Source organism: Pholcus phalangioides, unplaced genomic scaffold (genome assembly GCF_987345545.1).
Source record: "Pholcus phalangioides strain wild (caught in Gottingen) unplaced genomic scaffold, Ppha-v1.0 ptg000014l_1, whole genome shotgun sequence".
Lineage (NCBI taxonomy): Eukaryota > Metazoa > Arthropoda > Arachnida > Araneae > Pholcidae > Pholcus > Pholcus phalangioides.
Window position 1 is genome coordinate 27,477,796 of NW_028301607.1, and position 57,783 is coordinate 27,535,578.

Sequence of the window (57,783 nt, forward strand, 5' to 3'; positions counted from 1 at the left end):
TATAAGCAAGATTACCTGGTGTTCTTATACGTCTATAAGATTACACAGAACCAGATTTGCAATATATGAACTCTTTATTTCATGAGTCATATTCTTCAACCGGAATATCTGTATTTCGGTTTCAAGAAATGCAAGTCTGATTCAACATTGAATGCCAGCAACCTGCCATGTCAAAATTCAGAAATCAATACTGCTTAGGGTTGACAGCCTTTTTTTTGGCTGAAGTTTTGATGTGTCACTGCGAGTTGGCATCCACTTTCGTAAAGGTTTTTTACAGTCTCACAATGAGCAGAACTTCAAATATGCATTCAGACACAAATACAATGTCACAACAGGCAAAATGCCGAATGAGGTGGCTGAATACAGGGATAACAACACACAACTTGCGCAACAAGGTGGCAAAAATGCCAATATAAAACTTTGAAAGCAATTTATATGTTTGAAAAGACAGTATGGTGTGTGATCACATAGTAAATTATTTTCATCACTTGAAATAATGAATGTAAATCGTTTTGTTAATCGGGAAGTCTGCTGTTGGAACCAGTACCTGAAAAACAATGACCAGTAATTAAGTTTAATATAGAATTTTTACCTAGTCACAGGCTGCAAATAAATCACTAGCTGTTGGCCACCCCTGCCACATAGCGATAATGTACATTGAATTGGACTCCAAGTATAATGATAAATCCCTTACATCAATGATTTTTCTTCTGTTGCCTGAATATGTAGTCAGGGACGCAGGAAGTGTTTCGAGACTGTGAATGCTTGTCTGTAGTTTTAGGAAATTTCAATTTCTGAATCAGTTCTAGGAGTTGCTCAGACCCACGCAAGTACCCACAACAACCTCAGCTCTAATGCTACTACATGGAGTCTCACTATATTTTATTTTTACAATGCCAGTCTTGAAATTTTCCATTTGTTATATCTTAGTGATACATGGGCGTGAAAAAGTCCTCTTTTATATGGTTACTACTTTTTCCCCCTCCAAGGATGCATTTTAATCTAAAAAATTCATAGTCTTGATGGGAATAACAAATATGTCAATATTATAATTTAAATTCAAACGTAAAACATTTCTTCAAGAAAACATTCTCACCATAACAATCACTGAACCAATACTTCAAACTTTACCTCTGAGCTGTTGGTATATCAGTGAAAAATTTTAAAATAACAAATGTTACACTGCAAAGAAAACTTTTTTTTTGAATGATATAAAACCCACTTCTATCCGTTTATTTCGCAAGAGTGAACTTCCAAGTCTTCAAAGAAATTGAACAACAATAACAACAAAAAAAGCCTATCTTCACATACTGAAGTGGTTCAGTTAGCACAATTATGACCTCAGACATGAGACGACCAAACGTGTCTTTCAAACAAAAACAAAAAAAATGAAGATGAAAAATATACAACGTCTTCAAAAAGTTCTGATTAAAAATAAAAGTCTAGTTTTTCTACTCAGCGCTTATACGGATGGTAACCCTGAATCGCAGATCGTTCAACAGCATGACGAGGAACACCTCCATCTGGGCTGCGGTAAGGATCAGGACCAAAGCCTGCACTCGGTCCTATGCCTGGACCAGCCCAGCTGCCTGCAGCCCCATATCCTGAAAAAACAAAAGTCACAAACGCATCAGTTAAATTAGAGAACACTGTTTGAAAAAGAATAAAATAACAAACCGATTCCTGATTGATTTTCTGAAATACTTCACATGGGAAAATTAAGGGCATGAAATGAGGCTGCTTAGATATACAGAATAAGGGTACATGCCTGGTGTGTATTATTAGTGCCGTCCAAGATTGCAACTGGGGGAGGGGGGAAAGCAGAGGTGGGTCTGAAGTTAATTCACTCTTTAACCTCTCCTTCAACATGACAAGGGGGCACCAAAATATGAGCTTGCCTAGGCTAACCAAGCACCTAGTTGCAGCCCTAGTGTCCTCTAACCTATTGAGTATGATTATAAATGGAAGGTTGTTTATGAATCATGCAATTAGTGTAATGTAGATGACATTGAGCATTGAAGGATCAGATGCACCCCGCTTCCCATCTTAGAGAGATATTGAAGCATTCCGGAAGGGTGGGTGTACCCAGAAATTTATTAATTTATGTGAAAATAGCAAATACAGTAGACTCTCAGAAACTCGACACCCCAAAAATATCAACAAACATGTCGACTTAAGTGGATGTCGAGTTAGCGGGGTTTCACTCTAAATTTTTGTCCGATCATTTCTCTCTCTCTCTCTCTCTGTGCGTGCGTGATGCTATTTCTTCGAAACATGAAGCACTTGCTTTGGATGCTTTCTTCACACTTAATCTGGGAATCTTCAGGAGAAATAATCTTTTTATTTTAATTAATTAATTTTCTTTGGAGAAATAATCATTCTCTAAAGACTCAGAACAAACACCAACATGACGGAAGCAGTTCCAAATCATGGCACTCGTGCCTGAGTTATATGCAGAATCAATCATTTCAACTGCATCTAAGAAAGAAATTTTGCGTCCATCCTAACATCTACAAATTCACAATTTTTTTGTCTAATTTTCTGTAAATGTTTTCATACTTAGGATAATTCCAAATTTCCTTGATTGAGATTTTTTGTGAAATCTTTTGCTTTCCTTGAGTTATTGGTCCTGATAGTGAGATTGAGGGGTTTGAACCACAAAAGAGTTGCTTCCTCTACATCACTGAATTCTGATTTCTTATGTGTTTTCTGCTTGGTTCATAAGAAGATTCAAATGCTGAAAAAAATTTCCTTCATTTTTCAGGTTCCCTGCAACTCCATATTCTTTGGCGAGTTCACTTTGAGTTTTCCTGATTCTAGTTTTTTGAAAATTTCAACTTTTGATTTTAAAGTTAAAGTAGTAAAGGGACAAAAGTTGTAGTAGACTTAAGCGGAGTTAAGCCAAATATGTGTCGAGTTAGAGTTTTTCCCCCTTCATTGAAATTAGTATTGGGCCACCCAAGGGAATAATAGATGTCTAGTTATCCGGATAGTCGAGTTATCCATGTGTCGAGTTACAGAGATTCTACTGTATATACATAATTCATATATACGCCGCTGCGGTGGTCGAGTGGTCATAGTGAAGGATTCGCATCGCGGGGACCCGAGTTCGAGCCCCACCGTCGCCACAGTGGTGGTCGGCTGAAGTTGGTTTTCTGTGGTTCCCAACTTCGAGGCGCAAATGCGAGCCGATCTCCCCATTAAAAAGTCTCGCCACATGAATGAACGCCAGGGTCTCTGCCACCGAACCTATCCCGTTGCCGAGATCTCTTCCAGCCCAGCTTCGTGGCAGAGTCTGGAACAAAGTGAGTGTGTGTATACCTAACAGTCTGAGTGTGTATGTAGTTCTGTGTAGGATATTTCAGTGCTGCCATCTATACTTTAAATTGTGAGTGAAGTGTAATGATTGAATATCTGTAACGTTGTAGGCCTGTTGCTCTCTGTGGCGAGACTTTTTATTGGGGAGATCGGCTCGCATTCGCGCCTTGAAGTCGGGAACCACAGAAAACCAACTTCAGCCGACCACCACTGTGGGGTTCGAACCCGGATCCTCGCATCGCGAATCCGTCACTATAACCACTTGACCACCACAGCGGCAAAGTCTCGCCATAGAGAGCAATAGTCCTACAAACAGCACAAATATTCAGTCACTACACATCACTCACTTCCCTTCTGAGATATAGATGGCAGCACTGAAAAATCATACAGAACACTAGATATGCACTCAGACTATTAGCATAGCTGCCAACTTTTGAAAATGAAAATTCGGGGGATTTTCGCACAAACCTGTATTTTATGCTTAAACCACTCCCTAATAAATACAATAGGGATTTTCCAAACATAAAAGTTAAAGCGTAGGGAATAAAATCCCTACTCAAAAACTGAAGTGAAATTAAAATAAGGATTGTACAAACATGGAAGTTAAACCCTTGGGAATAAAATTCCTACGCGAAAAACAAGTGAAATTGGAGGCCAAAACTTCAGTGATGTAAAAATAAATATTGTGTTCAATCAGAAACGCTGTGAACAAACATTCTGCGCGAATGACCACAAAATCATCGGAAGATGAAGGAAAAAAGCGTCAATTTTTGAAGAACACTGACTAAGACACTTGCTTGATTTTTTTTCTTTTTTTTTCATTTCACGAGTAATGATTACAGTCTTTCCATGACCGATGATCATGTCCGTAACACAACTTGTACAAAAAGGAAAAGTCGGCCCTCTTCTGGAACGTTTTATGAGAGGAAATTAATCGGAATAAGTGTCTTTAAAATTGATTAAATATGTTTTTGCTTATCAGTATTCATGTTTTGTTATATCGCACGTATGTAACTTCAACAAAAGAAATTTTGACCATATGCGCGTCACTATAATCTTCAATTATTATCCAGGACTATTGTCTGCTAAGCCATTTCCCTGCGCGATAAGACAAACAACTTTCTTGTTACCATCAGAGGGTTTTGTAAAACTTCCTTAAAAAGGGAATTTCCCCATTTATGACTTGTGGCGTCATTTCAAAAGGGGAAAAAAAGAGTCTTCATGCCCCGAAAGAAATTCCTTAGGGATTGTTTTCATAAGCGGCGATTTTTTTTAATGAAGTAGGGAATGTTTAGGGACAATTAGGGATTTTTTGTGATTTTCTTAAAAATTCGGGAGATTTAAGAACTTTTCGGGAGACTTGGCAGCTATGTATTAGGTACACACACTTACACTTCCGGCACAACTCACTAGATAGTAAATTGCCTATGGCGATAGACCTGAGTTGTGCTAGGTTTCAAAAAAAAAAAAAATTAATATATACATAAGGAATATCTACAATACAGAATCTCGAATAAAAAATGTATATGACAGAATCAAACAGGAATAAAAAATTAGGGATATGTGGAGATCAATTTTTGTAAGACAATGCTGCTAGTTTTACAGAAAGTAAAAGGGTTGTTCGGAAAGTAATGATACATAATGTAAAGAACAGAAAAGTAACATTTTATTGTGCACATTGGCAATGCTGACTTCGACCATAATCTTTAGCCTTCCTACTGTGGTATTTTATCATTGCTACATTGAGTCTGTCTTAAGTAGCAAGTGTTTCCAATTTCCGCTGATTGTGAAGTGCGCGCTGTCATATATGTCTTCGAATATGAGTAACCAGTGTATATGCATAAAGAAATAGTCTCCATTTTGAGAACTGAATTGACAAAATGCAATGATGTTGTGCTGTGAATTCTCTGGAGGCAAGACCATTGCTCATGAATGCAAGCAATAATCATCTAATAAGTCACACACAATTCATCAAAAGCCAAGAAATTCAAAACATCAATTTCAGAGAAAAAAATCACTTCCTCCCCCTGATTTCTGCTTCCAGGGACAGAACCTCCCAGCATCACAATTAATGCAGCTGTATATTGCCAAGCTTGCAACACTTTTGATGGGCTACTTAAAAGAAAAGAAGGGGCAATGTTGACAAGTGATGTCCACCTATTCAAATTTGCCTCAATGCACCTCTCAAAAGATTCGAGTGGTCGATTTTAGACCATTCATCATACATCCTCGACCTTGCACCCAATAACTTCCATTTGCTCTGAAGAACCTTTTAGGGAACAGACAGCAGATCCATGATGACGGCACAATGAAAAATAAAGTCACTATGTGGCTATAGTTGGCGGTGGCAGATTTTTACAACACTGAGGCATAGAAACTAGCCCACAGATTAAATAAATGTTAGGATAATGATGGCACTTAAGTACAAAAATAAGGCATGAACTATGAACAATTTGTAATACATATTTTGTCACACAAAAATATTTGAAATAAATAAATACCATTTGTTGTCTTAATTTTCTGAACAACTCTTGTAAAATACCAAACAACAGTTATGTATTTATGAAGCAGTATGGGTGGAGGTGCTGGAGGTACTTGATGTTACAAAAGTCATGTTAGTTGATAACAAAATGTGATAATACATATAAACACGTTGTGAACATTCCTCTCAAGAACTTCCAAAGAATTGGTGTATGCTGAAATGAGCTGCGTATGTACACCTAACATAAAGATAATTTTTGAGGAATGTGGGTTATGTGCTTAAGAAGTGATACCATCCAACTTCACATTCCAAAGCTTAAGCAAACCGACAGGTTATTGCCTATATATGTATCAATGCATGATAGCAAAACTGGATGGCAGACTCTCCACCAGGACAATTCCTGACGTGATGCTTTCTTCTTGGTATAGCACATACTGGTTCTTCAGTGACCTGCATATTCATATAGTGCCAATTGTGAATGTCCAAACAATATTGACAGTGGAAAATTAAATGGGAGAGTAGCTGTTGCAAATGATATAAACTAATTTTTAGCAAACCCTAGTCAGTAATCAACTAGTAACACATTTCATAGCCTCTTTGCCTTCAAAAGCCAAATAAATAAATTAAATTAATTTAAGGAAATAAAGTAAACTACTTTAATAAGTTATGGTCATCAACTCACCATGAATGTCCCTTGGCATGCCTGGTCGTGGGACTGCATTTGGCTTCCTTCCAACTTGTGACATTGCTGCTGCAGCATCAGGTTCAGCGTAACCATCAGTAGAAGGGTGAGAAGAACTGCCTGGGGTGGGTGGAGCGGTATAACCTCCGCCATAAGAAAGTCCTAATGAGAAATACCTAGCAGTTAAATATTTGAAAATATAAAAATTTAAAAAAATATGACTTTTCTAAGACAGTAGATGCAGATTATGGGAATCACAGATAGTGTTATCATTCTGGTATTGTTATAGCTTTTGCACATTACGGAAAATAGATCTATATCATAACATCACAAAGATTTTGTTTGTGTGGTTATCAGGATTTCATTTAATATAAACCAAATCCAGATATGATCAATTTCTTTTACAAGGTTTTTTTTTTTCCTGAACATTTTGAAGCTAAAGTTAAACCAGAAATTATCATTTAATTTCATATTTTTTTAAAATTTCCTTATAGATTATCGTTATCAATCACCAAGACTATGTAGAAGGTCAGAAGGTATATGACCTCCTTTGTTGACAATCATTTCTGTACTCTACTCAAAATATCTTAATCGGGCCCTAGTAGCTGCTATAATCCATACACCTGTGGTGCTTTTATAATGCCTTCCTAAAAAAACACTCTTTTTTCCATTCTCAGTCTGTTTCTTTCAGTTTACCAGATTCCCAGTTTTCGGCCAAAACACTTTCATAAACAGAATGTATGGATAGTACCATACATTAAAAGAGCATCGTAATCCATTTATTGAACAAATCTAACAAATCTACAGTATTTACTCATTTTATAAGCAGAATTTTTTGTTAAAAAATGTGTGTCTCTATTGGAGGAGAGTGGTGTAAGCTTATACACAAGTAGGCCTATATATAGTATTTTGACTTCTCGCAATGGCTGAATCAATGGTGGGATGTCAGCTTAATGGAAATAATATACATTTTAGTTTTACAGCAGGATGACAAAAGATAGAGTGGAATGTAGCAGCATGATTGAAAATTTTTCAACCAATTCTGTGTAACAAAAAATTTTTCACATGAAACCCCATGCAGTCATCGTATTTGCTTCTGGGTTTCTGATGGATATAGTTATCAATTGGTCATTTTTATCACCAATCGTATTGAGCGGCAATCATTGTAAAACCATTCCTTAGTTTTACAAGATTAGTTTTGAATATTCCACTGTTTTGATACAACCGTGTCAAATTAAAGAGAAATAAATTCCACTGGTACATTAGGGAAAAAAACCGAGGTTAAAACACTAGCTATCCAAAGCAGGATAGTTTTACGATATTTCATAGTAGAGCTGTATATATGTGAGAACACAGATTTTTGACAATCAGAATCATAGTGAAAAACAAAATAGAAGGAAACACCCATACCGTTTCCTTCATATCCTTGTCCACCATATGCACCATATCCTGGACCTCCCCAGCCAGGCCCATATCCTGGAAAATTAAAATTCAATAACCTAACCAAGAAAAGAGACATTAAAAATAACAGAAGAAAATCATTCACAAAAATATTTTCAACAACTAGCTACAGTTACCCTAAAAACATTTCTCTAGGACACCAGAGCCAACCTTTACTGCAGAGGGAGGGAAAAGCCATTTTTGCTCTTGCCGTTTCAGTTATTGCCTATCACCTATCTGTGTTGTCTTCAGATGTACTTCACGTATCAGGAATTTTTATATTTTAAGGATTCGGTCAAAAAACATGTCAATATCTGTCATTCAAATATAAAGTTTTTCTGAATTTTTGCCCCCTCCCCCCTACTGAATTTAAATTTCTATATGCAGTACTGTCTTAAGGCATGGGGCCCACCGGGGCACACTCAAGAGAAGAGGGACCTCAAAAAAAAATGAGTAGTTGAATTTTTCAAGAATCTGCCAGGTATGGCCTCGGAGAAATCACTACGCACTGGGGGCCGATGATGCTCTTAAGACAGCCCTGCCTATATATGCCCATTTCAGAATTTTTTTGTTTGCTCCCTCTCCCTTCCATCACCATTTCTTGAACTTCTGTACCATGCTCTTTTCTGAATTTTCACCCCCTGCCTTTTTCAGCTTCTGGCATCTCAGAGTTTCTCAAAAGCACATACCATCCTCCCTCATGCCAGAAGTATGAATGTGCGATGTCCTTGGAAAAAATGAATGTGAGAAATGGCATTTTAATGTTTGAATAGTTTACCCTACTCATGTTAATCAATGGAAGTTATTTTATTAAAAATGTTTTGTAACGTGTTTCAATATTGATACACATTTGCCTTTCAGGCACAACTTAGATGGCAAAATAAAATATCCAGCCATCTGATAAAGAAGGGGGAAATTACACATCTGTGCTTCTGGCATGCAAGGGGACAATATTTAAAAAAAATGCAGTCAATTCTCTATAAGTTGAAAATAACTGTTTAAGTCTAAGGTTTTTTTTTGCTGCATATCCTTCAATATTATTTTAGTGTTTAAATTTTTTCCTTTACCAAAAATTTTCTTCCTTTCAGTCAAAGTTTTTGAGTACAAGATGAACTTGAAAAAATTGCATTTATCCTCACAGTGAGGAACACAAAAGGTGTGCATATATAATTTTAAGGAACTTTCTATGCCCTCCCACTTCTACTCCATGTCAAACCAAACGCTATCCAGGCCACATTTCCATATGGCAATATCGGCTCATTGTCCCCACAGATTGGATACCTCTCGCAATTTATTTATAAAAAAAACATGCATTACAAAATCATAACAAGTATAAAATCAGTTGTAAGATCACAATCTACATATACAATCAGAAATCAAACATATCATTCTGCATCGCATATTAAATCTTAATTCGAATATAAAATCCTAAATTGCATATTGAAATCAATAATAAATCAGATATAAAATTCATAATTGATATAATCTTCCATTTAAATTGTTTGATTTCTACAGCACTATACTTTTCTTGTGCCATCAGTCTGTCTTCTTTATAGTTGATCACTTTCTTTTTTCTTTGTGAATGGAGAAATGGTGCAGTTTGTATTTGTGCTATTGATTGAAATGGTGTCTATGGAATCACTTTGTCTTCATTGTCTTCTATCCATCTAGTTATTTTCTTCACTTTTTTCAATCTACATTTTTGTTTTTAAAAATCGCTCTGATCCAAAGTGTGACATTTTTAGCAGTAGGCACAGCCATGTATGTGCTTTAGATGTGCAGTTAATTTGCAGGTTGTTAAGTAATGGATGGGAGTGCTGATTTCGCCACAAAGGCAATGATCTGTTCCTCGTTTTTTGAAGCGATAAAGGTAACTTGGAAAAAGTCCATGATTGGTTGTAAAAAATACACAAAGTTTTTGGTTTCCATTTTTTTCCCCTTCTACTCCAGTTTTTTTTTTTTTTTTTTGATAAACATGAATGACAATGAACTTGGTCATCTGAGCTCAGAAATCATGCGATGATTATTGAATCATAATGATCTTACCCCAATCATTTGTCGCATGTCAAATACACCATTCTGCTTTTGCCCAGTTGCAAGTGAATTCTATGTTCAAGTCAAACCCAAATTTGATCATGCATAGATTTTTTTCTTTAATTTAGAAGCAAAAGTTGAAAGATTTTGATTTTGTTTTGAAAGAAAAAAAAGAACAAATTGCCAATGAAAATTATCAATGGAAAGATATCCAATTCTTCAGAAAAAGTTTGTTGCTGAAAAAAGAACAGAGATCTCTCCAAATACTGTATCAGCAATTTAAAAGAAAAACAAGGATATCATTTGTGCAAGACTCTCTTCAAACATGGATGAAATGAGACAATAAAAAATTACTGCATTTTCTGCACAGAATAATCTTGCTTTCTCTTTATTTGTGAGTTTAATTTATAAAATGCTGTTTTTGTCTATACTCATAATATAAACGGCAATGTGTCTATGTGTTTTTTTTTTTTTTTCAATTTTTTTCTTCTCATTCAATAATCAGGCATTAGAATGATTTATCCTTGCCAATTTCATGTCCAGTAGTTTGATGTTTTTTACTGATACATATTCGTAAATGGCACTGTTATTTCAAAAAACCCTTTTCTTACTTCTCATGAAATAGAAATTTCAAATGAATCAAATTAACGATAACTCAAAGTTATTTGTCAGCTATTACATATTCGACATATCAAGATTTGACTGTATTTTTATACAACTAAAAAGTAGCCATGTATCACTAACATTGAATATTAAAACACTAAAGGCAAATCAAATTAGTTAAATAATGAAAGCATCTTTTGTGCATGAGAATGCACCAAATATCTTCAAATTCAAATATAGTTGGATTTGTTTAAAATGAACTCAAGGAAAGCGGCAAAGATATTCATTGTACACAAATTTTATTACACTCATACTGGCTTAAACAAAGATGTGCTGTCAAATTAAATACATTCTAGTATAAATAAATGATACTAAAGTTTTGCTAATTTAAACATTCATTAAATAGATAAGAATGAAGCAAAAATACATAAAAATATGTAACCATCCATAATTTGCACCAATAATTTTTCCCCCAATTAGTATGCAAAATATGGAATCCTTTTTATAACTACTACTTTACCAACTCCAGTCATATACTACCACACGGCAATTTCCAACCAGTAGAGTTGGGTGGGAAAATGAAAGCATCATCTATTGATGGTCACCCCAGGCTCGCTATGTAAAGAACTTGTTTTGGATGTTCTTGCATGGATTGAAACCTGTGGAATTTGACGGTACCCTTCATAGTGGAAGATAAGCATCTTACCACTGCACCACTCTGGCACTTCTTGTTATAACTGTGTTCGTTATGAGTGGATAGAACTGTTATGGATATAACTACAGGAATTTAAACTTGGCTTAACCAAGAAAATAATTTTCAGCTTACCCCATTTTCCATCGCCACAAGGAACCAAAGGTCTGAACCCGCAACGTGGACAAACTAAGGCAGATAATGGGATGGCGGGAGTGTTTGAAGATCCTGAAGATGCATTTGAGTTCCAGTTCTCCATATGCTTAACTTCCACCTATAGAGATGTGTTATATGTATTATTTTAAGTTATTTAATCAAATATAATGTTCATGTCATCAACTGAAATTGATCAAAAGGTTCAACCCTTTAAATAACTGATATACAGTATATAGAATTGCTAACGTATATCATGGAATATTTTCACAACTCCAAGGGGATTTTAAACACGAATGGAGTATCTGTATAAGTATTTGGTAAGATAATGACTTCTGTTTCCAAAATAGGGTGCATGCTGTTTCAGCAATGAATCACAAACCACTAATCAAGCTTTATTCATTTTGGACAAGGTAACTTTCTTGACCATCTATATCAGAGCTTAACAAACCAAAAAATAATTTGGGCAGCAGTAAAATATATTAGGAGCAAACATTTTTTTTTTTTTGAGGAAAAGGGTAATAAAAACAAATTTTTCCCACTTTTGTGGAACTGGGTGAATCCTTTCCGTTTCAATAGACAACAAGCTGACATAATTAAAAAAATTAAGTGTTTTCCCCCAAACTCTAATTTAAATATCACACACATAAAATTTTAGGCAGCAATGCCATTTTCTAGTTGGGATGGTGACCTGATGTCTGGTATTTGAAGGGCTTGTTGCAAGAAGCGATTAGCTCCATTTTAATCCCCATTGGGCCAAGGAGTCAGTCCCGTTCTAGCCCCAAGGCTACAACTGTGTTAGCTCTATCTATTGAGAGACACGGAAACTAACTGTGGAGTTACCTTCATCCAGCACCAAATGAAACAAATGTTATTTTTTAAAACAGAAAGTGGTCTTAACTCAAAAGTGTCAAAAATAGAGCTAACCTCTTCTTGCTGCAAGCCCTCCATTTGTTAAAACTTGATCTATATGAATTGAATATTGAGGTTTATATTTACATGCATTTTTTACATGAGTAAAGTATAGTTTCTTTGATGCCAAGTTACTTGGGAGTTTATCATGATAATAAGAACAACAAAGAAAAACCTTTAAAAAATAAGATAACATACGAAGATAACATAAGATACATACGAAACAGTATTTACCTGCTTTCCATTAATTTTCACAAAGCGCTCAGCACAAACTGCTCTTACACTATCTTCTGTTTCAAAAGATAGGAAACCAAAACCTATCATGAAATAAACCACTGCTTTAGAACAATAATACACAAATTCTGAGTGACATCTTTGAACACTTACCACATGAGAATATATATGCCCCTCTTGTCATAGAATTCAAATTCCATGCAACCAGGTGTCTCTTATCTTTGTTTTGTTTTATGCCACAAATAAACATTTATTAGAAAATATTTCTTAATGACAAATCCTAAGCACTCAAACTTCATCCAATGAACTGTCATTTAAAAAGTGATGAATATTTTCAGGTTTTTCTTTCAGTTAATTTAAAAAAAAATCTTTTTTTCCTCAATAAAAATTGATACATGCATCACATACTTTGTAAACTGCTGTTTTTGAAACACAAATACAATACTTCCTCCACAAGAACCCTGCCAATATAAAAATATTCATCTCATCTTTAATATAGACCTTCAAACGTGAAGGATATTTTTTAAGTATGCATGTATCAGTATGCTGGAGGTAAAGGCCACTACCCATTTGCTTCGATACTGGGATATAATAATTGATTTACAGTGCTTTCATTAGCCATTGTGGTGGTTGAGTGGTCATAGCGACAGACTCACACCACGAGGACCCAGATTCGAATCCTACCATCGCCAAAGTGGTGATCAGCTGAAGTTGGTTTTCTGTGGTTCCCAACTTTGAGGTGCAAGTGTGAGAGCCGATCACTCTGTTAATAAGTCTCGCTACAGAGACCAACAGGCCTACAATGGTACAGATCTTCAACCATTACACTTCACTTAAAAATAGATGGCAGCACTGCAACAAGAATTACACAGAAATAAATTTCACATCAGGTTCACCACACATACATGCACATTCCATCATGTACCAATTTGTTAGAAGTTCCACAGAGGAATATGTATGAGATGCATGTGTGATTTAGTAGTAGTACTTTTGTTACACTCTATATATAAGTATAGGGCACTAAGTCATATTTCAATAAATAATGGAGATATCCAATTTATAGGACAAGCAAGCTCCATAGAAAGACATACTAAAAAAATCTTCACCGTAGATTTTCTTTCTTCCATGCAAAAAATTAGAAAAAGTAGGAAAAAGCAGGACTAAAAAATAGGATGGGGAAGGATACCCCCTCCCAGACAACATAATCATAGCAATAAAAAATACCTAAAATAATATATATTAATTTTATTTTTTTTTTAATTTTGAATTTTTTTCCATACCATTATCTAGTATCCTATAAGATTGATTCAAGCTAAAATAAAATGGCAGAATCGGCTTGGTAACAAAAACAATTTTGGGCCCATAACAGCCTGCTAGCAACCACAGCTAATTTTTTTTGGTCTCCCAGTCGGTCAACAATGCACAGCAAATTATAGACATATGTTTTTTAAGAATAACGCTCCTTCGAGACCACTTTCAAAAGTACAGTGCAAAATGGGTAAATTACAAGATTCAATGTAAATAAATCAAGGTGAACAGGATGGTTTTACTGTGTTGTCTATCCCTTTTTTAAAGGGATTTGTTTACATTTTACTGTTCAATACCAGTGTAATCTTTTTTTTCGACAAATGAAGCACTTCCATTTCTAGCTCTTTGCTGAGCATTGTAAATATTGTTTATCACAATCGAATGCAATTGAGTAGCATCAGAATCACCAGACCTAGAATAGGCCCAAACTATTGTTTCACCTATACACAAAATGTGGACTATAATTTTGAATGATGAATGTGTTGATTACTGTCCAAGATGTAGTAGTAAATACAAAATTATTTTTTTCATCCAGAAAGAAGTTTTTAATGACTACTCTACTAGTTTAATGGCCTAAGCAATGAAAAATTAATAAACCAACTGTTCCACACACACTCCTCCTCCAAATTACCTTATAAACAATATAATTTCTGCTTCGGCAAAATCATTAATTGCAATCTACAACATTTGTAATATTTGGCAATATATCTATGATTCCCTACTCAATTAAAATCAATTGCATTAATTTTGTTGACAGGATTTGATAAAAAAAAAAAAAAGGAAAAGTAGGACAAAAACTAGAAAGTAAGACAAAACCGAGAAAGTAGGGTAAAAGTTGGACATTTTACCAAAAAGTAGATGAGTGGGAGCCCTGAATCGCTAAAAGACTTTCCTGTAAAATTTCTCTTTTGGGATGGGACATGGTGTCCTTTACCTCTGGCATACAGATATATAACCCCCCCCCCCCCCCAAAAAAAAATATTTAGGAATTTAAATTTGGAATAATTCTATATTATATTTAGTTATTTGATTCAAATCTTTCTTTTATTTAAATAATATTCATCCAGTATTCATTGATGGAAAATCCCAAATGTACAGTATAAAGTTTATGAAGCTTAATGTACAAACATTATATTTTAAGTAAAAACAATTGTTTGTAGGTTCATACCCTTTGGCTTCTTTTTCTGGTGATCGTACTTCAGATCAACTTTAATTACCTAGAAGAAATATAACAGGAATTAAATTTGCTAAGTAATGACAAACTAGCATAAAAACGGAGCTTGCTATCCGTATAAATTACATAGGACAGATGAAGTGGTTGTAACCAAGATATATAGGCTGTTAGTTTGGCTCAACTTTCCAACTTGTTTGGACAGCAGCTATCTCTATAACCGTTCAGTTTAGAAACATACTTTCAATTAAAAAAGAAGTTTTCAAATGTGCCGTGTAGTTACTAAATATAAAAAGTTATTTGAGGGGTATAGTATACAGAAAAAATAAAGAAATTAACATTTTTATACAGTCCCTGTGTGCTGAACGTTCCAATTATTGCAATTTAGATCTCGCTCTGAAAAGTCATTTGCAAAAAATTTCTTTCATATTAAATACAATATTTATCAAGAGATATCAAATATATAAAATCATTACATTTTGGCAATTTATTGCTGTGCTGGCAAGTTTTAATTGGCTCAAATTTGCCATTTTTAGGGACTGCCAAATAGAATAATTGTGATCTTTTTCTTTTATTCACAATAAATAGCAATTACATTTTTTGATAATTACAGAATTTTTTCAACTTTGAATTTAATTTATACTTCACAATTTGTGAGAATCACACCCTCAATCATTAGTCAAATATTTCCATTAATATTGCATTCGAAAATATGATTTTTTTTGTAAATGACTTTTCAGTGCCATATTCACATTTCACTAATTAGAAGTTTTAGCACACAGGGCCTATATGAAAAGTTAATTTCTATATTTTTTAATGTATACAACCTCTTACAAAATTTTGAGACTTAAAGTAATTATACATCATTTGAAAACTTTTTGTAGGTGAAAGTATGTTTCCAAAGTCAACTGTTACAGAGATATCTACTGTGCAAACAATTTAGGACAGCCTGTATATATCGTGCAACAAACTATCTAAGCACATAATTCATAACATTTTCCACAATATCCAGGGGGAAATTAATTTATTCACCATCATGAAAATACTGGTCAGAATTTAACAATTTTAATTTCAATACAATTTTTTGTTATTTTCAAGTTTTGAAGCCTCAAGTACTTTGTAATTTAAACTAAAAAGACAAGCAGTTACAGACAGTTACACTATCAAAATGAATATAAGTTGCAACTCACCTATTGTACTGTACTGTATTTATCACTAAATATTTACAAAATCCATTGCTATTTGGTAAATTTTTGAATTCTCATCCTTTACAATAACATGCGCACAAATTTTTGTACCAATTCAATAATTCGTTGCAGTGGGGAAATGTTATGAACATGCTTACTTATTTTATGCTTGTCCTGAATATTATTTCTTACATGCATTTCTGTACTTTATTCTTGAACTCGGAACTCTGCAAATAACTATATTTCACAGTGATCTGCCAATTAACAGGTTATGTCTAAAAAATGGTCCTTTTGTTAAAAATATTTCATACTCTATTTATTATTACACTTGGTTATTAATGATTGCTGTGTTACCTTGGCTAACAAAGCCTAGGCTTCTGGATATGGATTTTCATTTATGTGGATACATGCACTATCATAAAACAGCCACATTTTAAGCTGAATTTTAGCGCACCAGTCATCATAATTACTGTCACTCGAACCCAATTAACTCATTTTCACCTCGGAATATTTTTCCAGATGTACCTTCATTTCTTTTTCTGAAGGTTTTTGAATTGTTTTATATAAATGGTTCAGCTGAAAAAAATGGAGCCTATGTTTTCAGAGCAAGCATTCTTTCAGTACAAGACAGCATCAAACTGAACAGTCTGGACATTCCAGGAAATCATCTTTTCCATCTTCATGTATCAGACACAGAAATGTACACACATTGTCAGACACCAAATCACAAATGAATGGGAACACTGACAAACTCAAATGGGGTGTGTCAACACCAGTTTTAGTAGACTAAAGTTGACATTTTGGTTGTGTGATAGAGTAAAATAAAATGATCTTCAGTACCTCATCTTCTCAATTATCTAATTTTGAAGCTGTTTATTTTAGCCTTTACTTAGCTGTTTATTTTAGTCTTTTTCTTTTTTCATAACGCTCTTTTGTGTTTTAAAAGACCTATCTTAAAATTTTGGGCAGTACCCGGAACAAATTAAATGATTTTCCATGGAAACCTATGGGAAATCATGGTTTTGCTAATGAACATGATTCTGGAACAAATCATCTTCATTAGCCGAAATAACACTGTGTATGAAAAACATGAATGGCCAATGAAAAAAATATATATAATAATAGAAAGTTCAAGAAAATGCATCATTATAAGAAAGCTTTTAAAAATTAAAATGTACATTCAAAATGTCAAAAAACCAGCACAATCGTAACCACTGACCTCTTTCATGAATACATAAAATTGTAATGTAAAAACTAAAAAATAAAATTCAATGTTATATGTACACATTCATTGAATGAGAATCAGTAAATGAAAAATGAATTAATGAATTTACAAACCATAAAACAACACTTACATTTCCATATCTCGAGAAAAAACTTCTAATATCAGTTTCAGTACAATTCGGTGGCAATCCACCAAGAAACACTTTGGGATAAGTCACACTCTTGTTGATCTGGAAATAATACATAAATGAATTGATAAATGTAACACTAACAGAGGCAAATGTTGCATTTATGCTATTGTGCTCTACTCATTCAAAATAAAAACTCTTTAAAGTAGTTTTTAAAATTTATCAATACAAAAATAGATAAAATATATACAAATACAAATACAAATACAAATACAACGCCACAACAGGCAAAATGCCCAACGAGGTGGCTGATGAAAAGATGCCCATAAAAATATGGTTGTCATATGTTTCAAAAATACAGCAACCCAATTAAAAATGCAATTAACACAAATTACAAACAATATATACACATGATAAAATATTATACAATGCCCATAAAGAATACTTATGGTTGTCTTATTCTATGAATGGATAGCTTCTCGATTTACCCCAACATGTTTATCGTATTTCTTTTTAAACGTGTCAATTGTGTTACAATTTACTACCTCCGGGGGTAAGCTATTCCATTTATTAACAACCCTATTGGAGAAAAATTCCCTGCGACACCATAACCTTGCATTGTCCCTCACCAATCGATACTGGTGTCCCCTTGTAAAAGCAGTCGATTGGCGGTGTACTAAAAGTTCATGGTCCATCTTATCCATCCCATTGAAAATTTTGAACACTTCGATCATATCTCCTCGACACCTGCGTTCATCCAATGTAAACATATTCAAAAAATGAAGTCTTTCTTCATAACTCAAGCCCTGTGTGCCAATAAGGACACGCGTAGCTCTTCTCTGCACCCCTTCAACCAAGTCTATGTCCCTCTGTAGGTATGGTCTCCAAAACCTTACAGCATACTCCAGTCCAGGACGAACTAAGCCTCGAAAAAGCGGAAGAATGACTTTAGGAGAACGCGAAGAGACCTTTTTGAAAATGAGACCAAGCATTCTATTCGATTTTTTGACAACCGCTGAACAATGTTCAGAAAACTTAAGTCGCTCGTCAATGAGAATTCCCAAATCGGTGACTCTAGTTGCATCCGGGATAGTGACACCATTCAACTCGTAAGAGAACCGTGGGTTGTTCGAACCAAAATGAGCGACCATGCACTTATCTACGCTAAACGTCATGCTCCATTCATTTGCCCATGCTGCAATCTTGTTTAAGTTGGTCTGGAGCAACTCCCTATCGCTTTCATTCCCGATTACCCCCATTAGCTTCACATCATCTGCGAATTTGCTAGTAATTCCATCGATACCCTGATCGAGTTTATCGATAAAAAGTGAAAAAAGTATGGGGCCAAGGACACTTCCCTGAGGAACTCCACTTGTGACGTCTGTCCAACCAGAGAATTCCCCGTATCTATAATTTCCCCCATAACTCGTTGCGACCTGTCTCTTAACCACGATTCTATCCAATTCAGCAAGTTGCCCCCTATTCCAATATCGTGTAAACGCTTCAAGAGTTTGCCATGTTGGACCCGATCGAATGCCTTCTGGAAATCAAGGTAAACAACGTCGACATTTTTGCTCTTACCCAAAGCCTTAGTCACGTAATCATAGAAGCAAAGGAGGTTAGTTACACATGACTTCCCCTTCCTGAACCCATGCTGATTATCCGACAATACATTATTCTCGTCTATCCACTTCACAAACTGCCTTTTGATGATAATTTCCAAAATTTTCGAGAGGGAGCTCGTCAAACTCACTGGACGATAATTAGACACCACTTCTCTACTACCCTTCTTAAATATCGGAACAACGTTAGCCAGTTTCCAATCTCTCGGGACGATACCCTCAGCAACACTACTCCTGTATATCTGTGCGACTGGCCCCAACAATTCATTAGCACCTTCCCTGAGAACCCTGGGATAGATATCATCTGGTCCTGGTGCTTTGCTTGCACATACATTTCTTAGAAGATTTAGGACCTCCACGTCTTCCACTTGAATATCGTTGAGCGTTTTATTACCCCATGCAACACCCGTATATCGAATATCATTATCTCCATTAAAAACCGACGCGAAAAAGTCATTGAAAGCACTACACATGCCTACATTGCTCTCTACTTTTGAGCCTCCTATCGAGAGGGGGCCAACTGTCCCCTTACATCCATTATTGACGTATCGAAAAAATGATTTTGGGTCAGAGCCAATGTTATCTGCCAACCTAGATTCAACTTGCTTTTTACTATCCCTTATCGCTTTCTTCAACAGTCTTCTTTTATCAGTAAACAATGATAGGTCACCTCGTCCACTTTTATACTCTCTGAATGCTCTTTTCTTTTCAAGATAAAGGTTCCGCACGCTATCCGTGAACCATAGAGGGTGTGATGTACAAACACGCTTTTTTCGAACAAAGGGTATGACGTCGTGCAAAACAGAGGACAGCTTCGTACTAAATTCTTCCCATTGACTTACCACCCCTACTGATTCCAACCGGTCTTTGAAAACTTCCGCTAACCTTCTTCGCAAAACATCAAAGTTAGTTCTCCGAAAACAAGGAACCAGTCTTTTGTTATCAACCTTACCCGAGGAAAAGTTACAGAGAAATCTGACGATACGATGATCACTGGAAGAAAACTCTTCCCCCACCGAAACATGTTCAACTAGATCCTCAGAACTAGTAAGAACTAAATCCAAAATAGCAGTACCCCTAGTGGCTTCTGATACATGCTGATACAAAAAATTTTCGAGCACCAACTTAAGAAAGTCTCTTTCATACTGATTTCCAGATGAAAGGTTCTCCCAATCAATACCCGGGTAATTGAAATCCCCTAGTATGAGAACCCTCTTTCGCTTACACATGTAGGAAATTTCATCATGCATTTTGGCGATATAGTTTTGATCCCTATTCGGTGGATTGTAACAAACCCCAACAATAAGCTTATGACGTCTTTTGTTCTCAAGTTCAACCCATATGGTTTCAATATCACTTCTCTGCACGTTACACTCTCTAGCCTTCAAACATGATTTCACGTATATCAACACTCCACCCCCTTTCCTATCAGATCTATTTCTCAAAAAAGTATCGTATCCGGAGATGTGTAAGAAAGATTCATCCCCATCGCTTGCCCATCGCAATTTATAATGTTAATTAATTAAAACACTGAGAGAAGGTATTTCAGACAGTGAAATTAGGTAAGCAGCAGAATATGTGTAAAAAGACGGTATGGGGCAAAATAATGAGATAATTTTTAAAAAATGGTTAATTAAGGAGATTGGAATTCTCAATATGTTCCTTGTAGACCCATGACTGCACAATATCAACAGCATGTCATTTATGTGTGACTTGTTACTATTTGGTTATATTAATTATTCAATATAACGTTCACAGCCAAAAATGTAAAATGTGTGTTTCAAGATACATACCATAAATTGAAATACAAAAATAAATTAAAAGAAAATTGAAACATGAACATACCTTTTGGGGACTGAATATTTTAGGGTCAACCTATCAAAAAAAAAGAATGTGTTACATATGTATAACATTTACTATATTTTATTTATTACCAGGGTTGGGTTTTTGACATGACAAGCGTCAAAAACTGGTTTAAACTGTCAGAAACTGTCGAAAACTGTCAAAATCCTAAATGAATGCCTTTTGATAATGTTTTGAACATAATAGGTATACAACATGATGAAAAACTTACTTTTTGGCATATTACAATGTTTTATTTTTAAACATTAATTTATTACAATAATTAAAACAAAATAATTGACCCCAGAAACTAACTCGGTATTAAAACTATCAAAATCTTACTGTCAATGATGTCAAATAGTTTTTGTTAACTTGATAGATATGTTAAATAACAAAATACTTACTTTTATTTAGATTAAAGGGTTTTATATTCAGAATTATAATTACTGAGGAAAAATATATATTTTGATATTTTAAATTTTCTGATCTGCCCAAAATTTTATTCCATATAAAATTTCTAATGCAGCATCTGTTAATGCACTAACTAAACTCATTTATTTTCTCCTAAAAATTTCTTAGATCAGGGTGTATAAATTCACACAGCTTTAAAGAGTATTTTCAACCAAAGCAGAGCTGACAAGACTTGATACCCAAAGCATTTGTTTTGCATGTTTGAATATAGCTTCAATTGGAAAACCATTGCATTATAAATACTAGTAAATGTACCATATCATAGTGCAAAAGTAAGAATAAACCAAGTTTGACATATACAAGCTAGCATTGCCAAATTAAATGACATTTTAGTCCTACAATTTAGTATTTTGATCGCTAGATATATTTCAATGTTATGTGCAATAAGAGTATTGTTTTAAGTATCAGTGGTTATCTAGATAATTTAATAATAACAGAAATCAACATTACATACATGATGTAATAAACTTTTTTAAACACTTATCTGTTGTAAAAAGAGTACAGCAGATAGTTTATATCAATGCATATATATAAGCAGTTGAAGAAATTTTGGAAGGTCAAGAATCATCTTGAATCAAAGAATGTCAAATCGTTCCACAGTTTTCCCTTCAATGTTCATGTTATGCTTTATTCAAATTTTATAAGAAAAAAAAAACATATATTGTCCAAAATAATTCTGTCGGGAGTAGAAAATTATTTTAGAATCTTATTAAATATTTATTCTTTGTATAACATAGTCACTTTAAACATTACATGCAATTAACATGTGCATTTTCATTGGGAATTTTTATATCGAAAAGCAATATTTGAGGTTTTTGACAGTTTTTGACAGTTTTTGACAAAGGTTTTTGACGGAGGGTTTTTGACGTGACAGTTTAAACTGCGGTTTTAAAAACGTCAAAAACTGCCATGTGTCAAAAACCTGCCAACCCTGTTTATTACAGTATAAATTATTATACCTGCAGTTAAAATTTGTTAATATGAGAAGAGAAAAAGTCTGGCATTTGCTTGTATCAGCCCAGGGGTGGCCAACCTGTGCAACTAGTAGCACTAAGTATAGCACACAAAGATAAAGAAAAATCTTTCAAATTTTGAAAAATATCTCTGGAAGAAATTTTGTGCAGTGCTGTATAACCTGTAAGAAAACAATTTTGGTTGCAAATGAAGACTTTTATTCTGATGTCACAATGTATGCTGCTATGCACCAGCAGGAGTCTATTCAGCTGAAATTTCCATTTTTCAGACCTTCTGAATTTGAAAAGAGAACCCTCCATAGAATACAAATACACAAACCAGAATTTTGGCATTTCATTTCTTTTGTGATAAATTAGCTTGATTGTTTTGCTTTCCACAAAATTACTTTTCACAAAATTAATGACCATTTTCATAAAAATAAGGAAAATTTTCACAAAAACAGAAGCCTAGAAAAAGTCTAGACAGACCTCTTACTATATCAACAAGTTTCAGGCTACATAGAGTCAATCATGTCTAGAAAAAAATGTCAATTTCCAAAAAAAATACTGTATCCTCCTACGTATAACATACACGTAACTACAAACACATATGCAAATATGACCACTTAGAGGAAAAATGTCATAGCAGTGTTTTATATACATATGCTAATTTCATTCGTTAATAATGAAATCTTAAAGAATAAAAGGGGATTGTTATTCACGATATCATAGAAAAATTTCTATTTTTTTCTGCTGCCATCTACATTGTGTCCATCTCATACATCATCTCATTTGCAAGAGTAAGATACAAGTAAGATAAGGTAAACCAATGCATACCTCACAAAATTGTGCAAGAAGGACCAAAATATGGACAAGGTGTTTTAATGGCATTTGACACCACAGACATTATTCGATAGATTAACCTGTCTCTTTTCAGCTTTGATTAACACCAATTTTTTGGACAGAAAGAAGTCAAGCTATTTCCCATTTGCCACTTTCATAGGAAAAGGACAGAAAAGAGAAGTCAATCACACAAAGTTCAAAAAATTTGCTTGCATTAGCCAAACTTATTACTACATGACCGAGAAGTGTGAGATTTCTAATGAAATTAAACAGTAAACCAACAATGATTTTCTAAATGCTCTATTTAGATTAACTAAATGTGCTAATTCTGCATGAACTCAGTTATATTTAGTTATGTAAATTACAGTCAATTCACGATAAATCGAACTCAGATAACTTGAATATCTGTTTAAGTCGAAGTTTTCACCTAGCCCCAGAATTTTTTCTGTATTTTAGTGTTAAAATGTTCCCTTAACTCCTTCCTTTAAATCGAGTCGATGTTTTCTGGAATGAAAGAAATTTAAAAAAATAGAATTAATAATAAATTTTAGCATTTAGCAATAGAATTCTGCATTTAGTTATAGAATTTAGTATTCAGCAACATAATTTAGCATTTGACAACAGAATTTAGTATTCATTTAGCGGATTAATTTGTCTGCTGGTAAAAAAGGGAATGACTTTCTCACGAAAGAAAGCCAAAAGAGAGAAAGTCAAAAATCACAACATTTTTTGACAGAAAATAATCTTTTATACACTTTATTTTTAATTTGTTTCATTTATACAAGTACCATGTATGCGCCCATTTCCATAATAGAGTGTGTATCTCTAGTTTATTTCTAAATATTCTCATTCATTAATTAAATATGATTAAATTAGAATCTGCAAATACTTTACATATTTTGAAAATACAATATTCGTAAAAATAGCTCATTTATTTTAATAAATATTACTTTTTCCCCCTCTGAAATCAAAATTTCTAATAAATCAAGGTTTTTTGTTGGCCGTTGCAGATTTGCCTTATCAAGATTTGACTGTATGTAATAAAAATTGTACAAAACCATATTATGGGAACTACTCATATGAATGGCAACAACAAGGAAACAAATTAAAAATCATCAAAAATCTATTAGGGATTCAGAAGTGGATCAAATCTGGAAAATAATAAAAACAGATATTACAGCAACCAGAATAAAAATATAAAATATAAAACTACTCATAGATGGGAAAAACTTACTATACGTCCATCTACTTCATGAGGTCCACTAGAAAGTACTTTTCCTATACAATCGATATCCTTGAAAGTGACAAATCCAAAGCCACGAGATTTTCCAGTATCTGGTTTCACCATCACCTCGCAGTTTGTTACTTCACCGTACTTTGAGAAATACTCTTGGAGTCTCTCTAAGTATAACATATTGAAAAGAAAAACAAATTGTTAGTTATTCAACACTTTTTAGACAGAAACACTTATAAATAGCATGTGCTAGAAATATTTTAAGATCGAACAGATCCATTTTTCCAAACGGGAATTTCAGAAATTTCAGAATGTCCTCTGGTGCAATGGGGTAGATATCATGTAGACTGGGTAGATATGCCTTACTAACCCAAATTACCAGAGCCAAGAAAATTTTTTTCGCAAGAAATCAGGGTTTAAGCTATGGTCACATTTTTTGCAAAATGTGAAAGTAGTATTAGCCACTTTTGCAAAAGTGCATACAGGAGGTACGAAACGAGAAGACATCCAACCTTAAATTATTAGCATTAGAGTATTTTGCTAAAGTTTTTCCCCCAATTTTCGCTTTTTTGCTAAAGGAATTTTTTATCTAGCTTAAACCCTGCAAGAAATCTTTATATTTGGCTCAAGTTTTAAATATAGTGATCTCCAATTTATACATTTTTCTCAGCTATAAGATGATTTTCTGCCCTTCTTGCCAAAGATGTAGGAGAGTGTGTAATGATACGTCTTTCCCTCTCCCAAAAAAAAAAAAAAGATTTTACATAGTCTAAAAAGATTTCAATGAAAAAGCTATTATGGCTCTATATCTCTAAGACAACATCACTGCTGGCTATCAATTTGAACCATACTGCCGATAAGTTGAACTGATATGAAAAGAGAGAATTTCCCCAAGAGGGATAAGAAGTTGCAACAGGTAACAAGTGTTTTAGAAAAGTGAGACATTTTCGTTCAAGAGAATACTACTTAACCGTACATGCACCTTGTACACATTCCTCTGTAGAATTTCTAACAAATTAGTACATGCCAAAACATGTTGTGTATGTATATTGCCCTTATGTATTTATGTGGTCAGAGTCGTTTGTTTTGTATTATTGCTGACGCTGCCATCTATATTTTCAAGTGGCCATATTTGCAAGCGACTGCATTTTGAGTTTGTCTCCTCATTCCTAGCCTAATAGCTATGCTGCATTTCAAAATACGTGGGCCTAAATGAGAGAAAGTAGTTATTAGTTTTATTCAAAATGAGCAAAGCAAACGAGAACTGGGTCATTAGAACTCCAGAATATTATGATGGAAATGCACGATGACAATGATGAAGGAGGTCCCGTACAACTTTCTTCTAATAGTACAAACTTGAAACAGTTGTTTTCTGTGGTAGACACCAACAAAAAGCAGTCTCCAATATTAAGTTTAAAAAAATTAAAAGATGTAAAATGTTGATATTATAATCACAGGGCATATAGCATGTTCATATGTGGTTCAATGAAGAAATATCATTTTTCATAGACAAAGAGTAAAGCTAATCATGGATGTACAAAATAATATACCTTTTGTTGTTTCCCAGCTGAGGCCACCGATGAATAATCTCCTATGGATGAGAGAGAATATACTTATCAATACTCGCAGGAATGTAATAATACTGAATAATAAATAATCAATTCAAATGTATAATGGAAAGTCTTAAATTATAATTTAGTCAACAAAGATAAAAAATATTGTTTTTTACAGCATTCAGTATTTGTACTGGGTCAAATCCTTAGGTGATTTGCCGAAATATTGTATGATTGTATTTTTAAATAATGATTTCATAACAAAAAGTGTTTGATCAATCATTTTTTTAAAGGAGAGAAACAGTCTAAGCTATCCCTGGGCACAGGCTCGTCATTTGAAAAAGGGGGTCAGGCTTTGAAAAATACAATAGAAATGGACAAACAAGGCAGGGCCGTAACTAGGGGGGACAACTACCCCGGGTGGCAATTTTAGGTGGGAACAAAGAACACCATTATAAAATTATTGAATTTTAAAGTTGTGGGAGCAGCAAAATAATGTTTGCAGAGGGTAACTCAATCAAGTTTGCCCCACGAAGGCAAAAATCTTAGTTACGGACCTAAACAAGGTGAACTATATATGTACATATATTTTGTATATGTTCTTCACCCCTCCCCCTGAAAAAATCTGGTTGATCAAAGCTCTGTTAAAAACAATGTCAATGGATTTTTAAATTGGTATTCCCACCTACATTACAAACTAAATGTATTCGTGAAAATCATGTCGAAAATTCCAAGTAATTATAAACAAGCTTAAACACACAGCCATTGGTACCAAAAAAGTTTTTATAAACTGCTAATAATTCCTCAATTTTTCTGTTGATAATTCAGCCTCTAAAACAAAAATTCTCAAGTCCACCGAACTCACCACAGAATAACAGCTATGCATATACAGAGTGTCCCATAATTTCGAAAAATCATGAAAAATAACCTGGGAACTTATATGAAAGCAATAAAAGAACGAGCTAAAAAAGAATTACTAAAACTAAGAAAACAAAAAAAGTCGTCACAAAAGACTGATTACAGTTCAAGAAAATTACATCTAAATTGGTAATTGCATCACAAATTAGATTCCCCACCAATTCAATTGCATATAATTCTAGAAAGAAGCAAACTAAAGGATAAGACACAAGGCTTTTGTGACAGTCATTCATGGAACAATACATTGCTTACAAGTTATTAGGCCACGATGATTCAAGGTGTGACGTTTTGTATACACAATTGGTGAACATGTTCCAGAAATGTGCACAAGGATTACGTTCGAATACAGAAAATCTGCGAATAACCCAAACTATAAACTGTTTTTCAGGCATCTCATTTATACATTATCTGCTTTGTGTGGAAGAAGTAGAAGCTGTGAGGGGTCCAGAAATTCAAGGTGATGCTTCCTGGAAAGAACAACACACTGTCTGTTAATCGTTTCTTCTAAATTCCAGTTCACTTGTTACCCCTCGGGGTAAATGGCTTACATCCCACTAGGGACAGAGCCTGGCCTCGACTGGCCTTAAAGTTCACTTGTTAGAGTATAGTAAGAATGCTTCATTTATACAAGTGAAAAACGTACCACAGATGGGTCTCTTTCATGGAAACAATCCATTGCCGATCTAAACTTATGGAACCCTTTACTATGTTGCTCATAACGAGCTTACCTTCTGATTCTAAATCATAATCATCTTCATAGAGTATTGTTTAAGGTTTCAGAAGCAGTCAGCTCGATTAATCCTTTCTATAATGATTTCTGAATTGCTGTTAATTAGATAGTTTTCGAATTTCTTCTATGTCTTCATCAGTCAACCGTTCTCCATTAACAATCCAGAAAGTGTTTTTGTTTTTGTAGTATGAAATATCTGACTGATGATTTTTTGATACCATAATAACGGGAAATCACAGCAATGAAGCTAACCTTTGTCAATATTTCGAATTTTTCTTGCAAGTTTTCCAATGTTAGAAACAACAGTCTTGAAGAAAAACTTTCGCAGAAGCACCAAAAAAAACTTTAGGAAGGATTTTTTAAATGTTTATTTATAACTCAACTTAGCCTATATTTTGTTCCGATGCGAGAATTATCACTGCAACAGTGTTTTTATAGAAAACTGAGAAAGAGATAGTGTATACGAAAACTGCAAATATCAAAGGCAGACTACATAACAATAATTGTTGGGAGCGGAGCTTTTATGGTTTTGCTACCTATCTGGCTAGATAAAAATTTTGCCACCCTGCCATTACAGTATGGTTTTATTGGCCCACCCATTGTCTGAATTTCCCTCCCGTTTCAATCCCTTCACTGAATATATACAGCATAGTATAATATGATAGGCCTATCACTGTACAAAACTTAGGTGTTGCTGAAGAGAATTTTATGGTCCTGCTTGTGAACAAAGCATAATTTTTTCACCTAAAAATAAAATTTAGACATTGATACATTGACATCCATTCCTTTTTTTGTCCCACCATTATCATAATCTGCACTCAAAAGCGAATTAGTCTGATGCCTACAGTTTATAGCCTGTTCCAAGTGGCTTCTTTACATGCCTCTAACCAATAGATTGATGCGTTTGACAAGGGGACTTTCTGGAAGAAGCAAAGTGCTCTCGTGAACCTGCCATTTGGATGATTTGGCAATCCTATTGGCTAGGTGTGTAGTCTGGCAGCCATGCAGAAGAAAAAAAAAGGTGATCAACTTTACTGGAAGCTTGCCCGATATCCCTGTCCAATGAAAGTATCTCTAATTAGGATAGCGAAATGCTGTGCAGTTGTTAGGATACTGTTTACGATTGCACATCTGCATTGAGAAATAACCAGGTGTGGATTAAATGAGTACTGAACCTATGACACCTTAGAACACCCTTTTGTCGGCAAGTGTCTTGTCAACGTAGGTTACTGCACCCAGCCCATCTTGATGCAATCATACCTCCGTTTAAGGGACACCTCTATCTAAAGCAGTGTTTCCCAAAGTGGGCGAAGGAATGGTTCGGGGGGGGGGGGGCGATAGAAGTTACGGATTTAACATAGGATCCTAGGGGTTCAGTTGAGTTGGGGGGCAATGAGAGAAAAAAATTTCTGAAGAAGGGGGCGATGGAACGGAAAGTTTGGGGAAACTATGATCTAAAGGAACGGTGTTGTGATCTCGGTGTTCATTTGAACAATAAAAAATAATTCATTTACTTCTGAAGGAAGGATACCTCTATTTAAGGGATAAAAGTCTTATCTGAGAGGCTATGGTGCACTTACTACTTTACCACGCACATACACCTCGTTATATCGTCCTCTGCAGAATTTCTAACAAATTGGTTACACATGTTGCCTTAACATATTCTTAACATGTTACTGGAGTTAAGCTTGTTTCACGTTCTGCTTGAGCTGTCATTTCGCTTCCGTATTTTGAAGCGAAGATGGTAAAAAATATGAGATAAAACCATTTTTTGAAGTTTTTCCCATCCTGTTTCTTGAACGTACTCCAGTATCGGAACACATGCTAATATGTTAAATATCCAAATAACTCTACTGAAGAGGAGAAAACGCTGACATTAATATATGAACCTAATTGAACTTAAAAGCTAAATTAAAATATAGTTTTTTTCATGAAATATACTGAAATAATTCAATTGAATAATACAGTTACAAATTTCAGTACAGTGTGGTTTGGAGCTCGAACAGTGGTCTTGGAACTCGAAATAATGTTACTTTCCAGGGAATGTTACAAAAAATCTTCTAGAGCAATAACAGATCTATTTTCCATGGTAAACCAAGCAATGCTTTAGAGGACACTAGAGTTATGAGGAGCCCTGGTTCTGAAACGCCATGCTAGTGTGAACGGCTGTACTCATTGTGGATGGGTTCAATCCCCCATATGTGGACTGAATAAAAAGCGTGAGCGCAACCCCGTGTATACAGTGCGGATTATATTTGAATACTGATTAGCGGGGTAACTCTATAATTTATTAACAGGTTCGCGTACGAAAGAATATGTGTGGAAACCAGACTGACCCGTCCTCCTCGACGTGCATTGGCTGCTCTTGTGAATCTGCCATCTCTTGAGTCGGGATTTTATGAGACTCGTTCACGATCAGAGAGACGAGAGAGAGTGCTCGATGGTGGCGTTCACTCCACGAAGCGGATTAAATGCAAACACCGGTGGCTTTCCCGCCTATGTAGGGTGGACAGCGACAACAACAACATTGGAAAGCACGGACGCAACCACCGGAATGGACTTTGCAACGCCTGGCATCGGAGTTCTATTTCTATGGATTTCTGCATTCTGATCCAAAGCGAAAATGATGCGAAATGAAGCCACCTGGCGGGTGAAGCGTAATCATTCAAGCTCTTGACTTGACTGCTCACTGCGGAGCTGATTTGAACATATTTGATTTATCGGTAGTCTGGTCCAGTCAGTACCGTCTTAAGGCATGGGCCCACCCCGAGCACGGCCCGGGGGCCTCACGAAAATGAGATCTGGTTGAAATTTACGAGAATTTGCCTGGTAGGGCCTCTGAAGGATCACTTGGCCCGGGGGCCCATGATGCTCTCAAGACGGCCCTGGGTCCAGTAGTTCTTTACCTGCGACCCATGGCCCCCACAAGGGGTGGGCTGACAAGGCTCCGGCCCTGGGGCCCGGGAGGATTTTAATCATTTTTTTGTTTTTTCACGCTATAAATTCATCATGAAGGAGGCCCCCGTGAAAGTCTGGTCGGGGGGCCCGTAAAAGATCCCAGCCTAGGGGCCCTGCTTCAGGATGTGGGGGGCCATGCTGCGACCAGATGACCCCATCCCCACTTCGGTCCTTGCGTATTCTAATGGGTGAAAATAGTGATGATGAAATCAGATGAACTAATGTAAATCTGAAGAGACGAAATCAGGTGAAAGAGCACCCATGACAAGTCCGCAACTAAGGGTGAGCTGGCGGGTCTTTCTTTCTTTCAAACCGAGCACAACTCAGGTCTATCACCATCTATGGGCGATTTACTAACTAGTGACTTACACCGGAAGTGTAACTGTGTGTGAATCTAACAGTCTGAGAGCTTATGTAGTGTCGTGTTTGATTTTTCAGTGTCGCCATCTATATTTCAGAAGTGAAGTGACTAATGTGTTTTGATTGAATTATATTTGTATTGTTTTTAGGTCTGTTGCTTTCTGTGGCGAGACTTTTTATAGGGGAGATCGGCTCGTATTCGCGCCTTGAAGTTGGGAACCACAGAAGAACCAGACACACCTCCACGTTAATATTCAAAAAACCTCTAACGAGTTGGGAACCACAGAAAACCAACTTTAGCCGACCACCATTGTGACTACAGTGGGGTTAGCTCGCAGGTCTGGTTAACACCACATAGAAAAAGGTCTCCGCCTGAAGCTTGCGACGTCAGTGAAGAAGTCCTTTTTTCCTATTGCCATTGGATATATAGCAAAAAAGGGTAAAGATATCGCATGCGTTGGCCTGCTATGTCCAATACCTACTGACCCCTCATCGTGGCTCGAACCATATAGAACAGACATGAGTTTTTGTCATACTTTTAAATCACTTCATCACCTCTTTATCAAATGTATGTTGCAATTCGATAACTTTGATAATTTTTCGAATTTTTTATTGCTGTTTTCGTTTAATTAATGTAAATTAATAGAAGTAAGGGAATCAAGTACTGCAGTTCCATGATCCCCACAAGGGAGGAACTGACAGGCATGGAGGTAATTGCATCATGGGCCCCGAGCCAAGGGATTTTTTGGAGGCCCTACCTCAAAAATTCAACTACGTCTCGTTTTTCTGAAGCACCTCTTCTCTTGAGGCCGTTCGGCACAGCTAATACCTTCTAAAGCAGAAGGTGTTGGCCATGGCCCCCCACAAGGGGGAGGATGATAGGGCCCGGGACGATTCTCATCATTTTTTTCATTTTTTCATGCTATAAATTCACTATAAAGGGGCCCATGAAAAGTCTGGTCTGGGGAGCCCGCCAAAGTTCCCATCCTAGGGACCCCGCTCCAGGATATGGGGGCCATGGTGTTGGCACTTCCCGGGGTGGGGGAGGCATGCGTTATGAGGGCACTGACTGAAGTTCGAACAAGGCGTCCTACTTTTTCAGTTTTGAATCTGGTAACCCTATCTGAAGATCACATAATCCGTATTTTCACTTATTTGTTCGATCATCCATATTGTCCGAATTCTTTTGTACGAATTTTGTTACCAAAATTTTCATCTCATAAAAAAAATTTATGCTAAAAAATAACAAATAACTCTTTCTCTTTCTTTTTTCATCATCGCATGAGTTGCCTGAAATTTCGAAATTAGATGGCAGCACAAACTGTATATAAATCAAGCCTCCATCCAGCTTATATTACTTAAGCAGGGTTTTCCTAGGAGCAGGTTTCCTGTACCGCGCACAACGTGATTCGCCCAGCGCGACACGCCGTCCACTCACCAGTAAGAAAACCAGCATGACTGTTTTCAGAACAAAGCGCAATACGCCTGACGACAGCGCTTTACGTCGGGCGTGATTGGCAGACTGCTTCTGGAGGAGTCAAATGCGTCGTGCACCGCGGTTTTGCCGATATTCTCTTTACTCTTCTGTGTTTTATTTTCCTTCCCTTCAAACCGACGACAGAGTAGCTGATGCCAAAGCCATATAATGTACTTTATATAGCCGCCCTGATGCACCTCGCTAGGAAAACACAAACGCTAGCGTGATTATGTAACGTGTTTCTGTCGGCGCGAAATAGTCTAATTCGGTTCACGCTGCGCAACAAACCTATTCCTAGGAAAACCCGGCTTAAGGGTGACAATACGTCCCGTATTTCCCGGGATAGTCTTTCGCAGAAGATAGTCCCGACTTTTTTGCAGAAATGTCCGGTTTTCCATGTATTTCCAACGAAGCCAACTTGACTTTTTATTCTTCATTTCATTCATCAAATCAACGAATAAAATTATCTTCCCAACTCCAGAAAATATATTATGACAATTACGATAACAAATTACAATGTTCAACTCGCGTATTTGTAAGGTTTTTATTTTAATTCACTGCAATGTCAAATTGAGATTCATTTCCCGCGATTAGCAACTTTTCTGTGATTTTCGCATGAAATGGCAACTTTACTCACTTTTGGCCGTATTTTCCCGTATTTTGAAGACGAATTTCCCGTATTTTCCGCGAACAAATATGGTTAGCTTATATAACCTCGATGCAAGCCTCAGAATCTCTGTCGTCTGCTTCTCTCCAGCTTACTTGTTCTGGATGTCTCCTTGTGTCCTACAAAAATAGTTGAACTGGCAGTTTAAACTTCCAGTTCTGTTTGTGAGCTTAGCTTGTAGGGAACCGACTTCTTGTCTGTCGTCTGCTTATTAAGAGGTTCTTTGTTTTGGATGTCTCCTTATGCTCAAATAAAATAACCGAACTTTCTTTTCAAATTTCCAGTTCAGTTTATGAGCTTTGTTTATAAGGAACTGGGAGGAATAAAGAATATAGGTTTTTTAATTAAACTTCATCATCACCACATTAATTGTTTTTAAATATGACATTAGATGGCAGCACATTACTATAAAGTGGAATGTGGAAAAATTCACTTTTTATGATCTTACCTGTCTTCTGCTTGCATGGAGGTCCTTTGTTTTTGATATCTTTCTTGGGCATCGAGCTTATATTACTGGAGGGGGCATCCAGCCGCCGCCACGTCGTCTACATCTAATGCAAGGATACCACGTGACTCGGCGCAAACAAACACTATCCCCATAGAGATCAATGTTAAAATTGCCGATTTTAGCATAGAAAAGCGGAAATTTAGTAAGGTTTTCCGCCGCATCAAATAATTTTAAAAATTGAATTGAATTTTTGACTTTCGAAATATTGAGTTCTCTTAAAGATACGAAGCCTAGAAAATTAAATATAAAATAATGAGCCAGACCTACTTTTGAGGTGGATATTCATGCAATAACATTAATTTCTGCTTTTTATTTATATCTTCTCAAGCACGAAAATGAAAATTAATGTCTCCGTATTGTCTTATATTATCCAAGTGTATCAGTCCTTTTTGAAATTAATTCTGGAATTATTTCTTTATTAATTATTATTTCTATCATTACTTCTGGAATAATTGCTTTAATCAATTCTGGATTTGTTTCTTTCATTAATGCTGAAATTACTTCTTTCATTAATGGTGATATTATTTCTTTCATTAATGGTGATATTATTTCTTTCATTAATGGTGATATTATTTCTTTCATTGATGGTGATATTATTTCTTTTACTAATGCTGGAATTATTTCTTTTACTAATGCTGGAATTATTTCTTTCATTGATTCTGAAATTATGTCTCATTAATTCTAGAATTATCACTTTCATTAACTATGGAATTTTTTGGAATTATCACTTTCATTGATTCTGAAATTATGTCTCATTAATTCTGGAATTATTACTTTCATTAATTATGGAATTTTTTGAGATTATCACTTTCATTAATTCTGGAATGACCACTTTCATTAATTCTGGAATGACCACTTTCATTAATTCTGGAATTATCACTTTCATTAATTCTGGAATTATCACTTTCATTAATTCTGGAATTATCACTTTCATTAATTCTGGAATTATCACTTTCATTAATTTTTTTGAATTATCTTTCATTAACTGGAATTATTACTTTCATTAACTGGAATTATTACTTTCATTAACTGGAATTATTACTTTCATTAAGTCCGGTTTATCACTTTCATTAATTCTGGTTTATCACTTCCATTAATTCCGGTTTATCACTTCCATTAATTCCGGTTTACCACTTCCATTAATTCCGGTTTATCACTTCCATTAATTTTTGAATTATTTTTCATTATCTGGAATTATCACTTCCATTAATTTTATCAATGTCGTCAATGCTGAAAGTATCTCTTTCATTAATTCTGGTTTATCACTTCCATTAATTCCGGTTTATCACTTCCATTAATTCCGGTTTACCACTTCCATTAATTCCGGTTTATCACTTCCATTAATTTTTGAATTATTTTTCATTATCTGGAATTATCACTTCCATTAATTTTATCAATGTCGTCAATGCTGAAAGTATCTCTTTCATTAATTCTGGAATTATCTTTAATTACTCTCGTGAAAGGAATGCCGCATGCGACTCATGAAAGGAACAAATCTAAATGAAAGAAACGGAAATGAATCGATCTGCCTGTTTTTGCTTCAAATAATGCTTGATTAAAGCTGCGGAATTTAATTTATATGGGCCCATAATTAATTTCAAAACACCCTAAACTATATGGATTGATGCAATTGGATAATATAAGACAATACGGAGACATTAATTTTCATTTTCGTGCTTGAGAAGATATAAATAAAAAGCTGAAATTAATGTTATTGCATGGATATCCACCTCAAAAGTAGGTCTGGCTCATTATTTTATATTTAATTTTCTAGGCTTCGTATCTTTAAGAGAACTCAATATTTCAAAAATCGAGAATCCATTACAATTTTTAAAATTATATAGATGTGGTGGAAAACTCGACTAAATTTCCGCATTTATATGATGAAATCGGCAATTTTAACATTGATCTCTATGGGGGATCGTGTTTATTTGCACCGAATCACGTGGTCTTCCGACGAAAGATGTTGGGGGCACCGTTCTCAGCCAGCACCTCCTAGAGATAGAAGGCCTCTGCACTGTCTGCCATAAACGTCATTCAGACTACCTAGCAAGTTTGCCACATTTTGAAACACGGCATCCTATTTCGTTTCTTCTTATTTTGGCGTAGAATCTTCCTAATTGGCTCACAAATACCGCATAGTGATTGGATGTGGGGCATAGAAATCGCCAATTCTGTATACGGTCATTTCTTTTCCTCACAACGATGATACTGGCACGAGCAGGGAATTTTTTCCCCTGAATATTCTGAGGGAAAATGGACTACTTACTGACGTCTCAAGCATACTGCGGAAGCGTTCTATCTCTAGGAGGTGCTCCCTCCATGGTGACGTCATGCTTCCTCTAGTTATATAAGCTCGATGTTGTTGGGTCTTGAAAAAATTACTGAACTGGAAGTTTGATCTTCCAGGTCAGTTTATAAGCTTTGTTTATAAGGAGCAAAGCTGACTGAAGAATTAATTTTTTTATACCTGAGCTTCGTCATCACCACACAAGGCACTTCTGATTCAGACACTGAGCTATAAGTAAACAAACAATATTTTTAAAAATGAATGTCTTAAAGTATTCTAGAGTATTAAATTAATTTTAATTCCATGAAATTGTTAGTGCCATTGTGAATTCGCTGAAATTGTACAAGGCAAAAAAAAAAAAATGCTATTGGCAGATGGCGTAAAACGTTTCGAGTCATCCGGTATATACGGGACTCATTACTTTCTATATAGATACAACATCTAAAGGACTTACTGGCCTAGTCGGGAAGATTGGATGCATTTATCGCACCCACGTCCTGCAGCAAGGGTCGCTAGGCTGGAACCTTTAGTGGGGGCCTTGGAGGTCAGAGTTTTCACTGGTCCCTCGATAAAGAATTTATAGTATGATAAAACAAAAATTATAAGAAACTAGGCTGAAGCCTTTCAGCCCCCACAGAGGCCGTACGACCTGCGCAGCCTCATCGGGCAGCTCTCTAGGAAAGGGTGCCAAATCCGAGTTGAAAGGTAAAAAAACTTTTTTTGAGCTGAGAAACGTCACCAGGGCACCAAAAATAGATCCCGCACGGGCAGAGATTCATTTCCCTTTTCTGCTCCCACCTATTTGTACATCAAGGCCACCTTAAGACCATCATAATCCAGGGGACACAACTAGAGGTTTGGTCAGCTGAGTCAAGCAAGCATTTTGGCACCCTCTTGTAATGTTGAAGCAGAGTTGGAAACAATTCAAAAAAATAAACCCTAATCGGTGTTCTTAACTAGGAACGGTTCTTTGGCCGTGCGACCTGCGAGGCTGAATGGGCACCGCCAGGTGCGGATTCAGATCGATGTGTCGGGAGAAGCGAATTGTATAAGTAAGATTTATATTGCGTCGGCCGCAATCCAGTTCATGCGGCCTGGGGCAATTAACATAATTTTTTTTCATGCTGTAAATTCACTATACAAAGACCCGTGAAAAGTCTGTCATGGAGCTGACCAATGAGCCCACCTTAAATTCCACTACTCAATGATGACATCAGAGAAGCTGGTGGGGGGGGGGGGGGGGGGCTCTCGCAGAAAGCCGTGAACAAGCAAAGCAGTAAGGTTCGAATTTGAAAAAAATGTGACAACTTTGAGAATCGAGTTTAGCCAACATCAACTATACCTACTCTAGCTATAGATGGCGTTGGTTTAGCTGACACTCAAGGCCATCCACTAGATTCTTGATCAGTCGGGAAAGAACACATTTTACCCCCTCCCCCGCCCGCCCGTCATTATGTTGAAGGAAAGGGTGAAAGACGGTGGCATTATCACCCCCCCCCCTGCTCCGGCAGCCAGGGCACCAGAATTTCCCCCCCCCCCCCACCCAGTCTCGTTCCGCAAAGGCTCAAAAATTTTCAAGGCCCCAATATTGGCTACCTTTTGTATTTTAGGCCCAGTCCACATGCTCCCTTCCCCTGCGTACGCCTCTTCCTCAGAGAAAAATACTGATGGGGTGGGGAGGGGGCCTCGAAATTCATATTTTCCGAGGGATCGTACTGATTGGGAACATACCTTGCATGTTCAATTCTCATATCACATGATGAGATCTAATACTATGATTTTCGAATGTGGATATGAAAGCTCTTACTACCAGCTCAATATGGGTCCCCAGAACACCGCTTTGCTTTGAGATGATGATGATGAAACGGCCATGCATAAAAAGCTCCCACCGAAAAGGAAGATCACAGGGTATGCGCGCACCCATTGAGATATGTCGGGAGGGTTGATTTTCATTGTGTAGGTTCGTTGGAGAGATCGTCCTGTATTTTAGACCTGTAAACATCTTTTTCCCCCACATAATTCAGCTCTTGGGAGGGGATTATAATCCCTCCTTCTGGGACCGTGCCTGGCCCAGGTGTCCAAAAATCGATCGTATTTAAAATTTGTGTTTGTTATAAATTTAGTTTTGATTGCTGTTCAAAGAGGGCCATGTGCTGAAAAGGGTTGAGACACACACTAGCCTATGGTATAGTCCAGTGTTTTCTAAAGTGGGCAATATCGTCCGCTCGTGAGCGATGGAATGGTCCGGGGGGGGGGGGGGCGATAGAACCTACGGATTTAACATAGGATCCTATGGATTTACTTGAGTTGGAGGTCGATGAAAAAAAAATTTCCAAAGAAGAAGGCGATGGAACAAAAAGTTTGGGACACTATGGTCTAGTCGTTCGAGATCGGCAAACTACTCGGAGTCGTAGGTTTCGGTTTGAATAGCCCTTGTTAGCAATAAAACAACACTTATCTAGAAATGGACATTTTTTTTAAACGTGAGGTAGAGACACCAGAGCCAGAATCATAGCCCCCCCCCCCCTAGAGCCAGAACTACCCCTACTAGCAGTAGTAGTAGTTCCCCCCATATCCTGCTGCAGGGGCCCTTATAGACCGTTGTCTTTTGCGGGAACTCTAACCAGATTTTTCATGTGCTTCTCCCTCCGTAATGAATTAACTGTGTGTGAAAATAAAAAATGACAAGAATCGTCCAAGGCCCCCTCAGCACCACAAATCTTGGAGATAGGGAGGCATGGTCAGCAGGGAAAGAGCACAATTTTTTCTCTTGCAATTCCGAATGAGGATTTTCGAATAGACGTCATAATCATCATCAGCATCACTCTGAGGGACAAACACAGGATGATCCAAATAAGAGTTTATGTTAAATGTTAAAATTGCCGATTTTAGCGTGGAATGTGGAGATTTAGTGGGGTTTTCCGCCGCATCAATAATTTTAAAAATTGAATTGAATTTTTGGTTTTCCAAATATTGAGTTCGCTTAGAGATGCGAAGACCAGAAAATTAAATATAAAATAATGAGCCAGACCCACTTTTGAGGTGGATATCCATGCAATAACATTGATTTCAACTTCTTATTTATATTTTCTCAAGAGCGGAAATGAGAATTAATGTCTCCGTATTGTCTTTTATTATCCAATGGCATCAATCCATATAGTTCAGGATGTTTTGAAATTAGTTATGGGGCCCATATAAATTACATCGAAGAAATTTCGCAACTTTAATCAAGCATTTTTTGAAGAAAAAAACATTAGATCGATAACTTGAAGTTAAAAAAAAATTCGAAATATCTAGCTCGCATTAAAAATAAAAAGAAACCGATTCATTTCTATGTTTCTTCAATTTAGATTTGTTTCTTTCATGAGTCGCACAGGAAATCGCCGTATTGGTTACCTTGTATGTCCCTCAAGAAAAAGGGAAATATCACGTGATCCAAAAAGCCTTAGAAAGAAAGGATATTTGTTGCTCGTGTGGTTTCGTTCGTCTTTCAACTAACCAAGCCGCTTTGTGCGGTAGTGTTGGGATCGTAGTGTCTCTGATTTGAGTGCTCTAAAATCGTGTCACATGTCACTCAAGGGATCTCTAAATGTTCCACGGATCGTTTAAGTGTTCTGGAACTGTGTCGCGGGTTACTTAAGTGATATGTGAATGCAGTGGCGTCGGAGCCGGGAGTGCTGTGGGTGCTTGAGCACCCCCGGAAGTTTGTAAAACAGGTCCGAGCACCCACAGAATTGATTCAGAAATCGAAATTTCCTACAGGGAACTCAAGACGAGCACCCACAGGTTCGAAACACTTCCGACGCCCCTGTGTGAATGTGCCACGGGCCTACTTCTTAATGCTCTGGAATTGTGCTACGGATCATTTAAGCTATGTGTAAAAATGTGCCGCTTGGTTCATTTTTACAAAATTGGGTTTAAGGAGGGCAAGCAACATCAAATAACCTTCAGGACCATATTTGGTCCGCGCGTCAAGGTTAATGATTAGTATTAATGAATGAGACCTAAGAATATATTAACCTATTCCTAAGAATAACAATGCGCAACACTGATTTTTGTGCCGGGCTTTTATTAACTGGCATTATTGTGTATTTCATGTGCTGAAAACGAATATGACAATTTTCGCCCATCAGCTCTTGTTTGTGACATGAAAATAGCGTTATTTACGTAAAAATATTAAATTAGGCTTAGGGTATAGGCGTTTAATTGAAGGAAAAATTTTCTTAATTAATTTTTATTATTTCAATTCATTGAAAAAGACACAGCGATTCCTACTCCGAAAGCTTCTTTTGTTTGGAATTCTTAAGTGAAAACTTTGCTTACACAGTTTCTTTATATATAGATTCCAAAGTAATCTACCATCATATGAGTATCCCATCTACCCTGGTATAGGTCTTCCATTGCTTTTATGTGCGGGTGAAATTGTTCACCTTATTCCTCACTTGTATCACATAGATTTTCGGGGAAACCGTCTAAGAGGCAGCGCAAGTAATGAACCTTTGTGCTTATATTACAACCAAGGTCTCTAAAGTTGTTGAGCATGCTGCTAACTAGTTCAACATAGTTTTCTGCCTTGTAGTTGCTAGTTGCCAAGAAATTTCTTGACAACAACGAAAAATGAAATCCACACTGTCTCATCCATGGAATCTACGAAATGAGGATCATATATGAGCTGTCTGATTTGAGAACCATCAAAAATTCCAGCTTTAATTTTTTCTTTACTTATTCCATGCATTTTTTGTCCTATGTATGCAAAGCAAGGGCTATTCTGTGAACAAGAGCTTTCATGAACTGTTTCATTAACTTTAGCTTTATATATACAGCGAAGGCAAGATGATTCTGTCTCGTCTGGCTAAGGGTTCACGAACGGCATTTCTTTCTCAACAACCACGTTCTCTTTCGTAGGCCACTCTTTTCTAATACAGTAATATTGTTTGACTCTGCTATCCCATAGGTACAAGAAGCAAGGATATTTCAATCGGCCCGGGGGGCTCACGAGGAGAGGAGGCCTCAGAAAAATGAGAAGTAGTTAAATTTTTCGAGAATTTCTAAGGTGGGGCCTCAGATAAATCACTTGGCCCGGGGGCCCATGATGCTCTTAAGACGGCCCTGTACTCACCACGTCTGTAGCAAAATACATCAGGATGTTTATTACAACTTCTTCGACTGGATGTTCGTTCGATCTTTCATTTCATCAGTCCTCAAAACAAAGAGCTTTATAATTTATGTAGTTGTTCGTGATCTGATGAATAAAAATCCTGGAACAGATTAAAAAAAACACTTAAAACTTTATTTAGATCCGAATTATTCCACGACCATGCGTTACGAAAGCCGGACAACAAATATTCAACTTGGACACTCGGAGCAGGAAGAAAAAAGCATAGGGAAAACGAATCCACACATAAAAAAAACTTAATTACTTCTCAATGTTATAGAGTTTATAAGTAAAATATTGCATAATTGAGCTACGATGAATGTCAAAAACTGGAGCTGGTAGAGAAAAACTGTTTTGATATTTGAAACTAGCTCAGGAAACATAGTCAAAATCAGTTAAAAAATTCCAGGCACAAATTTTTTTTTGTGTAATGCTGTGTAATTGATCGTCACAAAACTCCGTGGGACTCATTATAATTATCAATTATCCTTAACTAATTAATGATTAATTAACTATTTCATTTTATTACGTCATAACTAACTAATGATTAGTATTAACAACAATTTTCCGTCACTATGAAACTCTGTTGGGGAGAGATTCAGTATAATATATTATCATTAATTCATTAACGATTTCACTTTTATTGTGTTATAATTAATCAACAATTAGCAATAACGATAATTAATCGTTACAAAAACTCTGATGGATTTGCTATTCCACTATAAAACGAATATTTAGAGGAAAGTATGCGTTTTAAAGTGCAAGTTGTGAGCAGGTTAGGGGGGTCATTCAGGTATTACATCAGCATCGATGGGGGGTTTCCAATTTGCTGACTTTTGATGACAAGGGAGAGAGGAGGTTTGGATGATGCTTTTGTGTCATAAACCAACCTTTATGAAAATATGACATATTCTTAATGGCATCTTACTCGGTGCGCCAAAAACGAGAACAATCTTTCGCTATAGCGTTTGTGGGCACTAGAACTAACATTCTCCCTCATGATAAATCCCTTACAGAGCCACTTCAGCGATGTCTAAATGTTTCACCGATCCTTCAAGTGCTCAGGAAATGTGTCCAAGCTGCTTAAGTGCTATGGAAATGTTTCCGAGCCACTTATAAGTGCTCTGGACCAGTGCAACGCATCACTCAAGTGATCCATAATTATGCCAAAGATCACCTAAGTAATCTGGGAATGTTCCACGGGTAACTTAAGCGATGTAGAACCACACTGGTTTAAGGGGGCAAGCCACATCAGATAACCTTCAGGGCCACATTTGGTCCGCGAGTCAAGGGTTTACCATATATAGCTTAAAGAGTGGGTCGCAATGAATTTCTTAAAGATAAATTTTGAGTTCTTACCCTTCAAATAGCATTGAAATCAACAGAAATCGATTATAATAATATATAAATGTATTTTCTATCGATATTTTAATTTTTTTAAATGTTTTTTTACATTAAAAAATATTTTTTTCGTCTGGGGGAAGCGCACGAACCACTTATCCCCCCCCCTCCCGCGAACGTTCCTGATCCCACCAATATGCGTTAGGAAGTAAGGGGGCAGTGCTGACGAAATTTTGCTGACAAGGGAGTGGGGGTTCAAAAATGGCTAAAAATTTGGTGATGTAATAATTGAACGGCCCCTTAAACGAGAAAAGAAATACAATTGAATCCCGTTTCAACGAATACCGTCATACCGATAATTTCGTTTTATAACAAACACTTTTCTAATCCTCCAGATAAGTTTACATAGGAAAAATGCAAACACCTGGAATTCCTTTATAACGAAATTTCGTTATAACGAAGTGATTTCTCCGGAATCTCGGAATTCCTTATAACGGGATTCGACTGTAATAATTCATTCCGATTAAAGCAGGTGTAAGCAGTTTGAGCGGGTGAAAGCAGGTAGGCGGGCGCTCTATGGCACGACCACCTAGATAAGGTTATATAGGAGGTCGTGTCTATGGCCGCCCAAAGATGAAGAATTCGTTTAGCTTTATTTGAAAAGAAAGAAAAAAACTATGGGCTTTTTTAAAGATTTATGGCCCAACGGCCATTTTCATGATTTTATGTATGCAAATGAGCAGGATCTGTTCGTTACATGTTATCACTCCCCGCAGCCGAGACATTTATTTATGCGTTTTATCATCGCGGTATTCGTCTCGCGAGCGTGGCACTGTGAGCATTTGATGTTTCGAAATCACTGGACCCTAGTTTCCGACAACGTTCCCGGGGGAATGTCTCTTTTTTTTATTAACTCTTATGATAAATTCTTCAGTAGATTCCGGAAGTAGTAAAAATTCATTCATGTGCACAACCACGATTATATTCCAACATATAAATCAATTTGGTTTGGTCTGTAAACCGCATCAAAGGCGCAAAAACTAGACTTTTTATTTACTAGTATTACCAAAACGCGTACCGCTGCCCATCCGATACAAACTAGACTGCCGATCTCAGAAGTTTCTGTATCCAACACTTCGAATATAGCCAAAGAAAAGAAAAATAATAAAAAAAATTCCAATATCGATTCCCCTAAATTTCATTGCAAAATATGATTTTTTAAGGGTAATATTAAGTGTGCTTGTGTGCTTGAATTCGGGTACGCTTTAAAACGAATATACACTTTCCACTTTGAGAACACCAAATCTAAAGAAGTGTTTCTAACACGACAGCGTATTGCGTTGGTTGCAGTGGGTTCCAGCAACATGCACCACGACATTTTGGCTTCCCTGAATGTATGAGTGACCAAGTGAATGGATGAATGAACGTATGATCAAGTGAGCAAATCAATCACAACGCAAATCAAGTGAGTGACCAAAGGACTGACTGTATGAGGGATCTACGAGTGACCAAAGGACTGACCGTATGAGGGATCTACGAGTGACTAAAGGATTGACCGTATGAGGGATCTACGAGTGATCAAAGGACTCACCGTATGATATGAGTGAGTGGGTGACTGGCCATATGAGTGAGTGGGTGACTGGCCATATGAGTGAGTGGGTGACTGGCCATATGAGTGAGTGGGTGACTGGCCATATGAGTGAGTGGGTGACTGGCCATATGAGTGAGTGGGTGACTGGCTATATGAGTGAGTAGGTGATTGACCAAGTGTGTGTGTGTGTGTGAGCACATGGTCACTATCCCACTCACTTGCTTACGCATACGGTCACTCACGCACTCATACAGTCACTTAGTTGGTTACCTATACGGTCACTAACGGGTACACGTGTTCACTTACAGACTCATACGATCACTAACGGGCACACGTGTTCACTTACAGACTTATACAGTCACTCATATGGCCACTTACAGACTCATACAGTCACTCATATGGTCACTCACCTACACACTTAGTCATTCACTTGGTCACTCATACGAGCAGGGCAGACGAAATGTCGGAGGATGAAGTTTCTGGAGCCATCTGCAACCAATTAACGTTGCCGGGTGCAAAAACTCCATTGGAATATTCTCAAAGTTGAAAGTATCCGTTTTATATATAGTGGGAGGTAATTAATTTTTTTCTTGTATGAATCATATATTTTTTTTCATGTTGAAATATTTTTCTTTTCTTTGACATATTTTTTTTTTTGTTGAAATATTTTAATTATAGTGGATTAATTTTCTTTTTCCGTGTAATATAGTATTTGTTATGAGTGCGAATTGTTTTTTTATCAAAGTGGATGTGATCCACACAAACTAGTGTGCGGTTAATCCCATCTTTTTATATATATATATATATATGTGCATCTGCTGTAGTAAAAGGAAAATATACAAAGAGTACATTAACTGCGATTCTCCAGTCTCATAACCTCATTCCAAAAAAATAAAGCCAAACTCGTGCCAAGTTCTTCACTGGAAAAGACTGCAAAAAAATTTTTTTTTTTTTTTTTTTCCATCATTCTCTCCAATTTTTTCTTTTCTTGGATCATTGTCTTCGATGTTTTTTCAAGCGTAAAAAAGAAGCCAAAAGGAAAAGAAATAGCAAAAAAGAAAAATGGTGGAGGAGGGGGGTCAGCAGTTCAAGCAACGAAGAGAAACTCGCGTAATAATAATCATCGTCATCATCATCCCTATCCTCTGCCTTCTGGAAATATCGTCTTTCCACACTCTACATATGCTTTCCTAATTCTGTCATTGATAGTCATTGCCATCTTATTAAAGTACTAAGAGGAAAACATTCTTAGAAAATATTTCGAAAGAATTCCGACAGTCAAAAACCTGTCTTGGGAATCGACGGCAGCCATGAGTCACGCTTTATTTCCGAAAAACGCGTAATTTATTCGGTATTTTTTTTCTTGCAATACAGTATATAGAAAGGAGAAGGAAAAAAAAACGATTACTCTTGTATGTATTGTTGATTTCAAATGAGGATTCGTATAAATTTAATGATGATTTAATCGTGTTTGTAATTTCTGAAATGAAAGAAAGCTTCCTGAATCTTCACAAATATTTTTCTTGAAATTTTCATTCGATAAGGAAATAATTCGTCACATTCTCTTTCTTATAATTAGATAATTTGGCATTTTTGATATTCAGCTTGAAAATTTCGACGTCGATGTTGCTTTGATTAATGTTCGGAAACTATAGCAGTCAAAAATTATTCTTACAGAGAGATTTTTTTCTCTTGAAAATACAATACAATACAAATCTATTGTGTTGTGTTGAGCTTTGGTTTTACTTGGGAAGGTATTGTTGGAATTCCATTGTTTCGAAATTTATTGTTGGCATTTTATTGTATCGAAATGTATTGTTGGCATTTCATTGTTTCGAAATGTATTGTTGGCATTTCATTGTTTCGAGCATTCCATTGTTTCGAAATGCATTGTTGGCATTTCATTATTTCGAAGCATTCCATTGTTTCGAAATGTATTGTTGGCATTTCATTTTTTTCCCTTTTCGAAATATATTGTTGATATTGTTTCTGTCAAAATGCATTGCTTCAAGTTTTTTTAAATGTTTACACCGTTTGGATTTCGTTGGATTTCATTTGGAAGGCAATACATTTTTTTGAAAATGTATATCAAGTTCTTTTCTTTATATTTATTGTTCAGATTTAATTGTTTTGAAATGTATTATTGGAATTTTTCATTGTTTCGAAATGTGTTGTTGGGATTTCATTGTTTCAAAATGTATTGTTGGGGTTTCATTATTTCAAAATATATTGTTGTCAGGTTATTTTTTTCTCAATGTTTACTGTTTGGATTTCATTGTTTCAAAACGTATTGTTGTTTTTTTAATGTTCACTCTGTTTGGATTTCATTGTTCCAAAAAATGTTTGTTTTTCTTTCAAATGCTACGATTCAGATGATTAATGAATTGTTGGTGAGTTTTTGTAATACATAAAGGCCAGAAGATTTTTTTTTTTTGTATTTATTGCGTTGCTGTGTTTTTGTTTTTCACATAAAAGTTTATTTAATTGTTATAAAAGTATTGTTGGCTTGTCTCTAAGATGCTGGGCTTGAAATATCTATTGTTTCTTTTTTCCTCATTTTATAAAAAAATACTATAGTATCAAATGTTGGTTTTTTTTCTTTTTAAAGATTTCATTGCTTTGAGATGTTGTTGCTGAGTATATATGTGTTGTATTCACATAAAAATCTACTGTTGAGATACCTTGTTTGTGTGTTTTGTGGTTTCACAAAAAGCTACTAAAGTCGACGCTCGATATAACGATCTCCTTCGTCCCGTCAAAACATATATGATAGTCGTTATTGGGACTTATCCTACCAGTCGTTGTAATGGAATGGTCGTTATAACGAGCGGCGACTGTATTTGTATTTCATTGTTTCAAAAGTATTGACGCTGAGTCTTTTTCAATGATTACTGTTTGGAATTTATTGTTAAAAAATCTACTGTTGGTGTTTTTTATTTTCAGATACGTACACTATGACCATTGTTTTAAAATCTTATATGGCACTGAGGTTTTTTTCTTCAATAAAATATTTCAATGCGATTTCTCATTGTTTAAAATGCATTGTTGCTTAGTCTGTTTTTGGTTTTTTTGTAGTGAAATCTATTGTTACAGACGTTTTTTCTCGGACTGCTGTTTTGGAATTTTTTTTTCCCCGAAATAAAAAATTTTTTTATTAATTTTTCTCCATCAAAATCCATCGCGTTAAAAAAAAATTCTACTGTCACCGAAATATTTCTTATCCATTATTAGAAACATCATCAATAATTATTTCTGTGACTCCGGTTCATTTCGAGAAATCCATTGTAGCAGAAAGTTCCAAATCATTTGCTGCATTGAAAATGAGTGTCACTGCTTTTTCCCCCGTATATAAACCAAACATCTATTGTTTTCTTTCATTCAATTACATATCGCACCATTAGATCCCATTTTATGACGTTTTTGGCGACACATTTGGCTGCACTTTCGCCAATAAGTCAATTAAAGCCAACCTTTAGGTTTCAGTGTTGCCAGTATCAATTTCTTTTTTTTAATGTGTTTGGCTGTTTTTGTTTTTGGTTCAGGCGGCGAAGCAACCAGCCAAGGCAAAGGCCCTCCCTTTTTCTTATGGATCGGCCCCATATAAAGATACCAGAGGAAAAAGAGCAGACGAGAACAGCGCGCATTTGGAGTGTTTCCTTCCGATAAAGGAGGAAGAAGAAGAGCGAACTTCATCTTGACACTTCCGCTTGTGGTATGTTAGGAATTCGGAGCAGGTACCGTGGCCATTATATTATTTATTATATGAATTTATCATTTAAATGAAATAAAGCAGCCATCGTGCGGAGGGGGCTGTAGACGGCCGGCGAGAGGGCCGATAACTGCTGGACGTAGTTCCTGTGGATAACGAGCATTATCTTCGTCCAAATCGATGACGGGTAATAATATATATATAGTAAAGACTCTTAATGATCGAGATAATTGAATTCAAATGATCGATTCCTATGAATTCGATTATCAGCTCACCTCGATTAAAGATCGTTGAGATACTTGATGATCGAAATTGGTCCCCCCCCCCCCCCCATAATGTATTAGCTTTGGTTGTGATGGCTATTGAGCGTCACGAGTTGAATGCATGTAAACACATGCCCGGTAAATGACTTTAATATATCAAGACCCGTATTTATCGGACTCATATTATATCGGATCGATTGACGTTATAATAAGGTCTGATTTAACAGTATCGTGGCCTCGGATAAAGGGATTTTCTGGCAGTCTTAAATGCATGGAGTTCCCCCACCTCCCCGGGTACGTCAGTAGCGACAGATTTATGTTTTGCCGCCCGTGGGGCAGTAACAGGAGAACTTTGTGCCGCTCTTCTAGTCCAATTTTCTTAACCGTTCATTTCACGAATCCACCGCCCTGTGCTGTGATCCGCTTGCGACCCCTCCCATCCCCCGTGAATACGCCTGTCTCCCCGACTCTTTTGCTCATTTACATGCTCGCACTCTTTGTCAGGCATCTTCAACCCGTTGCTCGCGAGCACCACGGTGCTCCCCGCTGTACCCAGCGTGCTCGATGGTCGTGTCGAATTTCGTGCTCGCGAGCACTTGATCAACGTTCCACGTGGAACAACTTGTACAAATTGCTTTCAATGATCGAAATCGTCTTGATCTCGTGCATTCGTATGCCAAACTTGCCGTAATGTAATATTCATAGATATGAAATGCAACGCACAAAGTCCCCACACCCCCAATTCTTGCGTACGTCTTTGAATCCAGTACAGTTATAATGGTCGTGTGAGCATCGCACTGGACTATCATCGTGAGGATCCAGATTCGAACTCCATTGACCGCACGGTGGTGGTCAGCTGAAGTGTTTTCTGTTGTTTTTCCAACTTCGAGGCACGAATGCGAGCCGGTCTCCCATCTGGAAAATGTCTTTACGCATAGAGCAGGCAGACCTATAACACGATACTCGCAGCATGGAAATGCAAGCACTTTCCATCTTCACTTGAGATAAATAATACGAAGGTTTTAACAACTGGATGTTGCGAAGATATATTTTGGAAAGAGAAAATTCAACTGCCCCTGCGGGGAATCGAACCCACGTCCTTTCACTTTCCGGGTGAACACACTAGACTGCAGAGGCACCGAATCTCTCAATCTTTCCTTCGAGCTCGTGTACACTGAAAGAGACTACATGGACGGCTGGACCAGACTCAGGCCAAGCGCACAACTGCTGACGCTGCCACCAGATGGCGACTTGTACAAGGATGACCTTGTATAAATAATCATCTTTGTATAAATATATAATACCCCTCCCAACGGCGATCTCTAGATCCGCCCCTGGTACGAGGTGCATGTACTTGGTTAAGTAGTACAGCATAGGCGGAGATAGACTTGGACGTCTGGGGGGAGGGGGCAAGATGTCAATTCATGTACAGTCAAACCTCGTTAGTTCGTCACCCGGTTAACACGTAACTCCGCTTACCGAGTCACTTTTTGAAACTCCCAATTTTCCTCAGGCAGGAATTGGCACAGCTATGACTTACTCCGTTTAACGAGTCACTCCGCTTATCAAGTCATATTTTTGCTCTCCCAAGAGTGACTCATTAACGAGGTTTGACTGTATACATTAGATCAGTCGACTCCACCTTTTAACGCTGGGGGGGGGGGGGGCATCTCCGCCCATGTAGTACAGTGATACCCCCGACTTATGGTTTTAAACCTCCATCTGAAGGAGCGATATAAATTGGCAGATTTTCTTTATTTCTCATCTTCTCGCCTTTCCTCTTGACGCGACTTCGCTCCTTGAAATATTTCTCTCCAAGAATGTGACGTCAAAAGATTCAAGCTCTACTCAAAAAATGCGTCTAATTTGGAAAAAGCGTATTTAGGATGAGATAAAATGGTAAATGCGAGAAGACGCAAGTCAACCCATGACTCACGGGCCGAAGGTCAACGGCACAATATCAACCCACTATCAAATATGGCACATTTTTGCACAGAGTCTGCGTCGCTCTAGTCTGTTCGAATTTGGAGGGTGCCATTGCGAGTTGGGTGGGGGGGGGGGATCAGGGCCGTAATTAGACTGGGGCATTCAGGGCACTGCCCTAGGGTCCCCAAGCCGGAAGGGGCCCCAAAAAATTACTTATTTTGTATAATAACAACCAAGGCCGTTTTTTTTTTCTACTGATCTGAATGTGCAAGAAAATATGAATTAGTGGTAATTTTTTTCAAAAATTTTTGAAGACCTCAATGTTGGGACACAGGAAGGGGGGGGGGAAGACTTGGGGGAGACATCCCGAAATGTGAGAAAATGACCGGAAAAAGATGGCGAAATCTACTGTTCTATCACTGGTACCCCCCGAAATGAAAGGGAGCCCCCCCCCCGAACTAAATTTCTGGCTACGAGCCTGATAACAACCCTTTCAAGAAGGGCCCCGGAAACTCGCGTTACGCGGCCCTGGTCGGGGGTCCACTCAAAAAAAAGTTTAGTCGCCGTGAGCAGAACACCAAAAATGCATTCAGATACAGCAGGAAACTTACCCACTGAGAGGGAGGAAAAAAAAACAAAAAATGTTTTTTTTTAACAAACTTCAAGAGAAATTTGTGTGGAATATAAGCCGTATTTATTTCCAGCAGTAATTCATTTCATTTCCCTAGAAATAATTGCTGTTAATCAGGAAGTCTGCGGTTGGAACCAAATAATAACGAATTCAATTTGATACACAATATTTTTCGTTGTCGGGGGCCGCACGAAATCACCTCGCTGGACAGCTGTTGTGTGGCCGCCCCTGTAGTGTGCATTACAAATCTCTTCAAATATTTACGTAGCCTTTAAATTTATTCAGTTAAAATGAAACGAACTCGATCAATATATTTTCGACCCCGTTTTACAAGCCCCTAATATTTCGCGGCTCGATGCGACTTCGCACTGCCCTTAATATGACCAAGGTGATTCAGACTAAATTTCCTATAATAATTAGGAAATGGCAGCGTATCTTTTTAATAAAAAATTTTAGCCTAGGAAATATTTTCAAAAAAATCGTCTTTTTTAATCCGTGCACTGATAATCGTGTTATGCGCAGGTGGATAACATCTGGACGTAATGAATAATCAGGCAACCGCTCACACGAACATAAAATGCATTATTTTGTCGGATCCGAAGCTCATTAACGTTCCTTGACATTTTAATTGACACGTGCGTGTTCGTCCGCGATGCTGTTACATTTGACGGGAAAAATGCCACGGTTTTCTTTTTCTATCGTATGTGCTAGTATTTTTGTATACTACTGCTCTTCTATTGTAGCTGATTATCAAGCTTTGGTGGCTTTTTGCTTACCACAAGCAAAAACGAGTAACGTTTTCTGCTTGCGTATGCTAATTTTTTTTATTTAGAGGTACTCATTTGACAAGCTGATTCAGAGAGAGAGCAAGGTAACTTAATAGCTCCTTCGTGTGCTTCTGGGCAGGGCACTGGAGCTAGCATATAGCGTGAGTGTTTTCTCCACACTGATACGTTTCTGCTTACGTTGGACCATTGATGGGTGTGAGACTTTTCCAGGGAAAATAGAAAAAAAGCTTGAATATTTCTCCACATTTTTGAATGATGTTGCAATGAAAATAAATTTTGCAGTTTCACAAACCATAAATACCCAAAAAAAAAAAATCTTCTGGAACCATAAGCGGTAACCTATGCGCCAGATCGAGTGTAGCAACGTGCTCTCCGAAGTACCTGAGTGAGCATAGATAGCATGTAGCAATCTAAAGCATTCAAGCAAGCACAGCGCGCACTCTGAAATACTTGGTTGAGCATAGCGCGCACTCTGAAATACTTGGTTGAGCATAGCAGGCACTCTGAAATACTTGGTTGAGCATAGCAGGCACTCTGAAATACTTGGTTGAGCATAGCACGCACTCTGAACTACTTGGTTGAGCATAGCACGCACTCTGAACTACTTGGTTGAGCATAGCACGCACGCACAATCCTGAGAAGATGGATTCAGGAAAAAAATTCAACTGCCTCCGTGTGGAATCGAACCATCGCTCTCGCAATCCGGGCGAGTGCACTAGACCAGTGTTTATCAACCCTTTTCATCCCATGCCCTCCCTTTTGGGCCATTTCTTCTCGTGGCTCCCGTCTTATCCGCCCCCCCCCCCCATCCAGGAGCGAGACCTTTCTACTTATTGAATTTAGTCAAAATTGAATTTTATAATGAACAGAAATTTTATAAATTCTCTGTGGCCTACTTAACCACTTGTCGTGGTTCCCCTTTCATCTGATTTTCTAATCCCCCCAATCCGCCTTAGAATATCCAAGGACCGCGCGGCCCCCATGTTGAGAAACACTGCATTAGACCACCCACTACAGAAGCAACGAATATCTTATCGTAGAGCATATAACAATATACCGGAGCGAGTACAGCATGAACACACGAAAGCACTAAGTGGGGATCACGATATACGCATAGCAACGATTCAAATCAATAGAGCTATCGTAGCACAATCCCCGGATCGAACCAAGCTTACTCGCACTGGGAAGTAGTGGAGCTTGCATATCGGGAACTCGCTGACTGTACTAGATACAGAACACACCTCCTGGAGATAGGCCTCCACACGGGTTTCCATAAACGTCATACTACCTAGCAAGTTTGCCACATTTTGAAACACTGCATCCTATTTGTTTCTTCTTACTTTGGCGTAGAATCTTCCTGATTGGCTCACAAATACCGCATAGTAATTAGATGTGGGGCATAGAAATCGCCAATTCTGAGCCCGATCATTTCTTTTCCGCACAATGATGATACTGGCAAGAGCAGGGAATTTTTTTTGCCCTGAATATTTCTGAGGGAAAATGGACTACTTACTGACGTCACAAGCAGAGTGCAGAGGCCTTCTATCTCTAGGAGGTGCTGGCGTAGCCAGCGCACCTAGAGATAGGCCTCCGCACTCCTTGGACTCGGTTACAAAAAGAATTTTTTTAAGTCATTTGTCATTTTGCTTTGGCTTGAGTCAATCTTATAGGATACTGAAATAGTGTGCTAGGGGAGAAAATGTTTAAGTTTTAAAAAACCCTAGAATTTTTTGAAAAATATGTCACGGTTATGTTGCCTGGGGGGGGGGGGGGATACCATCCCCCATCCTACTTTGTTTTAATTTTTTGAGTGGGAGCCCTGCATTATTTACTTTTAAACTATTCGTTGACTATTAAACTATTCTGCCTCGCGTTATTAGCATGTTGGGCTTAGATTTGATGCTGTCGTGAACACACACACGACTCGTCAGAAAATTCAGTCATGTGCCAAAGAAACATTAATTTATAGTCGTTGCGGCTGGAATCAGTAAGTGTAGAACTAACCATCCAATGAATCTTTTAATGTGTCTAAATAATCTTAAATATTAAATAGTGTGTTTAGTTTCGTTTTGGAATTCTGTGGTGGTCTGAACCAATCTCAAAAATATGGCTTTCGATCTATAAGTAAGTCTTGCTAATTATAACTAATTAGAAGTGAGATAAATGCACAGATACGTGCGTACAGCTAAACAACATGCTGATGTATGATATTTTCATTTGTATTTTTGTGTATGCTTTGTTTCTGATTTCTAAATGATAATGAAATTTGATTTTGTAGTTATGTTCTGACCAAACACCACAGAATTAATTTTCAAAAAAATTAAGCAAAAATTAAATACTAGGCATAATCGCGATAAGACATTAAACAATAAGTATAATTCATAGAAATTAATTATTGGATAAGTAATGTAATGAATTGCAGACAAAAACCTGAATTTTCTAACAGATAAAAACATATTATCCGGGGGGGGGGGGGTGCGGGAAGGTAAGTCACATTGCTGTGGGGTATAAGGGGGGGGGGGAAGGAAAAAAGTTGGGAACCACACACTGCGTTAAAACAAGGTTATCATGTTTATCCCGATTCGTCAAACAGAGCATCCGAAAATTTATAAGGGAAGGAATTAACTATACATTTGTTTGAATGACCTGCACTTCTTACAACGTTATTGTGGAGGCGTGTCCGGTTTTTACTGCTCAAAACGGATACTTTCCTATAAGTATTTGTTGGATTTAGTATTCCACTATAAAACTGAGTTTTTGCGACGGTGTATTGTTGATACTAGTTATTATATAATAACTTAATTATAATATAGTATTATAATAAATATTAATTAATAAAATAAGTAATTAACGATAAAACTTAATCCAACAGAATTTTGTAACGATTAATCGTCGTTTTTCTATTCGTTAATTATTTCTGATAATAAAATCGAATTAATTATTTACGATTAATTTTAATATGACGTGGGGGCGGCGGGATCGCGTATGAATCAGTGTAATATGTTTAATTTTAAGATAAAATATTATCAGTTGCCATCTAAATACATAATACTCACGTGATGGCTCTATGATGCCAACTGATCATTCACGCGGACGGTGCACTATAACCTCCACCAGCTAAAATCAAGCTGGATCATCTCGCTTTCTGACACTGCCGCGGTTTAATCTGGAAGCTGTTCACTATGGACATCCCTTTAGGCTGGTAAACAGCGTCTCTCTTTCTTCCAGAGGCCAGCCCCACTGCTGTTGTAAACGTGCCACAAAATCGTTCTAGTGCCGTCCGCAAAATGTCTAAGCCCGGCTGGCGTAGCGGATTCTAATCATTGGAGTACACCTCACTAATGTTTCTTAACCTTTTTTTTTTGCCCGTGGCTCCCCTGTATTACCCAGGGTCTTCAACCCTCATAAAGAAGCGAGATCCTTCCTACGTATTGAAATAATTTTTTTGAGTAAATTTATACTGAACAAAAATTTTGTAAATAAGATTGATTTCTAGACCAGTGGTTCTGAACCTCGGCAACCCCCACGGCCCAGTTTCATTCATTTTTGTGAGTGGAAGGGCCAGTCAAACACGAGACCAACGACATTCGCGGCCCGGTAAGAATGAGGTCAGGGCCGGGTACTGGGCCGCGGCCCGGCAGTTGAGAAACAATAAATTCTAGCCCAGTGGTCTAGAGCAGTGAATTCCCCTCTAGTCCGAGTTCCATTCAGAACTGTCTCAACATCGTGGGCCTTAGGCAAAATTATGTGCTGGTAGTCTCATAATTAGCCGCTGTGGTGGTCCGAGTGGTCATAGTGACGGACTCGCATCGCGGGGACCCGGGTTCGAGCCCCACCGTCACCACAGTGGTGGTCGGCTGTAGTTGGTTTTCTGTGGTTCCCAACTTCAAGGCCCAAGTGCGAGCCGATCAGTCGTTACACTTCACTCACTCCACTTCGGGGATATAGATAGCAGCACTAAAAATCATGCACAACACTAGATACGCACTCACTGTTAGGTACACATACTTAACTTCCGGCACAACTCACTAGGTAGTAAATTGCCCATGGCGATAGACCTCAGTTGTGCTCGGCTTGGGAAAAAAAAAAAGTCTCATAATTAGCGGGAAAAGTAGCAAATACAAATACAACGCCACAACAGGCAAATTGCCCAACGAGGTGGCTGGCATCATGAATCCCCGAGCCATTTTTGGAGGCCCTACCTACTACTGCTACACCACACATGCACCCCGCCCCGGGGATTTTCAATTTTCTTCTCAAAGGGGATGTTACGTTTTTTCCTGCAAAATCTCGGCTTGGGGGGGTGGGGGTTAGCACCCCAAACCCCCTTGCTTACACCAATGGTTACAACGGACCTGATCCAGCGGTTAAGAATACGAAATTTTTCAAAAATTTTTGGACCTTGATAATGAGATGCTCCATCCTATTCCCGGTTAATTTTGGTATTCTGATTACAGGTCTCTCTTCACGATCATCCGCCACCTACCCCTTGATCCTCCTCATATGTGCAGTGCGAAACAGTGATGCTTTATGGTTCCAGACCGGTCGCCTCATCGTCTTTCCTGCTGCCTTACAAGACCATACAGAAGAATGTCGTGGTGTTCGTCTTAGCCTTCCCAGTCGCCGGTTTGTTCCTGTACCTGCTTTTCAACCCCCTGGGATCCACGGGGGTGTTACCTCGTCCTCTAGTCCGGGAACGATACCAAAGATATGAAGAAGCTCTCGGCAAGACCGTTCGTGACGTTGATGAGCAGAGACTACTTCCGGGTCGCAATTTCACCATACACGTGTGGATGCACGGAGAACGGATGAAACGCCGATTCCTGAGGTCGTACAAACGCAATGAGAACGATCCGTACGAATCCTGCGGTTCCCGTAACTGCATCCTCACGACCGATGACTCCCTGGTGTCTGAAGCCGACGCGGTTATGTTCCACCTGCACCAGACAAAGGGACCGCAGGAACTCCCGAAACGTCACCCGCCTCACCAGGTGTGGATATTCTTCACGGACGAGTCGCCTTACCATACTTTCTACGCTTCCAGGCGTTACGTGATGTCGGACTACAATGGTATCTTCAACTGGAGCATGACGTATCGCGGTGATTCGGATGTTCCGGTCCCGTACGGCCGGACGTTACCACTGACCGAATCCGAGAAAGCGGCGTTGGGCGCGCCGCCCAACTACTCGGCAGCGAAGACCGCCCCCGTGGCCATCCTGGGGAGCAACTGTGGCGGCAGGAATGGTAGGTGGAACTACGTGCGAGAGCTCAAGAACTACATCGACGTGGACGTCTACGGTCGCTGCGGTGACCTCAAGTGTCCGGGCCACTTCACCCGCGATTGCCCCGACATAGCCAAATACAAGTTCTACCTTGCCTTCGAGAACACCAACTGCAGGGAGTACATAACCGAAAAACTCTGGTGGAACGCCTACCACAAGGACGTCGTGCCGGTCGTCATGGGTGCTCCGAGGACCGACTACGAGAGGCTGTGTCCCCCCGGTTCGTTCATACACGTCGATGATTTCGAGTCGCCGGCCGACTTGGCGTCGTATCTGCGGGACCTGGACCGCAACGACACCGCCTACAACGAGTACTTCGTCTGGAAGAGGAGCTACAAGGTCCTCAACGAACACGGCTACTTCGGGTCGCCTTCGCGGCACCTGTGCCGTATCTGCGAGCATCTGAATTCGGGGAAGGGTCTGCCAAAGATATACAATGACCTGTCCTCGTTCTGGAGCGTCGAGGGCGATTGCCAAAACCCAAAGAAAGAAGATTCCTAAAAGACGTATTATGTGTATGTGAAATTGTGCCTGACCAATCGGATTGATTGACTCGTCGAGATTTTCAATCCGAGGTTGGTTCGTTTTTTGGATCGGAGCTGCGTTTTTTTGGCGGCACAGCTCGAGTGCGGTGTGAATCCGGGGTCCCCCACTCCAATTGGTCTTGCTTACCGCAGTCGCGGCCCTGTTTTTGATACAGAAAAGGGTAGAGACGCGGCGGATGTTAGCATTATTTTACACCTGTCTCAAAGAGTATCCATGGTCATACCATATTAATACAGTTCCTGTTCGTGGAATGAACTAATGCGACTCGTTGAACCTACATATTGCCAAAAAAAAAAGAACTGAGCGTACATTCCGCCAACCGTTTCTCAAAGCGACCTTCAACTATTCTCAGACATCCGTCTGTCTTTTGTGGCCACACATGGCACGACGTCTCCACTTGAAAAGCTTCCGCTGTATCCAGGCCGGTTATTTCAATTTTTTTCTATCGGGGGGGGGGGGGGGTAGCAAAGTACATCTACTTAATATTAATATATGTATGTGTATATTTCACCTTGTTTGTCCGTTTCTATTGCATTTGTTAAAGTGGGGATGGGGTTG

General features: G+C 37.5%; 2 protein-coding genes across 3 annotated transcripts in view; one reads left to right on the top strand and one right to left on the bottom strand.

Annotated features, from left to right (window-relative positions):
* Positions 1-1,213: 1,213 nt before the first annotated feature.
* LOC149078385 (heterogeneous nuclear ribonucleoprotein 27C-like) lies at positions 1,214-30,358 on the bottom strand. Its single transcript, XM_089242034.1, has 11 exons — positions 30,070-30,358; positions 26,083-26,123; positions 24,533-24,699; positions 21,035-21,064; positions 17,571-17,669; positions 15,026-15,074; positions 12,550-12,632; positions 11,386-11,524; positions 7,893-7,958; positions 6,483-6,644; positions 1,214-1,604 (listed from the first exon to the last, which is right to left on the bottom strand). Exons 1-11 carry the CDS (start codon positions 30,111-30,113, stop codon positions 1,456-1,458), a joined length of 1,029 nt encoding a protein of 342 aa, XP_089098160.1. The 5' UTR covers positions 30,114-30,358; the 3' UTR covers positions 1,214-1,455.
* A 17,266-nt stretch (positions 30,359-47,624) lies between these two features.
* LOC149078386 (inactive fucosyltransferase B-like) overlaps positions 47,625-57,783 on the top strand; it is a 10,792-nt gene continuing 633 nt past the window's right edge. The window contains exons 1-2 of one of the 2 annotated variants that reach the window (XM_089242035.1): positions 47,625-47,814; positions 55,855-57,783. The exon at positions 55,855-57,783 is cut by the window's right edge and continues 633 nt beyond it. In XM_089242035.1, the coding sequence (XP_089098161.1) occupies positions 55,921-57,180 (1,260 nt within the window). In that variant the 5' untranslated portion in view covers positions 47,625-47,814; positions 55,855-55,920 and the 3' untranslated portion in view covers positions 57,181-57,783. Of the gene's footprint in view, positions 47,977-55,854 lie in introns of both variants that reach the window. The other variant, XM_089242036.1, reaches the window with a different exon arrangement.

Excerpts from the sequence above, each read along its gene's own strand:
- LOC149078385 (XM_089242034.1), bottom strand. The coding sequence starts at position 30,113 with ATGGCAGATTCACAAGAGCAGCCAATGCACGTCGAGGAGGACGG. Across the intron at positions 12,633-15,025 it reads CCAGAAAAAGAAGCCAAAGG|GTTTTGGTTTCCTATCTTTT; the intron begins GTATGAACCTAC and ends ATTTCATGATAG. Across the intron at positions 11,525-12,549 it reads TGAAAATTAATGGAAAGCAG|GTGGAAGTTAAGCATATGGA; the intron begins GTAAATACTGTT and ends ACATCTCTATAG.